The sequence below is a fragment of the Gobius niger genome, assembly GCF_951799975.1.
Source record: "Gobius niger genome assembly, chromosome: 11".
NCBI lineage: Eukaryota > Metazoa > Chordata > Actinopteri > Gobiiformes > Gobiidae > Gobius > Gobius niger.
In genome coordinates, this window is record NC_136862.1 from 33,757,519 (window position 1) to 33,829,607 (window position 72,089).

The 72,089-nt window shown below is 42.0% G+C and overlaps 1 protein-coding gene across 1 annotated transcript; it reads left to right on the top strand.

Annotated features, from left to right (window-relative positions):
- Positions 1–17,236: 17,236 nt before the first annotated feature.
- Positions 17,237–43,734, top strand: LOC306970707 (polyunsaturated fatty acid lipoxygenase ALOX15B; the record flags this gene model as incomplete). Its single annotated transcript, XM_079566735.1, has 15 exons — positions 17,237–17,374; positions 19,417–19,566; positions 22,333–22,543; positions 24,704–24,785; positions 25,918–26,007; positions 26,128–26,243; positions 29,109–29,281; positions 29,356–29,499; positions 33,044–33,247; positions 35,104–35,190; positions 35,268–35,437; positions 37,487–37,602; positions 38,651–38,751; positions 39,903–40,073; positions 43,513–43,734. The coding sequence occupies 15 exons, from the start codon at positions 17,237–17,239 to the stop codon at positions 43,732–43,734; spliced, it is 2,175 nt and encodes a 724-aa protein (XP_079422861.1).
- Positions 43,735–72,089: the final 28,355 nt, after the last annotated feature.

Sequence of the window (72,089 nt, forward strand, 5' to 3'; positions counted from 1 at the left end):
ATGAATACGAAACATGTCAAAAATGCTCTTTAGTAATGTATAGATGCTATAATGTTAAAAAATAAAAAGCATTTTCCTTCGCTGCGAGCAGGGTTCGAACCTGCGCGGGAAGATCCCATTGGATTTCAAGTCCAACGCCTTAACCACTCGGCCATCGCAGCTTACGTCATGTTACGTAGAGCAGTTTGTATAAATAGAGGATCTGACCACAGAGCTGATGTACTACTTACCTGTAGTACAGTATAGTTATTGAAGCGAATAATACTGTAACCAATGTTCAAATGCCCTTACTACTATTAAAGAATAAGACCCAAACATTTTGCACCCACGCACTGAAGCATTAAAACAAAACCAACTCACCGAACAGACTTGAAGAGAGCCGCTGTGGAAAGACCAAAAAGAGACATTTGCAGAATAGTGAGAAAATAACCGGATAAAAGACGCCGGAAAGTACACAAGAAGGCACGTGCTGTTTATGAAGGAGAAGAGCGACATCTTGTGGCCAGAGGGGGAATCGACAAATACTTCCTAAAATGGCGGCTCTTGACTGGAGATTTTTAGAGGAAATAATCAAGAGAAGCTGCAAACGCGAACACTTAGGATTCCCTTCACAAGCTCCAGAGAGATATTTACAATAAATCATGTCATGTCTTTGTTAAGTACGCGGGCATATTCTTATTAAAACGCTTACTTATGTTGTCACGTTCATCGGAGATTCTTTTCGGTGGAGAGATAACTACTAGTTTATCTCAATAACTGGATTAAACTACAAACTTAATAACTTTAAACGTGAAAAAAGACAAAATATGTAAAGTACTTTTACGGTTGTTTGACACCTGATGATGTAATGTCTGAACTGCTGCGAGAGTAGTAAAACACAACAATATAAATGTTATATTTCATATTAAATTAGTTTACATTGTATCTGAATGAAATTGGCGGCTTACAGGTAGTTGTTCCAGCAATAATGATAATTTGTGCCGCAAAATATTTGAGCACAATAAAAAATGAAAAATTACAATTATATTTTGTGAAAAATATAGTTTTGTTAAAATCTCTGTATCGAGCAGCAATGCATTGTGGGGGATGTAGCTCAGTGGTAGAGCGCGTGCTTCGCATGTATGAGGTCCCGGGTTCAATCCCCGGCATCTCCACAGTTTTTTCACATTTCGTGTGGTAAAATAAACCCTGCCCTAGTGGTCTAAACATGAAATCACGATTCAAAATGCGCAAATGTGCTTCAAAAGAAAGGTTTACGTCGCCCAACCTTTGTTTCTGAATTATTTATTTAACTTTGCTCATAATATTTCAAACAACACAATAACAATTTTAAAGCTTTGGTTGTTTTACCCGCCTGTCAGTAAAGGAACTTTCATACAAATGATTTATTGTGTACAATGAATCAATATAACCACAAGAGGGCGCCTGTGTGCCATCAGTGGACCATCAGAGTGTGAAACGCATTTGACGTCATAGAATATAGTTAATTTGCACTGGTTCTTGGGACATTTTGGTACTTGTTTCATTCTGTGCGCACGTGTGACATCGTTTCAAGCAATGAATGAGGGAAAAAAAAGTGTGGTTCCACTGGGGCTCGAACCCAGGACCTTCTGCGTGTAAAGCAGACGTGATAACCGCTACACTATGGAACCAACTGGCATTATGAGCTATATTTTATGTTTATAAACTTACAAAATAAACCAAGACAGAAGCATCTGCCAGATAAAAGGTTTAGAAACTCTTTTGTCAGTCTGCCCCAGGGCAGCGCTCTGGTGTGCGATGGGCTTTTGGCAACTCGTTAGAACGAGATGGTATTACGTTAGAACGAGTTGGTATTACGTTCGAACGAGAAAGCGCAGTCAAAAATGTTTCACTCACACTGGCAGCAATGAGTTAGTTTCCGTACAAATGAACAAGATAGGTGATTACAGGTCTGACAGTGTCTTCCTCCCCGTTGTCAAATCACACAGACTTACTCTGCTCAGCTTTATCCTACTGTATATTACGCAAAATGTGCGTTCCAAATTATTATGCAAATGACATTTTTCTAAGATTTTCTAAATCGTCAACTCAAATGAGAGTCAGCATAATTTTCAAGTCTTTAAAGGAATAGGCCACCGTTTTTACATACTGAGATATGCTCTTACCTCACTTTAGTCGAGTTAATATATCCCGTCTGGTCTTTGTCCGTGCGCTCTGCCAGGGAAACGGAGCACATACACAGCCTCTCCCACATGTCACATATAGCTCCAAAAAAGCTCACGATAGAAGCTACCAAGCTCTTCCACGTGTTCCCTATTTAAATAAAGTTACGTGAAATGTTTTCATGCGAAGCATATTTACACAGAAATGTAACGTGTCGATTTTAAAATTTTCGTAATGATACGAGGAGTAAAACGTCCGCGCAGTAACTCCTAAAGACTTCCCCCGCTCACTTCCGTCAATAACCTTTAGGAGTTACTGCGCGGACGTTTTACTCCTCGTATCATTACGCCTCACAATATAGTCCCCCTTTTTATCTGCTTATAAAATCGACATGTTACATTTCTGTGTAAATATACTTCGCATGAAAACACTTCACGTAACTTTATTTAAATAGGGAACACGTGGAAGAGCTTGGTAGCTTCTATCGTGAGCTTTTTTGGAGCTATGTGACATGTGGGAGAGGCTGCGTATGTGCTCCGTTTGCCTGGCAGAGCGCACGGACAAAGACCAGACGGGGATATATTAACACGACTAAAGTGAGGTAAGAGCATATCTCAGTATGTAAAAACGGTGGCCTATTCCTTTAACTGGTAGAGGATCAATTAAATGTGGTGGAAAAAAATTCCTAGTGATAACAGTATTTTTTTCAAAAATAAATATAGTAAAAACCTCAAAATCCACTGTTCCAAAATTATTATGCAACTCATCGTTTCAATACATTTTAAAGCTTGTCATTAACTGAAAATGGTCATTTGTTGAATTTGTAGCATTAGGAGGTCATATTTACTGAAATCAAAAGCTATTTCAATCAAAAAAGTATTAACAGGTCAAGTTATATTTTACCATAGGAGCCCGTGTGTGAGAGCAGCTTCAAAATTCTTAAATCCATTAAACTTGTAAGTTTTTGGAGCGTTTCTGCTTGGATTTCTTTGCAGGATGTTAGAATAGCCTCCCAGAGCTGCTGTTTGGATGAAAACTGCCTCCCACCCTCATAGAAGTTTTTTTTGTTGAGGCTCCAAAGGTTCTCAATAGGGCTGAAGTCAGGGGAGGAGGGGGTCCACATCATGAGTTTCTCTCCTTTTATGCCCATAGCAGCCAGTGATGCAGAGGTTTTCTTTACAGCAGGACATGGTGCGTTGTCATGTATGAAGAGGATTTTGTTCGGGAAAGCACGGCTCTTCTTTTTGTAGCATAGAAGACAGTGGTCAGTCAGAAACTCCACATATTTTTCAAAGGTCATTTTCACACCTTCAGGGATCCTAAAAGGGCCTAAAGGGGCCGACCAGCTCTTTCCTCATGATTCTGGCCCAAAACATGACTCCGCCCCCTCCTTACTGACGTCACAGCCTTGTTGGGACATTGTGGCCATTCACCAACCATCCACTACTTCATCCATCTGACCATCCAGGGTCACACGGCCTTATCAGGAACAAGACTGTTTGAAAATGAGTCTTCATGTATTTCTGAGCCACTGCAGCCGTTTCTGTTCATCAGCTTCAATTAACCGTTTAGGGGAGGCCGGATAGAAGGTTTTTGCACAACTGCAGCCTCTGGAGGGTCCTACACCTTCATGTTTGGGAGACTCCAGAGGCACCAGCAGCTTCAAATACCTGTATGCTGCTTTGTAGCATCTGTTCTCTTAATCTGATGTGTTTGTCTGGCAGAAACCATCCATATTGTGCCTTTATCTGCACAAACCCGAGTGTGCTCTGAATCATCCACAAATCTCTTATCTGTATGATGATTATACTTAATCTTTCATGAAATATCGAAGGTTTTCATACCTAGACCAAGACATTCAACTATTTTACGCTTTTTATCAGCAGAGACACCCTTTTTCTTTACCATATTGCTTGAAAATGATGATCTGCATAATAAAGTGGAACACCCTTTTTCAGTAGTTTTTCTCTTAACTGGGCTTAACCTGAAAACTAATCATCCCAGGTCTCTGAGATTAATGTCAGTGATTAATAGAGCCCCGAGACACAATACCATCCATGAGTTTCATTATTTTTTTATTATTTTTTTTTACCTTGTGGACACAAAAATACAATTTGCATAATAATTTGGAACGCAATGTATTTAGCCATATCAAACCAAGGGCTAAACCACATCAGGCCAAAAAAGTCAATGACAAAATTACACAAGACAAAGGCTACGAGTTTGTAACTGAGTTATCAAATCTTGTTTATGTTCATGAGTCTCTGATGGCGGATGGGAAAAACTGTTCATGTGGTGGGGGGTATGGGTCTGTATGGACCGTAGCCTCCTGCCTGAGGGGAGAAGGGTGAATAGTCTGTGCCCAGGGTGAGAAGGGTCAGCTGTGATCCGACCCACACGCCCCCGACAGAAATTAATTAGGAGGGACAGGAACAAATATGCCGGTGGTATTGCATTTTATGTTCAAAGTGACATCCCAGTTAAAGAACGAAACGACCTTAAGTGGCAGAATATTGAAGCCTTGTGGGTACAAGTTCATCTACCACATTTAAAGCCTATCTTAGAGAGATGTGTATACAGACCTCCTAGTGCCAATATCCAATATCTAGATGATATCTGTGAAATGTTTGACGCTGTCTGTGATCACAACAAAGAGATATTCATCTTACCATCTCTTAATATAGACTGGCTCTCACCAAACTGCCCAATGCATGAGAAACTTAAATCCACAGCCACTACATGTGGCCTAAAGCAAATTATGACTCAACCAACAAGAGTTGTGACTAGTGCATTGGGGACTTCGGCCACCTGTTTAGACCATATTTTTCTCTGTCTCGGTGCTTACTGGCTGTAGTAACCATAATATCATAGGGGTCACAAGGAAAACCAAATTATCTAAAAATGGCGGTAAAATAATTCATAAAAGAACATATAGATATTTTAATCAAGAACAGTATACAGATGATATTCAAGCAGTAGACTGGTCAGAAGTGTGTGAAGATGTATTGCATATTATTATATTATTATATAATATATATTATTATATATTATATATTGCATATATAATATTGCATATTAATTACAATTATTGACAAGCTTGCTCCTTTGAGGAAAAGAACTGTAAGAAATAGAGGTCCATGGCTGGATAAAAAATTAAAAGAACTAATGCTGTCTAGAAACAATGCTAAAATAAAAGCAAATATTTCTGGAGAATCAGATGATAAAGAAAGCTACAGAGCTCTCAGAAATTTTGTAGTTAAAATTAACAAAAAGAAGAAAAGGGAGTGCTTTCAGGAAAAGATCAATAGAACAATAACAGTAGAAAACTGTGGAATTACATTAAATGAATTAATGGGCAGAAGTCTCTGCCGCTTTACATGTAGACCTTGAAGGAAGTTTTATCACAAATCCAGTGGAAATTGCAAATTATTTAAACAATTATTTCAAGTAAGGTGGAGAAATTAAGATCTAACATGAGTGTCGTATGATACAATATTAAACAAAATAAAGAACAAAACTAACTGTACTTTTGAATTCAAACAAGTGGACAGAGCTTCTGTTGAAAAGATTCTTGTAGCTCTTCCAGACGGAAAGGCGTCAGGAATGGATCATTTAGACTGGAGACTCATCAGTGTGGTAGCTAAAATTCTGTCCTTTCCCATCACTCATTTGGTCAACTTGAGTTTATCACAGTGCACATTTCCAAAGAAATGGAAGGAGTCCAAGATAATACCTCTACCAAAGAACAACACATTTATAAGACAGAATAGCCCACCTATCAGTCTATTGCCTCTACTGTACTAAGCAAGGTAATGGAGAAGATTGTTTTTGAACAGATTCATGAATATTTCTTTTCCAACAGGTTAATCACTAAGTATCATCATGCTTATCGTGAGGGTCACTCCACGTGCACTGCGCTAACTCACATGACAGATAAGTGGTTAGAGGAAAAAGATGGGAGAAAATTGGTTGGTGCAGTGATGTTGGATTTCAGCGCTGCATTTGATCTGATAGACCACAAAATACTGCTTTGAAAATTAGAATGTTATGGCTTTTTACCTTCAGCCTTGTCAGTGTGTGTTCTTTAATGGTCAATACTCCTCTACCAAAGCAGTCCACTGTGGAGTTCCCCAGGGCAGCTGCCTTAGCCCTTTACTGTACTCTGTATTTACTAATGATTTACCTTTTATTTTGGAAAACTCAACTGTGGTCATGTATGCAGATGACTCCACTCTGTACTGTTCAGCAAAAACACCTGATGACGTTTCAAATCTGTTAAATAATTATTTAGAAAATATTAACAATTGGGTGAAGGATAACAAACTGGCTTTAAACAGAACATAATTTTTGGCACAAGATCAAAACTGTCAAATGAAACCTCACTGAAATTGTTAGTTGATAGGCGTGAACTGAAACAGGTGAAGCAAACCAAGTTATTGGGTGTCACCTTGGATTGTCACCTTTCTTGGTCCACTCACATCAATGAGATCATGGCCAAGATGGGAAAAGGTTTTGCAATATCCAGGAAATGTATGGCATACATACCCACGTCTATTGCTAAACAGGTTGTACAGTCTCTTGTTCTGTGTCATTTGGAATACTGTCCAGTCATCTGGTCATCTGCTTCACAAAAAGATCTTCACAAACTTCAAGTGGCACAAAACAGGGCAGCCAGGACTGTCCTACAGAGTTCCTACAGGACCAGTGTGGCACTAATGCATTCACGCCTGACTTGGCTTGCAGTCAACAGCAAAATTAAACCAAGACTAATTTCACTAATGTGGAATTCAATATTAAGCAGCTTGTGTCTGTAGAAAGCAGCCACCCATACGCCACTAGGGGTGGTGGTTTAAAACTTCCTCATCCCAAAACAAATTCTCTGAAGTCCACAGTGCTTTACAGAGCAGTATTTACCTGGAATCCGCTCTCAGTCTGCACACGCAGAGAACAAAATAAATACACATTTAGAAACATGTCTTCACGAGAACTAATGCAGATGACCATGCGACTTTTCCAGCAATGTTATTTATTTACTGAACTGTGTTTCACTGTGTGGAAATATGTGTCTTCTTGTTTGCAGTTTTCTAAATATAATATGTTCTTAGCTTAAAGTGACATAACAGGTGTTTCTTTGCTATCTCCTGTGACCTCCTGTTGACCTAAGTTGGCCTTCTCCTGCTAACCTGAGTGACCATGAAATAAAGTTAGACTACAGTCCACTTGTTGTTTGCATGGCATCTGTTTAAGGACATCTATTTTGGTGTCATGGTTAGAATGATCTGTCTTAGACCAAATAAGGCAGCTTCTGTGGTATATAAGCTAGCTGCTTTGTTAAACCTGCAGACTCTCTGCGACTGTCTTCACACTGTCCTCTTGTGCTAATAAAGGCTCTAAGAACTACTTTGCTTTTAGCATTTTTCTTAGCATTTTTGTTAGCCACAACATCCACAACTGTATTTCAGTAGGCACTTTAAAGCATGTTTTGCAAATTCTATTTTTGGTAAAGTATGTAATTGTAGTCCTTTGAAGGACCCCAGGAAGACTAATAAAACAATAAAACAATAAATAGGACTTGGAGAGATGGAGCTCGCAGCCAATGAATGACCCTCTCAGCAGCACAATGCGCTGCAGTCGATGCTTGTCCCAGTCTGTAGTGCCGGGGCACCACACGGTGATGGAGGAGGTGAGGATGGACTCGATGGTGGCCGTGTAGAACTGCACCAGCATCATGGTCGGCAGCTTAAGTCTCCTCAGCTGCCACAGGAAGAACATCCTCTGCTGGGCCTTCTTGATGAGGGAGCTGATGATTGGCTCCCATTTGAGGTCCTGGGTGATGGTGGTGCCCAGGCAACGAAAGGAGTCCACGATGGAGATGGGGGTGGGAGAGTCTGTCAGGGCGAGGGGGGACGGTGGGGCTGTGTCTTTCCTGAAGTCCACGATCATCTCCACTGTCTTCTGGGCGTCCAGCTCCAGGTTGTTGTGGCTGCACCAGGACGCCAGCTGGTCCACCTCTCTCCTGTAGGCGGACTCATCACCGTCAGTGATGAACCCGATGAGGGTGGTCTCATCCCCAAACTTGATCAGTTTAACGGACTGGTGACTGGTGGTGCAGCAGTTTGTGTACAGGGAGAAGAGCCAGGGGGAAAGTACACAGCCCTGAGGAGTTCCAGTGTTTGTGGTCCAAGTGTCTGAGACGATCTTCCCCTGCCGCACGTGCTGTCTCTGGTCTGTGAGGAAGTCAGTGATCCACGTGCAGAGGGGGGCGAAGGGGCCGGTGCTTGAGGTAGGACTTTATTGATCTGACAATCGAGAAATTGAGCCTCTATCTGTCAGATCAATAAAGACCTACCTCAAGCACCTGCCCCTTTGCCTTGTGCCCTATAACAACAACACCCGTCCCAAGATAGCAATTAAATAAGAAACAAAGTCAATTTAAGTCACAACATAGTCAAATGTCGGTTTTTATGTAACATAACATGCACATGGTTCTTTTGGGACTCTTCCTTTGGCAGCATTATGCATGTCATGAAAATGAGAAAAAAAGATGTGAACGTTATTGAACCTGCCGCTGAGTTCATGTGTTTTATAGCGTATCGAGCACTTTGGTGAGCGCACACAAATAACATACTCATGAGACGATTTACCATGGGCCCTACAATTCTTAACCGATTGTAACCTCGGTCATAGTACCAGCAGTTCATCTTGACATCCCTAGTGTGGTCTGGATTATTTTAACCTCCAAAACCATTTGTCTTCTTGCCTCTTATTTAGGCGGCTGCATATATGAAAAAAAAAACACCTAACCCCAAAAAAATTGCTACAAAAGGTTTTTCAATGGTTTTCTGTAGTATCAGGTGTGCTTATTAACATACTAAAAGTCTACCAAAATCTGACCACTGGAAAGGTCTAATTTTCAAGATGGCGTCCAAGAGGGTGGCGAGATCCTTAAAATGCCCATTACTCCTTTATTATTCATCCTAGACAAGTCATTTTGGTGTCTAACCCCATGTTTTGGGTGTCTAGGAATCCAATGGGCATGTTCAAATTGTAGTGACATGATCACATAATTATGATATACAAATCGTGGACAAAGACTCAGTTGTCATGGCAACGGCACACATTTTCAACACAACCTTTGCTTCCCAGAAGCTTAGAGGGGCATGGATGGGCTCATTTTAAAGCCCTAACCCTCTTCTTCCCAACGCAATAAAAGGTACGTCATTTACTCACGGAGATATTCACTAAAGTCTGCGAGGCGAGCGACCACGTCGGCCCTGACATGGTAGATCTGGAAGGTTAAAACCCTTCCAGGTCTACCATGTCAGGGCCGACGTGGCCTCTCTGTTATCTTAGCATTTTATCAGTTAGCATATTTACATTATAGTGAAAGGATTACAATTACAAAGTGATTACAAATCTTCATTATTTTTGAAGAAATACCTTTAATGTGCACCAGATTTACAAATAGTCATTGTCACACTGTTCCTCCCATAAAGGTGGATTATGTGGACTGGCACAATTTTCCACTTGACGTGGTCCACAAGCAGGTGTGCATGGTAGTCCACATCCTCTGCAACGACACCGTGGTGTTCGGCAGGCAGTTGTGCATAAATATCTCATTCTTCTGGAACTCTATAACTCCGGGAAGTTATGTCACAACCTGTGAAAGCGTGAATAAACAGTAACTGAGAACACAAGTCACCCCCCAAGACATGTTTCATCTCGTTGATATTTTATACTTTAGGAAGCGTGGATTTGTCCAAATGAAAATAGAGGTCCCCGTTTTTCATCTCAGCCTAGTACAGAAGAAGAATATGTAAGTCTGTATCATGGTCTATCAAGATCCTGGGCTGATGTTGGGACACCTGCATCGCAGCCTTCACAGCGTCCATGTCTGCATCTCCTGTGCTGATAATGTTGCAGTTGTTCTTCTGCAGTTCCTCAGTCACAAGACCAATAAGTTCTTGTTTGTTACATGGTCTGCAAAGAAAATCTTCTTTTCCCACAAATTCAATTTTGCACTGAAGGATCTTCACTGTAGCCATCACAAACTACAGTTGCTTTACCATAATGACGCATCAAGCAAAGAATGTCATAAATGTCATTTGCTCAGAGTGTTTTACCAGATTATAGTGTGGATCTGAAAGGGGAGTGACATGAATGTGGTGGATGGGGATGGAAACCTGGTCTCACCATACCCTCATATTCACTTCGTAAAGAGAGTCTTCTTCTTGTGGATTTTCACAATTGCACTCCGTTTTCAGGAGGGAGGGGTGAACTCCTTTTAAAGTTTTAAACAATTGGATCTGATTTTACACAATCGCTAGAAAATTATAATTGACTCGAGTTTACGGATGGCTAAGGCCAGGCTAGTTTGTGCCAGTTCTGACCGTTAAAACTGCTGCCCTGAAAAGTCTCCTGTAGATGGTCCACTGTAATTGCACAACTACCTGCCGACCACCACGGTGTAGTTGCAGAGGATGTGAACTACCATGCACACCTGCGTGTGGACCATGTCAAGTGGAAAATTGTGCCAATCCACATAATCCACCTTTATGTGACAATGACTATTTGTAAATCTGGTGCACATTAAAGGTATTTCTTCAAAAATAATGAAGATTTGTAATCACTTTGTAATTGTAATCATTTCACTATAATGTAAATATGCTAACTGATAAAATGCTAAGATAACAGAGAGGCCACGTCGGCCCTGACATGGTAGACCTGGAAGGGTTTTAACCTTCCAGATCTACCATGTCAGGGCCGACGTGGTCGCTCGCCTCGCAGACTTTAGTGAATATCTCCGTGAGTAAATGACGTACCTTTTATTGCGTTGGGAAGAAGAGGGTTAGGGCTTTAAAATGAGCCCATCCATGCCCCTCTAAGCTTCTGGGAAGCAAAGGTTGTGTTGAAAATGTGTGCCGTTGCCATGACAACTTGCTAATGTTAATATATAGAGTCTTTGTCCACGATTTGTATATCATAATTATGTGATCATGTCACTACAATTTGAACAAGCCCATTGGATTCCTAGACACCCAAAACATGGGGTTAGACACCAAAATGACTTGTCTAGGATGAATAATAAAGGAGTAATGGGCATTTTAAGGATCTCGCCACCCTCTTGGACGCCATCTTGACAATTAGACCTTTCCAGTGGTCAGATTTTGGTAGACCTTTAGTATGTTAATAAGCACACCTGATACTACAGAAAACCATTGAAAAACCTTTTGTGGCAATTTTTTTGGGGTCAAACCATATATGCAGCCGGCTAATTCAGCACGCTACATTAGTGAATGTTTGGAGGTCGAAATCTCCGAGCTGGAGATTTCAACTGGAACGCAGCACCAACTCCATAATTTCCGACTCGGGAAACTCGGGACAGAATCCTTTAACCCGAGAAGGAGCGTTTAAAGATGTGCCCGACGTGACATGTAACAAATGTAAAGATTCAATAAACCACATTGTTTGGCAGATGTTTCCCAAATGAACGTGTTAAATGTCAACGTGAAGTAGATAAGCTTTGCTGCCAACGTCTTCATGAACGGTTAAAAGGAAAATATGAAACAATTATAATAAATACAATACATTACACTATTTGATAATATTACAATGAAGTGTCTCTGTGAACTGATTGTGATGCTTGAACATGAGGAACAAAGTTGTATCTTTTACCTCCGATGTTTCCGACCAGGAAACAACTGGAACACTACAACAAAAGTTTTATCGTGGTCGGATTTTCCTACTTCCTTCTTCTTGTTTCTTAGATCTGCAGGTTTAGCAGGACCTTGGTCCCATCAATAGGGCTCAGCTTAACTATCTGTCGCTGGATCAGTCATAAACAAACCACTGATATTTGAAATGTAAATGTTGCTGTGCTGTACTTCCTTGTTATTGTTGACACAGGTGAGAGAGGGGGCGTGGCCTAACACACACAGGTGAGAGAGGGGGCGTGGCCTAACACACACAGGCGAGAGAGGGAGCGTGGCCTAACACACACAGATGAGAGAAGGGCGTGGCCTAACACACACAGGGGAGAGAGGGGGCGTGGCCTAACACACACAGGTGAGAGAGGGGGCGTGGACTAACACACACAGGTGAGAGAGGGGGCGTGACACACACAGGTGACCCGTCTCCATGTTCATCCCTCTCTTAGACAACGCTACTTTGAAGGTAAGGACTGTAATCAACTAACTGTTTGCGATGTTACAAATGGGGCGGTTACAATTTTGTCAGTACCAGAACTTTAATGATACTTTCCATACCGATACCTGAACGATATTTTCCTAGAATATTATTATTGGCCCTGATGATGCAATTCCAGGGATTAAACTGTACGTGGGTGATTTAGTCTGTGAAGCCAAGTCTTAGACACTTGGGAGTTATCTTTGTCATTGGTGCAGCCCTGTGAGCAGCTGACGAGGAACTGCTTCCTTCCTCTAAGGAAAATCTCTAAACTAAGGAATATGGTCTCACGAAATGATTTGGAGCTGATCATTTATGCGTTTGTGTCTTCGCGTTGAGACTATTGTAATAGTTTGTTTTCATGTCTGAACAAGAAAGGGCTTCTCGACCCGCACAAATAGGACGACCCACATATCCCCTATTCTAAAACAACTTCACTGGCTGCAAGTGGTCAGGCTCCGTCACATCAGTGATGTGATCCTGCCTTACACCCTTGCACGGGCTCTGAGGTCTGTGGATGACCTTCCCGGCTTTGGAACGATCTTCCGACCTCTTTGCGCTCGATTGACTCTGATGACACCTTCAAAAGACTTTAAGACTCATTTATTTGTTTAACTTCTCTTGGCCTTCTATGATTTTTGTGTTGTCTTGTCTTTTATATTGTGTCATTTCTGATTTTTGAAGTGTGTTGTGAAGCATTTTGTGGCTTTTTGTCTGTGAAAGGTGTTGAATAAATAAATGTTACTTACTTAGATACGTCACCTAGAACAGTGGTTCCCAACCTTTTTTGTATCGCGTACCCCTTGACCCTGAGTGAACGGTTCAGGGGAGTACTCAGACCCCCCTATTGTGACCATCTAAACCAGCGGTTGGCAAGTTTGCGTTGTGGAGGGACGATTTCCATCATTGCCAAAACACCCAAGGCCCGATCTTCAACATTGTAACCCAAAGTAAAGAATTATTTTCTGCAAATGCAAAAGGTTTTACATCAGTGGTTCCCAAGTGTCAGGGCTTGGGAACCCGCCATTAACCTCAGATGACAAGCTGAGGACCCAAATAAAACTGTCATTTGTCATATATCATATAAAATATTATATTTTCCACGCAAGTTTTTGTTGAACAAACAGTAGATATCCCTTTAAAGAAGCTATACCTGATTGTACAAAGAAACACGGTCACTTAAATTTCAAATTGCTATTTTCTGGTCCAAACTCATCTCAAACTTTCCTAATGCATTTACAACATCAACATTCGTCACAGGGACTGAGTTTAAACCAGGTTTCACAACTTTCAGGAGGAAAACTGTCACTTCACTGTAAAAAATGCCTACGAGCCTGACATTTTGTGACTGCTTAAAAGGCTTTAAAACCAGCGTTTTTTGGAAAAATGTCTGCTTTGACCATATATTAAAGGACAACATTTTTTTGTTATTCCAATACAGAAAATAAAAAAAAACAAGGATAGCTCCTTTAAGACTGAAATTATGATCAAAAACACCCAATAACATTCATTTTAACAGACACAGTTAGTGTTTCCATGCAGTTTCAGATGGAAAATATAGAAAAAAAGTTCCCTATAGACTCGCGACCCACTGAAAATGGTTCCTGAAAGTGGTCCCAACCCACCAGTAAAGACTCACTGTGTATGTACATATGACAGGACATTTTTTAAATACTGACACTATTTCTAGAGTACTTTAACAGATATTTGATCTCTTATTTGCAAAGTAATATTTCTCAAAATCATCTTGGGGGCCAGAGGTTCTGTGGCCCCCGGACCTGACGTTGCCTACCCCTGATCTAAACTAAGAGTATTCGGTATTCAATAGTGCGCTGTGTTCAAAATGAAGATAACATACTCTCAAAATGAAACCTTTTACAGAAATACGTCATTTATGAATTCCTTTGAAATGACCCCTGGCTGGGAAACTCTGATCTCAAACAGTGGTTTCCAAAGTTGGGGTCGCGAGAGGATTTTGAGACCGTCGAGACATTATATTTGATTTATTTTGGATTATCTCCAGACCAGACTAACACCATTGACCCCTTAACCCTCGCCTTAACCGAGTACATTTTCTCCAGCTTTACCCAAATCTAAAAGCTTCTTGACTGGAGCTTACAGCCTATAGGCCAGAGTAACGCCTCATTTGAAAGCTAAGACCTACAAATCTCACCTAAGCTTCCTTGTTTTTGTTATGTTTTAGTCGTTTTTGATTGCGTTTTTTATCATGTTTCATTGCTTACAGTAGTTTTTAATTAATTAATTAATTATTATTTTTATTTGAATTAATTAATTTATTTTTTACACCACATTTTTATATTTCTTTCTCTTCTTTTTTTTCTTCCTTTTTTTTTTTACCCCGGGATAATTATCTCGTTCCCCAGAGATAATTTGTGGTGTAAAAAATAAATAAATATATATACAGTATATGTATTTCTTCAAAACAATATTTTTTTTTTTTCACCCCCAACATTTTTTTTGTCTGATGTCACTTCCAGGGCTCTGTAGTACGAACCAGATTTTAAATGTTCTTCTTAAATTAAGCAGAAGTGGTTTGTTTCCTGAGTGGTTTGTTGAGTGATCTTGGAGTTTGCGGCCAGAAACGTTTGGAAACCCTTCTCTGGATAACCATAAACCACAATTTATTCCAAAGAAGACTATTTCTTTTAGATTTGTATGCTGAACATTTTGAACAGAGTCTGAAAACACTTAGGTTCATAAAGTAGAGTTCAAAGGACAAACTTAAAGCCATTATTGTTGAAATATCATCATTAGACACAAGCCTCTGTCACTTTAGTTACATAAAAGTAGCTCATCATGTACAAGGTTGGAGACCCCGGGTTACAATATGTAGTTAATACAAGTGCTTTGTCTTTGGGTAAGCTGTGGCAAGTGCAATTCAATATACATTTCCAAAACATAATGAATGATAAGGTGTAAATTACATTGACTTTAGATACAAGCAAGTTCTTCCTGAGATGAACAGATACAGATCATTAATGATACAATAATCAGTTTTAAACTTTAGACTAAGCCAAATTTGTCATTCAAAACGATTATTTATCAGTTATCATTTGACTTGCGTAGGGACAGGCACATTATATTCTGTGTATTATAATTCTCTTATCTCTTCTCTCTCTGTCTCCCTGTATGGTGTGGTGCGTTCCACGAGAGTGTTATGTAGTGTAGAAGTACATTTGCATAAAAAGCTTTAAAGTTTGATGTGGAGAAGTAAAAGATCACGACAGCAGGGCTGGACAGGCCACTTTGGACTGGTCAGATTAGAGGTGAGAACAGGGCCATGATGCGCCACAAACAACCCACAATAAAACCGGTATTGTTGTGGCTGAGGTGATATGAGATGTAATTACACCTTCTCTCCACTAGTGTTCTCTGGAAGGCCCAGTCTCACCGACTCTAAACGATTGAGTCTGTTTAGAGTCGGCATCAGCTCCATTTCTAGAGCGGAACATACGCGAGCAAACAGGAAGAGGAGCAAACCCATCAGCGAAGGGCAGTCAGCGGCTTCATCAGGGATTATGAATCACTGAGGGGTTGTTGGTCATTTACCGCTGATTAGGAAAAAGCTCTCTCTCCGTGCGTCACCTGTAGATTATTATGACGCTGCTCGATGACAACATGTGACCACAAATAAATAAATCTGACTACACGGATCTATTTGAGTTTGGCAGCAGCGGCAAAAGCGAGCGCCCTGCTCAGACTGACATCCCTGTGCATTAAATATACAGAGGGATCATTGTGGATGCCAGGCTACCTTTTTATATCTCTGCTTTTTTCCATTACAGTTCCAGATATTCTCTTGTAATGTAATGTAATGGTAAGTTTCTTGGATAGGCTTACCGTTATGTTTACAACGTTCTCTGTGTGTGCAGTTTGGGTTTTCAGTGAAAGGATGTACAATGGTTCTGCTCTCACTCTCCATGTCTGTGACTCAGAGTTGAGTGAGTTCTGTCATAAAGTATTGATAAAAAAGTCCAGCCCTGTGACAAAGAAGAAAATCAGTGAAGTCGCAGGCTGTCGAGTCCAAAACATATTGTCCCAGATGTGCAGGAGTGCTCAGTGCTAGTGTTACAAATAAACAAATAATAAATGCCTGATCTTCATTAGCAAACCCACTCTTGGATAGTTGTGTTCATCTAGCTTCATTAGGGTGAAGATAGATAGATGTGTTCTTTCTTATGGTTTTAATGTGAACATTTATTCATGTCTCCACACAGCACACTTATTCATGTGGCTAAACAGAAAAAGCTTCCACTGACAGTCAAATTACACATGCATAACAACGGTAACCACCGGTAACCAACGGCCAACAGTGATGCAAACGCATGCAAATGAGCTTTTGTTACGCACATGTGGTATGCAAATCTGAGGCGGATGTGTTGTTTAACAGAGTTAGCCACAGTCAAATAAGGAAGTGAATTAAAGCGTGCATCCTCACCAAAACAGAAAATCCACTGCAACAATGACCCGTGGTTCACTAAGATATTTAAACCTTATGGCCTTTACTGAGGGCGACAGGGCGGCTACATATGAACATTAGTCAAGAGAAACTAGCTATGCCCACAGACTATAGAGCTGCAGATAGCCACCAATAATACCAGGAGAAAACTGAAAATAATAACTCCAAAAGCAGTGCTGCTCCCTCACCTGACACTGACCAAGGCCTCCCAGAGAGATTTTATTATGTATTTATTTAGAAGGGAAATGTACAGTTGCATTATACTTGTGAGCAAAGATGCTTGTACCAGACTATCTTTTTCAAGCTAATTTCCATCTGTAGTCCTAGGGGACAAAAGGTAACAGGTACGAGCAGCTGCCACTCCTTCCTCTTCCCCTCCGCCCTCCCCCCATCACCTCCATTTTACATCCCGGAGGAGGTAAGACCATGAAGAGGAGAGCAGCTGGTCCTGATGCTGTAGGCCCAGCAGTTCTGACACTGCTCATACCAGCTGACCTCCACATACACCAACATCTTCAACAGCTCCCTCCACCAGTGCACGGTGCTCACGAGGGCTCTGTTAAGGTGCGTACACACCAAAAGCGTCCACGCCTCCAACTTCCATGTTAACCCTATGTAGAGGCGCTTCAACGCGCTCCGAAATGCAAGCAAAGCTGTCCGCGCGTATCAAGCGTAGCAAACGCGAGCGGATGAGGAAGGACGCGCGTGAAAGCCAGGGAGAAAAAAAGCGCGGTGAGCGAACAGGGAGGCCACGCCCACTGCTTCATGCACTCAAGTAATCCAAGCCACACGTGCGTTCATTTATGCCTTGTTAACCAATCAGGGATGCTGACTGGGCTCAGGCGTCACCTGTTACCTGCAACAAGCCATGCCCGAGTCGGACTCGGTTCCGGACTTTGGCCGCTTGGAGGAGGTGGGCCAGAGCACGGCTCGGTTGCTCGTGTTTGCGCACACGCACAGATACAAGCGGCTGTTATATGGGCGGGTGCATTTGTCACGTAAAACAGTGAGAAAAGGCTGTATTTATCAAACAGAGCAGCGGCTCATGCTCTCGTCTCCCCGGTCCCGACCGCTTCGCTCCCGGGCGGCTCCCCGGACCCCCGGCCACAAACCGCTCGTCTCCCCGACCGCTCACTCCCGACCGCTCACTCCCGACCGCTCACTCCCGACCGCTCACTCCCGACCGCTCACTCCCGACCGCTCACTCCCGACCGCTCACTCCCGACGCCCTGGCCGCTTCACGCACGTCTCGGGCTGACTTTACGGGGAGCGGCTGCGCTTCTCCCGCCCTCTCTGCTACTGTACCCGGTTTAGCCGCAGGCTTTAGTCGGTTTGATCGCTTGTGATTTTGGTGCGTTCGTGTTAAGTGCTTTGTCGTAACGTAAAGCGTAGACTTCCAGGAGTTCGCCAACATAAAGCTGTTTAACCAGTGGCCGAAGCTTTTTTTGAAGGCTGTATATGACTCCAAAGAAAGGCTCAGGGCGGCAGGTGCTGCTCCACCCCCGCCTCAGCTGAGCGGGACAGAGGGACGCGCACTTCTCTATTTCTCTGCTTTATTAAAATGGACTATTATATTCACCATAGTCCTTTTTGTTAAACTGTAGTAAAATGCAAATGAAAGTGGAGTGAAGAGATTTGACAGGGCTCATAGACATTATTTCACGCAGCTGTTTAGGGTTTTTTTTTCTTCAGCATTATGTTGCGCTGCTGCTGCTCACGTACACTTGTAAACAACTCCTCGTCTTCGGCCACGGCTCGGTTCGTTTGTATAAGTGTGAGCGCGGGCCGTTCGGAGCATCCAGGCCTTTCCTCAAACGAGGTAGAGAGTGGCAGGTTCGGATGTCAAGTGTGAGTGCGCCCTGAGTCAACAACCTGTGGCCAGACACGCCTCCTATGTTTGACGCTTGCAAAACTTCACGCGCAGCAAACAGGCGTTTGTCGCGAGTGTGAAGTATGTGAAGCGGCGTTGTTTGGCGTCCAACGAGAGGCAGATGGGGCGTGGACGCACGTTTGGTGTGTACCACCTTTACAGATCATTCTTGTCACTCACTGGTCGCTCTCACATCTGTCCTCATCATTCTTTCTCACCTGAAAAATCCACCATCTAGTGCTGCAGATAAAGTCTTTTTGTCCACGATAATACTTTAGCTAGTGAAACATCCATGACATCCATCCATTTAGCATATTTCAGTGCCACGCCCGGGGACCCATCTCCATGATGTGGAGCCAGGTTGATGGTCAGAACCTGACTGGAGGATTCACCTATTATGCATGTTTTTAGCAGTAGGGGAATCCGGAATGCCCAGAGGAAACCCACGAAGACACAGGGAGAACATGCAAACTCCACACAGAAAGGCCCCGCCCAGGTGGGAATCGAACCCTGGGACCTTCTAGCTGTGAAGCGGAAGCGCTAGCCGCTGTGCTATCGAGCCGCCCGGGCCTTGAAACGGACAAAACATACAGTATACCTCGCCATATTTTAGCATGCGCCTTGCGGGCACAAAATGTACGCTTTTGTAGGAACAGCCTCAGATAGATACAGGTGATTTGTACTCCCGACTTTGACGCTGCTTGACATGATTTGACCTTTAACATTTGTGTTTCAGAACATGGCCCTGTACAAAGTCTCCGTGTGGACCTCCCCTGGACCCACCTGTGGCTCATTCAGTCGGCTCTGGCTGTCTCTGATTGGCTCGGAGGGAGAGACCCCGCCCACCTGCATCACCGCGGACGGCCAACGCCTGCTCCCGGGATCTGTGAGTGCCCCTGAGTGTCAGATGCCCTTCCATAGTGTTACTTCACATGTCTGTTTGCAGTAAACAGTCCACAAGTGGTGTAACATCGGCCCTCAGAGTAATCCTTTACCTCTGTGAAGTTCTTTATCGGTCAGTGTACAGTTCAGGTGTTGGGTTAGTCCTGAGTAGGGCTTGGTACCGTTAAATGGTACCTACTTAGTACTAGGGCTGAAACGACTAATCGATTAGTCGATGACTAATCAGTCGATGACTAATCGATTATTGAAATAGTCGACAACTCTTTTAGTAATCGATTAATCGTTTTCTGGTTCACACAGACTAAAATGGAGCAAAAATGAGATAAAAAATGTAGTATTTTTGATGAAAACCTACTTTGATTTTATATTTAGGGTCTGTAGTGTTTTGTACATTGTAAATTTCATTAATAGAGCCTTCAAAAAACATTTCCCTTTAGTTTACTCCATCAACACATCCTCAAACAGCGCCACTTAAGCTATAATGTGATAAAAAAAAATGGAAAAATAAAATGTTCCTACACCATTCACAGCCAAGCGATTAATCGATTAATCGTAAAAATAATCGATAGATTAATCAGTTACAAAATAATCGTTAGTTGCAGCCCTACTTGGTACCGACCGAAAAGCTGGCGGTATCGAAAAACCTTTTTTTTTCAGTGATAATTTTCGGTACTTTTTCTCTCCAAATGTCAATAAATGATCCGCAGTGAGTCTAAAAAAGCCTGAACTCATGAGCAGCTTCAGCACAAATGCAGAAGCGAAGCTGTAACTTACTAACACTTAAGTCATTATCAGAGATGGCAGAGCCGCGGACTGAGCCAGGACTAAACCAGGACTAAACCAGGACTTACAGTAAACTGGTTAAAAATCAGGACTAAACCAGGACTGAATAAGAAACTAGACTCTTAGACATAAAGAAAAGCAGTGACAACAACAAACACATGGGCTTCACCTTTAGCTTTAGCCCTAGAGCCTGAAGTTACTGCTGTTGTTTAAACTCCAGCTGCACCGGAGCATTTGGGATCAAAGATTGTCTCTGGAAAAGGTGAGCGCTCACTCTGCATTAGCCATGTTTGGAACAGTTATGGTGCATTGTCAGTGACAGAGTGAGCGCTCGCACTGTGTAACAGATCTGTGACGTGTGAGGAGCTTTCACTGTCGAACAGCTCAGTGAGTTTAGAAAAGTTTATCTGAAAGAAAACGGTGCCAGATGTGGATCTGTTCTGTTCCTGCAGCTCAGGAGGGAATAATGTCCTTTCTCTCTTTTTATCACTGCTTTAGTGGGAATTCTGCTCAAAAAAGAAAGCTGCTGCTCCTGTTTTCTGATGTGCCGTGTTCTCCTGAACAATACTTTTTAAACACATTATTTTAACTCAATTAAAATAACACAGGTATCGAAAAAAGTACCAAAGGCACCGGTACCGAAAAGCAGGTATCGTTAAAGTAGTGGTATTGGAAAAAACCCAACGGTACCCAGCCCTAGTCCTGAGCCGCTGTGGGCCGCTGTGTCGCAGAGCTAACAGCTGTAAACCCTACACTCTCTGGAGCGCGTTTGACAAAGCAGTGCGGCTTCACATGGAATGTGAATGGTTAAAATCGGTCCAAGGACGGCTGAGAAACATCCTGTTAAAGTCTTTAATCCGAGAACCAGGCTGTTTAAATGCACACGCCATAAAAAGAGATGGATAACACGCGTGTTTCAAAACGTGTCAACAATGTTTTTTATTGAAAATGAGATATTTAGTCATTTGCCTCTTCACATAATGTTAGTGTCTGTCCAGAGAGGAGGAGAGGAGTTAATCAGAAAGGAGAGAGTCCAAAAGCCTCTGTTTAGCTTATACTTCTCAGGAACCCAGACACTTAGAATTAAACTGTTTTCACCTACAGAGAGCTTCGAGTCTCATCTTTCAAACAAACCATAGCATGTGTCCATAACTATAACATAGAATACGCTGTGGTGCTACAAATATCATTAAAAATGGTCTTGATTGTTGCCGCTCAACAGCTAAATCCCCAAAACAGCGCAGCCTGGATGTGTTAACCGTCTATGGTTTGTCCCTGTTTCAGAGCGTGTTGTTCTGCACTGGTCAGCTCTTCCTCCTGCGCAGCTCCCTCCGCTCCGCAACAATCTTTCACCATCTTCTCCTCGTTTGTCCCTTCCTTGTTTACTGTAGCTCCTCTTGTGACGCCTCCTCTGGCCTGCAGGGGGGGCTCTTTGTACCTCTTCAGTGTCTCAGAAGAAGAAATGTTCAGGTCTCAAATGTCTTTAGCTCATCATGTTTGTTTACTTTAAAAAAGCTGCTTTCTTCAGGACCATTATGGACTCTCTGCAGTAAAAAATCCACTGAACCTCAACAAAAACACGGCAAAAAATGGGGAATAATTTGGGAAAAAATTGGGAGAAATTGTGGCAATAAATTTGGGGGAAAAATTGGGAAAATTTGGGATTAAAAATTGATTAAAAGTCAAAAATGAGGGGTAGAATTTGAAAAAAATGGGGCAAGAATAAGAAAAAGTATGTTAAAAAAAATTGGGGAAAATGAGGCAAACATTGGGTAAAAAAAAAAAAAAAAAAAAAAAAAAAAAGGGCAGCAATTGGGGAAAAAAAAAAAAAATTAAACTGAAAAAACTTCCTTTAATGTTGTCCCAGGACCAACAGCATTAAAAGTTGGATCTAAAGTGTTTTTTTTTTCGGTTTCCCAGTAGCACTGTCAGCCCTATAGTGTCAGATGCCCTGCCTGTGTTTCAGTGCTGTTGGGCGCAGGTCCCGGCGGTGACCGCTTTGGGGCCGGTCCTCCTGATCCGCCTCAGGCTGGAGCCGGTGGACGGGTTCCCCGACCTGAACTGGCATTGTGAGCGGGCGGAGCTTACGCCGCCGGAGGGGGCGGAGTCTACGGTGTTCCACTGTGGCCGGTGGATCTGCAGCAGTGACGGAGATGTGGACATCCGCTCAGAGAACAGTGAGGAACTCTTTTTACACACAAACATACATAATGCACCTTGAACCTCTTAACCCCCACCTTAAAGGAACAGGCCACAGTTCTTTTATACTGAGATCTGTTCTTACCTGCGCTTAGACGAGTTGATACGTATGGTTTGATCTGTCTGGTCTTTGTGCCCGTGGAAGAGCATGCTGGGAGAGGCCAAATGCTAGCAACATCTTTGGTTGTTTTGTTTGACTGAGTGGCAGGGGCGGCGGCACGGGGGGGCTAGGGGGGGCTTGAGCACCCCCTGAGATTGCCAAAGCACCCCCAAAGATTTTAGCCACTAAATCAAAGAACTCTAGAAACATTCCTCAGACGTTTAAGATGAAAAGGTGAAGGAGCTGAAGTTAGACTGATGTTAAATAGTCAGACTCTGCTCCTCTGGCTCAGAACACAAATCAGAAGTTCTTACTGTGCACTTTTGATACAGCGACCGAAAACACAAGAACAGAGCGAGTCCTCCAGCAGAGAGACAAAGTCTGGACGAGGAAACTACGCACAGCAGTGGAAAAAAAAGTTGAAAGTCGTGAGTGTCCGTCTGATAATCAGCTCAACTTTAACATTAACTGTGTAATAGCGTTGGAGATAGAAGCGGCTCCAGGCTGCAGAGTGTGAGGGGAGATTACAATGTGAGAGCAGAGACACACATTCACGAGGAGGACCTGCTCCTCTGGCCACACGTCCTCCTGGGGTCCACATAAAAATGGAGGCTCCTCAGGGCCGCTGGAGTTAAAGGCAGGTCCAGAGCGTCCTCCTCTACACTTACCACACTTTTATAAAAGTAAATGTACCTGTAGGCCGCCTTTCCAGTAAAAGTCCAGTATTTGCGATGCTGATGGCACGTTCAACTGCACTTATAACGTTACCTTATATTACAGCGTATAGGAAAAAATCTTTCTACATTGTTTTGGTGCGGCTTACATTTAGGTGCTCTCAATACTACAGTAGTAGTACAATCCGTGTGATGATAGTCAGTAAGAGAAAACTTAGTCATTAGTCATTGTTAGTTTCACAGTTAATTTAGCATTAGCCACTGCTAGTTCAGCATTAGCTACCGTCAATTTAGCAGTAGCCACCGCTAGTTTAACATTAGCCACCGTTAGTTTAGCATTACACACAGTATATTTAGCATTAGCCACCGTTAGCTACCGTTAATTTAGCATTAGCCACCGCTAGTTTAACATTAGCCACCGTTAGTTTAGCATTACTCACAGTATATTTAGCATTAGCCACCGTCAGTTTAGCATTACTCACAGCTAATTTAGCATTAGCCACTGATAACAGTTCAGCATTAGCTACCGTTAATTTAGCATTAGCCACCGCTAGTTTAACATTAGCCACCATTAGTTTAGCATTACTCAGTATATTTAGCATAAGCCACCGTTAGTTTAGCATTACTCACAGTTAATTTAGCATTAGCCACCACTAGTTTAACATTAGCCACCGTTAGTTTAGCATTACTCACAGTTAATTTAGCATTAGCCACCGTTAGTTTAGCATTAGTCACAGTTAATCTAGGTACTACGGTAGTTCCCTTTGTAAAGTCTTACAATCAACATTTTTTTTAAGTTACAATGCGGTAATAACACTCATAAGTTGTTTATCGAAAAACTGAATTTTTACCTTTACAAATGTATCATTATTATTTTTTTGTTAAGTAAACTTGAAAATCCATGTGATGATAGTCATTAAGAGAAAACTACAATCAGAAAAAAAGCAGTACGAGTATTCAGCCATCATTCGTGTGAAGAACAGTCTGGGAAACTGAGCATCTGTTTGGTGAAAATAACTTTAGGTCATGTACAACGCTGGATTGTGTATAAATTGAATTGATAATAGAGTGCCGTATTTTCAGACAAAATTGAAGTGATAAAAGCCAGTCATCTCAAATGACTCCGCGGATATCTCTGTACAATACAGCCATTTCTGATAAAAGTGAATATTTGGATAGTTTTATATTTAATAAATATTTAAAACAACATAAGCCACTCCCACCAAAGGCCCATTGTTGGGTGACAATGGTTACCAGAAGCGGAACAACTTTAGGCTTAGGGTTCAGCAGGAAGTGGAGCTTCTCACTGGCCTGCTCAGATGTTTGCTGTACTTTTGTCCTGACAAAGTGAATGATGTTTCCAGTGTGTCTGCTGACAGAGGAGACGCAGCAGAAACTGAAAGAGCACAGACTCCGAGAGCTCCAGAAGAACCACCAGAAGTTCAGGTACACCTCTCTATAGGGGAGACCGGGGCTATTTGTCACACAGGGTAATTTGACAAATTGCTTTTTATAGCCACAATAGAGGGCGCTGTACGCAGGTACTGATATATGTGTATTGGTATTCCTCTGCCCTTCCAATAATAATTTTCTCATTTGGACTGAAGACATGAGGACAGAACACATTGTTTTTATGCCTTTTCCCAAAGGTTATTGTTTGGGTTATTTCTAATGAGAGCTTTCCTTTAGGTAGTGAAATAAAGAAAAGACACTGATCTGAAAGACAGAGATGCTAGCTTCGATTTGAGCCGTTTTAGAGCTAACATGCTAAAGCCGTTTGTTGGCTAGCTTACATTTTGTGTAAAGTGGACACTGGGGCTTATTTGTCACATAACATGGTGGGACATTTTTTTCTTTTGTGTCCAATATGTTTTTATCATCACTTTATTTTAACATTAGCTTTAATCATTTTAGTGAATTTTAGTTTTACACCACAGAGCATTTTGCAAAAAAACAAACACATCAACAGTTAATTTAAATGAGTTTCATGAACACATCTGGCATTGCATTGTGCATGTGACATATGTCCTTTTATCTAAAAAACAAAACAACTTGCCCCGCATATGGGGAAAATTGTCACCGTCGATTTTGTTAATAACTACAGTATTAATTGCAATATGATAGAAAAAAGAGAGTGAGGTCTCCTTCAAGTCAAGGGTTGAAGCTTTCATTTAATGCAGGTCTGACTCTTGTGGGATTTTCTGATGATGAGCAGGAAAACCCTAGAAAAAAAGTCAGTGCTCCATACACACCAACACAGATAGAAAGATAGATAATTTAGCATTAGCCACCGTTAGTTTAGCATTTGTCATTGTTAGTTTAGCATTAGCCACCGTTAGTTTAGCATTAGCCACCGTTAGTTTAGCATTAGTCACAGTTAATTTAGCATTAGCCACAGTTCATTTAGCAGTAGCCACCGTTAGTTTAACATAGCCACCGTTAGTTTAGCATTACTCACAGTTAATTTAGCATAAGCCACCGTTAGTTTTGCATTAGCCACTGTTAGCTTATTCATTAGGATGTGTATTAGTCTGTAGTAAAGAAACATGTGGCGTGTAGTAGCCCCTGTCATCTGCAGATGGCGTGTGTGGCTGAAGGGTGCTCCTCAGTGTCTGGACATCAACTCCATGTCAGAGCTGGGCCCCGAGCTCAGCTACTCCCACAAGAGGTATTACTTTCAGTAGTAGCACATTTTTTTATTTTTTTAAATGCCATGGTATCATTGGATTGTTTGGAAACATAGATTGTCTAAAATGTGTATTGAAAAGTGTATGTGCCCTGTGCTCAGTGCTGGGGTGAACCTCCACTACCTGAAGGGCTTCTCAGACCGAGCCCAGCCCTGGACCAGCTTCACAGATCTGGACTCTCTGTTCCAGCTCAACGCTCACAGCAACCCTACAGCCAGTGAGTCTAGAGGACTTATAGTAACAGGAGTGGTAGTAATAGTAGTCCTGATATCACTGCAGAGAAGAGCAAAACAAAGAAGATGTTGGGGACTCAGTGGCCTGAATGTGTAGCAGGAACATCTGCAAAATATGACAAAGAAACATTGGATCACGCATCTTAGAGCACTGTAGGCATGTGTGCGTATATGTGCCCAAGGTGAGGTCACTGTAACATATAGGCAAAGTCGTGCATTGTAGATTCCCCCAATTGGGCGATATGCCTGGAAGCTCACACCTGTGGCCCACCATCTGAACTGGCCCAAGTCAGTGAGGCGGGATCCTCTGGCAAGCAACATCCTGCTGAAGCCATCCGCGACTCCAGACAATACAGTGGCAAGAAAAAGTTAGTACGCCATCTGGAATTTCTCACATTTCTGCTTAAATTGGTCATGAAATGTGGTCTGATCTTCATCAAAATCACAGGAATGATTAACTAATACCACCAAACAATTACATTTGATCATAATTTTATTGGCCACAACATGTAAACATTCACAAGATGGTGTGGAATAAGTACAGTAAATACACCGTACCCTCCTTTGGCAGCAATACCTTCATCCACACGTTTCCTGTAGTTGCAGATTAGACGTGCACAGCGATGAGGATGAATCTTGAACCATTCCTCTTTACAAAACTGTTGTAGGTCAGCAGACTCCTGGGATGTCTGGTGTGGATGATTTTCTTGAGGTCATGCCACATCATCTCAATGGGTTTAGGTCAAGACTTTGACTGGTCCATTCCAGAACACGTATGCTATTCTTCTGAAACCATTCTGAAGTGGATTTGCTTTTGTGCTTTGGGTCTTTGTCTTGTTGCAGCTCCATCCTCTGTTGAGCTTCAGCTGTTGGACAGATGGCCTCAAGCTTTTCTGCAAAAATATCTTGATAATCATGTGAATTAATTTTTCTATTGATGATATCAGCCCCACACCATGATTCTCCTGCTCCAGACTTCACAGTGAGGATCTCAGGTTTTGATTTTGGTGCTGTTCTATTTTTCCTCCACACATGACATTATGTGTTCCTCCCAAGTTATTCAACTTTGGGTTCATTGGTCCACAGTATATTTTGCCCGTAGTGCTGCCCTTTTGCCAACTTCAAACATGAAGAAATGCTTTTTTAGACAGCAGTGGCTTCCTCCGTGGCGCTCCTCCATGAACCTCATTCTTGTTCAGTGTTTTATGTATTGTAGATTTGTCAACAGAGATGTTGGCATATGCCAGTGGTTTCTTAAAGTCTTTAGCTGACACTCTAGGGTTCTTTCTTACCTCGTTGAGTATTCTGCGCTGAGCTCTTGGAGTCATCTTTCCAGGACGGCCACTCTTTGGAAGTGAAACAACAGTGTAGCAAAACTGGATTTATGAACATTAAAACAAGATGGTTCTGTAACCTTTCCCAGCTTTACAAATCAACAATTCTTGATCGTAGGTCTTCAGACGCTCTTTGAAGTGAGGCATGGTGCACATCAGACAATGCTGCTCAACAAGAGACCGTTCTTAACCAGTGTGTGTTTCTCCGTGCCCAGGGCAGCTTAAAGCCACGCCTCAGTGACTGGACTTCAGGTTGGCTCACACCTGACTCTAAATGTCTGCATAAACTGTCTAATTAGTTCTTGGAGGATATTTAGTCAGGAGGTGTACTTACTTACTCCACATTTTCCTGTGAATGTTTACATGTTATGGCCAATAAAAATATGATCAAATGTAAATGTTTGGGTGGTACTAGTTCAAGCAGACACTGTTCCTGTGATTTTGATGAAGATCAGACCACATTTAGAGATCAATTTAGGCAGAAATGTGAGAAATTCCAGACGGTGTACTTACTTTTTCTCATGTATTGTCTATAACAGAGCGTCTGCGGCGGCCAGGGTCCAAAGCATAGACTGTAAAAAAAAATGGACGTCTTATGCTCACTCCTCCCCGTTTACCAGATTGACCACGGCCGTGGGGCAATTCATGGCGGATTTACAGGCTCCCCCTCCCCAGCTCTAACGAAGCATGTTCCTAAAAAGGACATACGGGCGGGATTTTCACCGTAGACTCGGCCCTTGCGTGACGTGTAGCTCGCGCTGCTCCAATGCTAACAGTCCGAGCCTCATTAAGTACGAGATTTCAAAAATTCATATTACGAAAACCAGCCTGGTTTCATATATTGTGATTAACCCAGCGTTATCTCAGGAGGAATATCTATAACTAGACTAGGCTTAGTCTAGTGTTGAAACAATTGAAACCAGGCTTTAAAGTAGTTTTTAACGTGTCTAAAGTCCAATGCTTTTCAAAGGGGGCCTAGCGGTGATATGGAGGTACTACAGCAACGGCGGAGCAATGGCGGCCCCCACGTTTGTGGTCAAAAAGCAGGGCAGCCGGCGGCCATTGGTCCAAAGATACAAAATAAGACCAGTAGACCAGCCCAAATGCATGTTGGGAAGACATTTATATTTACAATATCGGCTTTATATCAAGAAATGTGGGAAATAAAAAATAATTAAAAAGTCAAATATTTAATTAAAAAGTGGAAAAAATGTGAGATGAGTACACAAAAAACAGGGAAAAATTGGGGGAAAATTAAAAAAATCTCAAAAATCATGATTTTTTTTGTCGATAAAGTGGGAAGCATTGCTTCAATATGTGGGGAATGGGGAAAAATTAGGGAAAAAGGGAGGCAAAATTGGGAAAATACAGTAAGAGGAAAGCGTTTTTACCCCCTGCCCTATTGTAGTCTGTTCAGGGCAATAATCTTTTTGAGTGATGTAAAATGAAGATGATTGCCGGCACAATTTGACATATTTCTGATGGTTTGCAAAAACCTTTTTGTCAATACTCCAGACTGGGTTCGGACTCACTGGAGGGAGGACTGGTTCTTCGGACTGCAGACTCTGCGTGGCCCCAATCCTCTGATGCTGAAACAGATCCGGTCTTTACCTGAGAACCTGTCCGTCACCTGTGACATGCTCCGCCCCTTTCTGCCCACAGGCTCCTCCCTCCAGCAGGAGCTCCAGGTGAGACCTCCATCTCCCTTGACGCCTCCCGTGGACACTAACCCCAGTCTGACCCAGGTGTGTGTGTGTGTCAGGGCGGTCGTCTGTACCTGCTGGACTACTCTGTGCTGGATGGAGTTCCGTCCAATCAGATCAACGGGAGGGAGTCCTACCTGTGTGCCCCCCTGTGCCTTCTTCACCTGAACACTGAGGGTCAGATGCTGCCCATCGCCATCCAGGTACTGCCCCCTACAGTAGACACACACACTGAACCTGAGCTCAGTTACATTCTACAGCAGGGATGTCAAACTCATTTTCACATCATTGGGTCGCGGCCGAAATTCAGCTCCCACGGCGGGTCGCATATACTAGAGTACATTTTTCCCAATAAATGAATAATAACACTTGACTGTAGCTTCATTAATAACAACGTCTTACATTTGTATTGCACTTTACAAGCCTGTGTGACAAGTTCCTCAAAGTACTACATAGTCATTATTCATTTACTCCGCACTCGGTGGTGGTAAGTTGTTATTTTTAAGTTATAAATTCAATATTATAAATATAAAATTATTGTCCATTTACCATGTGCCTATATAATGTGTTGTTCATATCCTGAGCTCTTATTATGTCAGTGCCCTCTGCTGGACACGTGTGGAACTCTTTCCTTTTGTTTTTATTGAAGGGTAGAATGAGCATTCTGGTTATTCTTTAAAGCAGTGGTTCTCAACCTGGGGGTCGCGAGACAAATTTGGGGGGTCGCCAGATCATGTAGATAAAATATACATACTTTTTTTTTAGCATATATTATGATATTTTATGTGTGTGCTATTTTACCAGAGTGCCATTACATATTCATAATTTGATGAATTTTATTATAGCCATTTGTTTTTTTTTGTTTTTTTTAAGAATTATGTAGGCTAATGTTCCGATTTCTCACAGTGTGACCCGGGCGGGAGGTCACGAACCCCTTTAACTGTTAAAATGGGGGTCGCGGCTCCAAAAGGTTGAGAACCACTGCTTTAAAGGATCTGTATCCTGCTATTTTAGCCATCCCAAAGTAAAGTATAGGCATTTATATGATATATTGTACCTATACCACTATGGAGTACTATTTTTTGTGAGAAATATAAGTATTTTCTGGGGGTATTTTGCAAACCCGGAAGACAAGATGCTTCAATTCAGTTAACTCCGCCCCCCTCTCTCGGATCTGCCCATGCATTATTAGCAGTAAAATAAATCTAAATATCACAGCAAAAAGGGAAGTTACTTCACAATGCAGTTATAAGGAGTTGACATCTGCAACACAGCTTCGTAAATGGCTAACACACAAGAGCTAACACGCGTTTTGACCAATGGCCGCTGGCTGCCCTGCTTTTTGACCACAAACGTGGGGGCTGCCATTGCTCCGCCGTTGCTGCAGTACCTCCATATCGCCGCTAGGCCCCCATTGAAAAGCATTGGACTTTAGACACGTTAAAAACTACTTTAAAGCCTGGTTTCAATTGTTTCAACGCTAGACTAGGCTAGATCTTCCTCCTGAGATAACGCTGGGTTAATAACAATATATGAAACCAGGCTGGTTTTCGTAATTTTTTGAAATCCCGTATTTAACGAGGCTCGGACTGTTAGCATTGGAGCAGCGCGAGCTACACGTCACGCAAGGGCCGAGTCTACGGTGAAAATCCCGCCCGTATGTCCTTTTTAGGAACATGCTTCGTCAGAGCTGGGGAGGGGGAGCCTGTAAATCCGCCATGAATTGCCCCACGGCCGTGGTCATTCTGGTAAACGGGGAGGAGTGAGCATAAGACGTCCATTATTTTCTACAGTCTATGGTTTTGACTCACCACCGCTCTGTCCTGGCCTCTACATAACATTGGGGACTAGCGTTGGTTATAAAAGTTAATCCACTTTGATTCTGGCGAAGGTTCACCAAACATCCATCAGAGACAGTCACAGAAAAACCCTAATCTGGTGATAGTCGCTGAATCCCGGAAAGAAATTCCAACTTCTGGCGAGTGGCCTCTTCTTTATGAAGTCTGTCCTCCTCGTAGCCAAATGCGCATTTTTTTCTCCGCGACATTATCAGGTGTGTCCAGAATAGTTTAGAAAGAGAGAAAGAGCTCCTTCTTCACAACCTTCAGTGCAAACATGACATCTGTTCAGACGCTCAGGGGGTGATCTGGAAGTGCTTCTGTTTTTTTGTTTTTTTAAAGCTGCTTTATAAAGTACAATCAGGCTGTAAGGCATTACATTACAGAAGTTGTGCTCTTCCTGTTTGACACTATGACGTAAAAAACGTCATGAGAATTGCTGAGAACTGCGTGAATGAAGCCACAAACCACTCTGGGGGTGTTTTTGATAAGGAAATAGCTTAACAACATGGCTAAAAGCTCCAAAAAGTCAATTTTGCATGATATAAGCCCTTTAAAAAATCATAACGCTGTACAGGAATGGGCTAGAGACATACTCTGGAATCTATGCTCTACAGGGAAGGGGCCGGATGAAATCATCTCGGCCCACGGGCTGTATGTTTGACACCCCTGTTCTACGGCTTTTAGCAGGATTCATTTTAACCTGTGAAATGTTGGTCATGTGAATACAACTCTATACCACAGTTAACAAAAAAGAGGCAAAAACTGTCTTACCAAGCCAGTTTATAGTACAAAGCTGGTCGATGACTTTCTCTTACCTGAATATACACCATTGTCTCTGGATAATCGAGCACTGTACTATACGTCTGAGGGACTAAACTACAAAGATGCATTAGTAGAGGGTTAGCGGGATCAGTTTAGAGTTAACCCTGGTTTAGCGGCTCTGCAAAGCTGGATATCTTTCTATCAGGGTAGATCTCCTTTGAAACATGCACTATCTTAGGTAAGAAGACGGCTCTTTGATCAATCAAAGGGGAAAATCCTCCGCTTTGTCATCCAAACTCTACAAGTTACATGAGTGATCAGAGTTGTTGTTGAGCTCATGTGTCATATCGAATAATTTAGGTGCAAAAACAAATTGTTTTTCGATTAATTGCGATTAATTAATTACAGACCTGTAATTAACTTGATTAAAAAAAAATAATAATTGAGTCCCACCACTAGTTTTATTGATTCATTGCAAAATAACGGCATTATTAATTTTGTTGTGATGTCCCCTGGCGGGCTCCATAAAGAAGTATAACAATTTGCAAACAAAACCATTTTTTTTCTAATGGGGAAAATTACAATTTTTTATGTGTTGAAAATAAGTGGGAAAATTGTAAAACAAAAATGGGGGAAAATAAAGGAAAAAATTAGAAAAGCGTTTTTGTTTACTTCCCTTTTTGAGCTTTGTCAGCCACGCTCTGCGGTGTACGGAGGGAGAGCGAGCAGAGGAGCAGCAGCAACAGTCCTTTATTTGAAAGCGCGCATGGATTTGATAAAGTATCATGTGGTTGAGCATGACACATGGAGAAGGCTTATTTTTCGTTGCATTTCAGTTGTAATAAAGATTGTGAACAAATATGAACATCTGTGCGGTCAGACTTGTGCCGTTCATGGCGCTGTAGAATATTCGTCCTGAGTTTACTGACAGATTTTGATATTCAGATGAAAAGTGTCTGTGCCCTGGCTGTGATTGGCCGCTTGGCGCTGACTCCTCCTGTTTCACATGAACGCCTCACAAATCCTCAAAGAAACCCGGGGTTGATTTCACCGACTGATGTGGTAGCACTGATCCAAAAGCTCAATGTCTGGGTTTGTCGACCAGGGTTAGAGGAGCTAACCCAGCCCTCTGGTCTCTCCTCAGTTACAGCAGACCCCTGGGCCGCTGAACCCGGTCTTCGTGCCCTCTGACCCCTCCTGTGACTGGCTGTTGGCGAAGCTGTGGGTGCGATTGGCCGACTGGCAGGTGCATCAGCTGGACTCTCACTACCTGCGCACGCACATGATATCCGAGCTGTGTGCCGTTGCCACCCTCAGGCAGCTCCCGGCAGTGCACCCTCTGCACCAGGTAAACACTCCGTTCTTACACTAGAGTCCGACCTGTTCCCAATGCGTTGGTCTCCGCCAGGGCTGCCCTTTGTCTCCGGTTCTGTTCATTACCTTTATGGACAGACGGGGCCGGAGGGTGTCCCGTTTGGGAGCCTCAGGATCTCATCTCTGCTGTTTGCAGACGATGTTGTTCTGTTGACCAGGACCGTCAGCTGCTCTGGGGCGGTTTGCAGCCGAGTGTGTAGCGGCCGGGAGGGGGATCAGCACCTCCAAATCTGAGGCCATGGTTCTCCACCGGAAAAAGGTGGCTTCCCCTCTTCAGGTCGGTGGGGAGTCCTTGCCTCAAGTGGAGGAGTTCAAGTATCTCGGGGTCTTGTTCTCAGTGAGGGACGGATGGAGCGTGAGATGGACAGACGGATCGGTGCGGCGTCAGCAGTGATGCGGTCGCTGTATCGGTCTGTTGTGGTGAAGAGGGAGCTGAGTCGGGGCAAAGCTCTCGATTTACCGATCGATCTACATTCCCACCCTCACCTATGGTCATGAGATTTGGGTAATGACCGAAAAGACACGACTGTGGATACAAGAGGCCGAAATGAGTTTCCTTCGAGGTAGGGTGAAGAGCACAGTTACCTGGGAGGAGCTCAGAGTAGAGTCACTGCTCCTTCACATTGAAAGGAGCAGCTGAGGTGGCATCTGTGCCTGATGCCTCCTGACCGCCTCCCTGTTGGTGTTCCAGGCATGTCCTATCCACCTTATTACCTTACCGCCACGCCCACTTTTGCCACTTTTTGCGTTGTCCTATATTATATTCTCCGCTCAAATCTCATGTTTAGTCGATTGTTTTTTGTAAAATGGCCAATGTTCATTTGCACCAACAAGTCACCACTGCACTGTTTCTCTGCGCGGCCGAAAAACGGCTTTGTTTTCGTGTAGTGACTGATTTTATTTGGATTTCCAATGTTAACAGATAGGAGAAAAGGGGCGGGCACAATTCATGGCGGCCCAGGCGAACATCCGGAATAAGCCGAATGCCCATCTCGGGTCGCCCGTTGCATTATGGGTAATGGAATTTCTTTTGGTTACCAAACAATATTGACAGTTAGCGTAAAGCAACGAAGAAAGCTCTGATTGGGCCGTTTAATCCGCTGGAACGTTGATGATTTAAACCGTTTTTTGTCACCGTGGAGCTTGTTACAATATTAGCATAAAGTCTATTTTTACAACCTGGGCTTTGTTGTACCTGGCTCACACATTTCAATGGCTGAGTGGTTTGTTTGGGCCGAAATAAGGAGCCTGATTGACCCACGCATGCACAGTCGAGATGGGCATTCGGCTTATTGGGAGGAGGCCCTGTGGCCTGGTGTCGTCTCGGAGTTCCCCCCAGAACAGCTGGAGGAGGTGTGCGTGTATCGGGAGGTTTGGGCATCTCTGCTCAGACTGCTGCCTCCGCGACCCGGCCCTGGATAAAGCGGAAGAAAATGGATGATTGGATGGGTTTTAAGTTTGAGTTAAGCAAACTTTAACTCCCAGAGATGCAAATATCTAATTGTATGTAAACGTCTGTCTGTCTGTCTGTCTGTCTGCCTGCCTGCCTGCCAGCCTACCTGCCTGTCTGTCTGTCTGTCTACCTGCCTGCCTGCCTGCCTGCCTGCCTGTCTGTCTGTCTGTGTGCCTGCCTGCCTGTCTGTGTGTCTGTCTGTCTGTCTGTCTCTCTGTCTGTCTGTCTGTCTGCCTGCCTGTCTGTCTGTCTGTCTGCCTGCCTGCCTGCCTGCCTGCCTGCCTGCCTGCCTGCCTGCCTGCCTGCCTGCCTGCCTGCCTGTCTGTCTGTCTGTCTGTCTGTCTTTGAGTACTCATCCTTGTTCCTCTGGATTGCAGCTGCTGATGCCTCACGTTCGGACTTCGCTGCAGATTAATTTCCAGGCTCGAGCCATTCTCCTCAGCTCTGGAGGAGTCTTTGACAAGGTAAACTTCAGCGCTGCAGAGGATAAGGGGATGCCGAGGGTCAGATGAAGCCTGGTCCTCCTCTGTGTTGTGTCCAGGCAGTGGCCTGTGGACTGGATGCCCTCCCGGTGGTGCTGTCGCGGAGCTCCTCCCGGCTCCGTTACCGCTCCCTTTGCGCCCCACACGACCTGGATGATCGAGAGCTGGGCCGGCTGCCGCAGTGCCTCTACGCCCAGGACGCACTGCGGGTGTGGGGCGCCCTCCACAGGTCAGTCTGCTGTCCTTCCTCACCTCTATCTTTTACATTCATGATCAGCAGGGTCCCACACAAATGAAGAGATAGCTCAAGACTTGGTAAAGGGCAGTCAGTAAAAATTAGGATGTGACTGGAGCAGGTTAAAAACAATACTTGAGATGTAACGACTTAAAGGGACTATACAGAGTTTAATAATGTAAAAATTAAGTGTTTTCCTCCCCCTACATGTTCCAGCCATGTCTTAATGTGTAGAATGAGCTCAGACCTGTTCACCACAACTGCCTCTAAAATCCTGCACTGTGACTCAGAAAGGTGTTACAGTTTTTCTCCATTGGCTTGAAACAGAAATGACATTCTCAAAACAACATGGACACATCTCCAAACCACTTTGCAATTGTTCACAGAATTGAATTTCTCATTGATTTCATCCGATTGCAAATGTCTAAGTCCATATCTCAATACCTCAGTACATCTTTGCCATTGATTAAGTACATGTCGCCGACAAATAGCACAATTTCCAAGTGAACAGATCTTGTTGATCTAAACTGATTGTTGATTCTCAGTCTAATGGTTGCTCACTCCAAAACCTGTCAGCGTCATTTCATTGTGTAAGTCATCACATGCACAATAGTCTGTTCAACTGTCAAAATAAGCCAAGAACACAACACCATGAATACCATATATCTTGTGAAACTCCAGCTTTAATTACAGCACGGTAGGCTGCATATAATGTTCATTGTTTTTTGTTTGTGTGTTAGGGTACAGTATGTTATGCTGAATACATTTTCTTTATAGTTAAAGCAGACTTGCCTTGGGTTGTAGGTGAGTGTGTGTGGCAAAAGGAATCTGAGGCTCTGATGCAGTTAGAATAGAATAGAATAGAATAGAATTTTATTGTCTACCGAGGTAGAAATTCATCTTTGGCTCACCGACACACAGAAATACAAGACTGTGGACCATACAAACATGCCCAATAAAAAAATAAAACAAAAACACATATATAAGAACAGTTCATTTCAGTGGCAATTGTATTCAGGTCACTGCTTCATTCAGGATTCCCACAGCACAGGGGACAAAAGATTTCTTAAACACAGCCTTTTTAGCCCGTGGGACTCTGTGTCGCCTCCTAGTGTTCAGAGCGTCTGAAGAAGACCAACTGCATCACTTTACTGAGCTGCATCAGAGCCTCGGATTCCTTTTGCCACACGCACTCACCTGCAATACAAGGCAAGTCTGCTATAACTCCATGTTCCACTTCATCCTGGAAGAGCACCCGATTTGTAAAGATTTTGAGACATTTTAGAACATTTGCTGAGACCCAGTGGAGCACTCCCGACCCACCCTCCTCTTAAAAGTACATTTTTCTTTTTACTCTGATGTATGGAAGTTACTTTATTTCTGTGAATAATAATGGTTACAGTTTCCTTGGCAATGTGAGTGTAATGTGTAATGTAGGAAATGTGTGGAAATGTAGTTTTGACACATGAGTGAACTGTTTTGGGAGAGATATGAGCTTTTGCAGGTGGACCATGTTGTGCTGAACTGTAAGACTGTTTTGCCAAATGATCTTAGAGTTTTAAGAATCTAAGTTCTGTTTCAAGAAATGAGCCAAACCAATGGCGAAAAACTGTAATTCGGGTCCGAAGTGCCGTCATGCACGAGCTTAATATAGAAGCTGCAGTTACGCATAAGACCTGAGGTGACAGTAGTGAGCATAAAATGACCAACTCTTTAAGGCGAGATGCTGCTGAGGTGGAGATAATGTTTTTTTTTTTTTCAGAGTGATTTTTCAATAGCTATTTAATTATCTGATTTAATGAGATGTGAAATTTTACAGATTTTGTCGACACTTATCTTGTTGAAAAACTGAACAAGATGCACATCTCTAAATTTGTATTTTGGATATTTCCACCTGCATGGTCTGGCCATAAGTGAGTACAGTAGGAAAAAAGTTGTTAAAAGTCATTGTACATTGAATTAAAACGACCACAAAAGGAAGAAAACGATCATGGCTTTATGTTACATCTTACTTACTCGCTCCTCCTGATCTCTGTGATCCAGGTTTGTGTCCGGCTGGCTGGACCTGTGTTACCATGGAGACGAGGAGGTGGTGCATGACGCCGAGCTGCAGAGTTGGATTGGAGACATTTACGAACACGGCTTCCCTCCCGAGTCCGGTCAGTCCTGGTTCAGTCCTGGTTCAGTCCTGGGTCAGTCCTGGTTCAGTCCTGGTTCAGTCCTGGTTCAGTCCTGGTTCAGTCCTGGTTCAGTCCTGGGTCAGTCCTGGGTCAGTCCTGGTTCAGTCCTGGTTCAGTCCTGGTTCAGTCCTGGTTCAGCCCTGGTTCAGCCCTGGTTCAGTCCTGATTCAGTCCTGGTTCAGTCCTGGTTCAGTCCTGGTTCAGTCCTGGTTCAGCCCTGGTTCAGCCCTGGTTCAGTCCTGGTTCAGTCCTGGTTCAGTCCTGGTTCAGTCCTGGTTCAGTCCTGGTTCAGTCCTGGTTCAGTCCTGGGTCAGTCCTGGGTCAGTCCTGGTTCAGTCCTGGTTCAGTCCTGGTTCAGTCCTGGTTCAGTCCTGGTTCAGTCCTGAAGCTTATCATTTTACCATGTATCTGAGCTGTTGTTACGAGGCCGATTGCCTCAGAATAAAATGTGTGGGCAGTGGACATTACAGTGACGTCCCACAAGGAACGCATTTAAAGAGCCTATTTCGCTCTGCTTTGTCAAACGTGCTCCACGGAGCGAGAGAGAAGTGTCGGCTCCACAGCTGATGCTTTATTACAAAGTATATCTTTGAATTTACTTTTGATTTCATGGCGAAACCAACTTAAACAAGTGTCTCACTGGGTTACAGATGAATTTTAATTAGATGGAATGATTTTTCATCATTTATCCCTATTTGTATTTGTCTTATGAATCAAACATTTCCCCAAGGCACCCCTGGACTTCCGCGGCCCCCCCGGTTGAGAACCGCTGCTGTAGCCTACTGCATGTGTCTATGTTGTATTGTTTGTAACAATGTTTGTTTAAATCAACAAGCAGCTGTAAGTCCCCCCACAAGGGACAATGAAGTTTAAACTATCAATTTCACTTTCAAAGCTTATCCCGTGCACACAGGGCTTTAGATCATTCAAACAGACTCTGCTTGTTGCTACAAAGCGTTGCTGGGTTACATGTAGGGTGTGTGCTACTGTATGTTTGTTGTCATAAACCGCTCCTGTCCAATCACAGGCTTCCCTCAGCGCTTCGGCTCCAAAGGCGAGCTCTCCGAGTTCGTGACGATGGTTCTGTACAGCTGTACCGCCCTCCACGCCGCCGTCAACTTCTCCCAGGTACAGCGTGCTGCGGGAGGGCACCTGACATAGCCACAATGTACATGCGTTTCCAATGACGTCACGCATAGCTAAGCTACAACGTGTAACAATATCTCTACTCAGGGTTAGGGCTGGTACTATTAAACAATACCAGTCTGGAATAGAAAGAAAGGTTTAGTTACTACTGGTATGGAAAAGGTAAAAGTATCAAAAGCAGACACCGGGAAAAAGAAAAAGTGAAACACAAGTTTAAAAAAAAAAATTGGGAACATTTGCAAAAGTATTAACTTGTGAGAGAGCAAAAGTATAGATACTTTTGCAAAAGTATAGATACTTTTGCAAAAGTATAGATACTTTTGCTCACCCCACTTTTCAGTTTTTATTTATTAAAAAAAGTCCACCCTGGTCCCTAACCCCTCATTCACTACATAGACCCGCACTATAGTCACTGATTCTGTCGGACATTTAAATTAAATGACAAAGAAAAAAAAGAAAAGAAATCACTCACCAAGACGTGCAGAAAGTAGGTTAGCAGCTAGCGTTAGCATTTTTTCACCGTAAGTCATTTATTCATGAGAAAGACAACACACGACTGAAACAGCTGATTTCATTCAGTCGTGTTGTTTTAGTTCAAAGACCTGTCTCTGTCAGGCTCTTCTCCAACTCTCGCAATGCATTGTGGTCTATATTAAACCATTTAGTGACCCCCCTGCTCACTACTTTTCAGAATGCATTGTGGGAAATTTTGAGTGCACTTCTTTTTTCTCTCTGGACATTTGGACACCCCTACAAAATGTCGTGACCACTATATAGTCACTATATAGGGAGTAATGTGAACATTCGGACACAGCCTTAGTGTGTGTCTTTCACATAAAATTTCAATTAAATATATTAATGCTTGTGGACAATAGCGTGGCAAAATGTCAAAAAGTTAAAGGGGGGGCAGATACTTATACAACCCACTTAACTCTCAGTATCTGTCATTTTATGGTTTTAAATAAAAAATAAGTCATTTTATGCTTAAAAATTGGATGTAGCATCAAGACTTCAGTCAGTGGAGATGCATAGATGGATATTGGCGAGTTCTCCAATGATATGGCATGGGGACTAACTCACAGGAGGAGAGAGGGATTACTTGCAGGGCTGTCTGACTTGTCTCTGTCCGTCAGCTGGACTTCGCTCTGTGGATCCCCAACGCTCCGTCGTGTCTGATGCGGCGCCCTCCGCAGGTCAAAGGCGGCGTGACGGAGGAGGACTTCCTGTCATTCCTGCCGGAGGTGAACACCAGTATGCGAGTGCTGACCAGCCTGGCCCTGCTCTCGGCGCCCTCTGCTGACTTTGTAAGGAATTCGCCGGGAGGACGCACAAATGTCCAGATAGTTTTGAGTGTGTGTCGCTGACAGTTGGAGGCAGAAGGGACGCTCTGTGGTGAATCCAGTCACTGCTGTTCGCACCAACCTCGTTCAGAGTGAGGTGAACAGACGTCATAATGTTACAGGACATGTCCACATCTGGTGTGAGTGCCAGGTTTGTTTTTTCATTTTGGAATTTTAAATTTACCAGTCAGCAACATCGAAAATGCAGCAGAATAATCCATGTACTGCTTCTGATGATGCAAATAGTAAATGAATCTTCACGTGTTGAGAAATCTCCATGGGCTTCGTATGCTCCATTTAGTACATTGCTTCCAAAACTTGACATGTGAAGGTGATGATTACGGAGGGATTACAGGCTTGGCTCAAAAATAGTATTTCAGATCAGGCCGTCCACATTGCTTATTTTGACAGCTATTATGGGTCTGTATCGCACTCCTGATGAATGATTGTGATTTATTCGCCTATTATGTATTCTCAGGGCTCCTTGTCTTAGGTGATTTCAATCTAGACTGACTCTGCTCTAAAGCTCACATGCCTTAACTTAAACCTGACACAACTCGTGACCACACAACTCGGCCAAATGTTAGGTCTGCTCAGGTTCCAGACTTCTGGCTCTGGATGTCAGCAGTGGTGTGCCGTCAGGAACAGCAGGGTAACAAAGGGCAACATGTCGTAATAGTGTATTTAATTTGTATTTTATTGTATCATACACAGCATAACTTACATTGGTAATGCTGAGGTGTAACTGTAATTTCTTACTACAAAAGAACAGATGTTGTCAGGCCGCACACGTGATTGACAGAATTGTCAGCCAATCAAAATTCGACGTACAGTGTGTGTTCCCAGGCCCTGCTGTGTCTCCCTCTGTTTTCCTCCTCTGGGAAAACCGCTAATGTAACAGCACAGGAGCAAGATGTTCCAGCCAATCAGAAGAGCAAGCTCAACTGAACTGGATAGACACATTTCCCTTTTGTGAAATGTCTGAACGAGGCAAAATTAAGTGAATTCTTCTGGAGCAAAGCAGCGGGAAAAACAGTGGGATGCAGACATGGTTCCCCCGGAGAACGGTTTGTCCTCGGACAGGAGAAGGGTTTACCTCGAACAGGAGAAGGGTTTACCTCGAACAAGAGAAGGGTTTGTCCCCAGATAGGAGAAGGGTTTGTCCTGGACAGTAGAAGGGTTTACCTCGAACAGGAGAAGGGTTTGTCCCCAGACAAGAGAAGGGTTTACCTCGAACAGGAGAAGGGTTTATCCCCAGACAAGAGAAGGGTTTACCTCGAACAGGAGAAGGGTTTATCCCCGGACAGGAGAAGGGTTGATCTTGGACAGGAGAAGGGTTTATCCCCGGACAAGAGAAGGGTTTACCTCGGACAGGAAAAGGGTTTGGCCCTAGACAGGAGAAAGGTTTCCCCGCGTAAGCTGCGCTGGGACTTGGGAAGGGAACCGGTAAGGGACTGCGAGCGCTAAAATATCATCCAACTTACAGTAGCACGAAGGTCTAGCACCTTTTTATTCCTTTGGATTTTGCGTTTGGGTTGATATCTGGATGTCTCGCTCTGTCAACAAAACATCTCCTGAAAACAGATGCCTGTTTCCACTTTATAATGCGCTCGTCTCCGCCAAGACGAAACACATGGAAACACACCCCATGTGTTTCCGTATAGGGTGTTCCTGAAGTTTTGGTTGGGGCCGACATGAAGAAAATTCTAACATAGAATGTACACTTTGTACCCAAGAGCCAGACTTGGCAATACATTGTTTCCTCACATATTTTTTGTGAAATTGCTGATGTGCTGCTCCTCTTAAAATGGTCAGGGTAAAAAACAAGAGAAATCGCTCTCATCCAAACTTGTCACAGACATGCGCACTAGAGAGAGAAGAAGAAAGTGTCTGACAATAGCACGGACTGGGGGAATTTCAGACAGCAAAGGAATCATCACAAAACGTTCTTCGGCCTCAAACTACACAGTGACAGTATTATTCAAAGAAAGGGTACACAGGACTTTTTGGAAATATTTGTCAAACTTTATCTGTGTCCCCAGATCTGAAGTAAACATGTTCAAATCAAGTATTGTTTTTACTGATAACAATTGTAGTACTGATTTTTTTTTTAAAGATGCATAATGTAACTTTTTATGAGAATTGTATGTATTTTACTGACCCAGCAGCTGTATGAGTGATGAGCTTGGCACCTTTCTGGTCTTGCTTTGTTGTTGACCACATTCATTTATCTTGTCGTAAATAGTTGTAGTTGTAGTTGTTTTCTACATTTGCTCATGAACATTGGGCATCATCTGAATCCCTGGGCAGGTTTTTAGTGGCTAACTTGGTCTATTAGTTACAATGCGCTGCTGTTTGCATGAACTTGGTGCATCAATGCTCGAGCTATCCTGTACATCTGGGATATATTTGTGGGACTACACAAACTGCGACTGACGGATTAAGTTTGTTATCAGTTCAGTCAGTGCCACTAACAGCCATGTTCTTTTTATTCACTACGTGAAGCTTTAAGCCAGAGATTGGTTTCCATCTTCCAAAATGGGCATTAATGCTTAAAAAATTAAAACAACCTCAAGCGAGCGGATGAATGTTTTATGCGAATTAAGGGTTATAACTGCAACAGTTGGTGAGCCCAATTATGTGAAACTTCAAAATGTGCATCAAAGTCCAGTGATGGAAATGCAGTTACAGAGGCCACTGGGATGGACAGTAAAGGTGCCATGCTAATCACCCATAAATGTGCAACTTTTATGTGTAAAAAGTTACATTATGCATCTTTCACAATCATGTAAGCATGTATGGGGAAAAAGTTTATTTTATTGAAACAAAGATGATTAGCCAATGAGTAAAAGAGTCTTGAGAGCACATGCTACACATAGAAATACAAAGCAGAATCTTAATGTTTGCATGTCGTCTAGTCCAGGAGACTTTTCAGAGGCCATTAGCATTAGCCTGCTCAATGTATTTTTCCTGTAGCCATTAGCATTAGCCATCAAACATCGCAAATTATGAATGAACCTGGTGTTTTCAGCTGTTATCAGTACATCGACCACATATAGGTGAGGTCAAAGCTGACTTTGGACACTGTAACAATTAGTGCAAAAGTTCTCTGAGCTAAATGCTGAATCAAATTCTGCTTTTTGTGGGTCGGATACACATCCAGGGACCACAGAAATAATATAAATGCCATGAAACTGACAAACCATACCTCTGCATACTTTAATATAGCTTAATATGGCTTCTCCATTCATTTGTATGGGAATAGAACGCTCAACACAAACAGGATTCGTTGGCTAACAAAATGTGCACATTTGTAGGAACTGGCTCAGATAGCAGAAGCTTTTTCCGTGGTTTCTATGATGCTACACACACCTTCTCATTTTCCGCCTGTGTTCTTGTTCAGGTCCCTCTGTGCAGATACAAGGAGTCGCTCTTCCACTCCGGCGCCCTCAGCAGGCTGTTAGTGGCAGTGCAGGCCGAGCTCCGGTCAATTTCTGATGACATCACACGCAGGAACACCGAGCTGAGGGCCCTTTCCAATGATGTATCTGGAGGGAAGGCGGGTGCCGCTTTCCCCTACGCTTACCTGGACCCTGAACGCATCGAAAACAGTGTGGCCATCTGAACGCTATACTAGCTTTGACGCTATACTGCTGTAGTGTTTAAACAGACATATCAAACAAAATCAACTTTATTGTAGCACTTTTTTCCCCTCAGTTTGACATCCTGTTTACCAAAGCCATTTCTCCCTCTGAAGCTGCACTTTAAGTCATTACTGCATCATCAAGTTGCTATGCTTTTAGCTATTAAAGGGGGGTTATTATGCAGAAATCGACTTTTTCAAGCTTTACATCATGTTATTATGTCATTCCCTCATTAAAAACATGAGGGAATGACATAATAACATAATGTCTGAAGTGTTGCCATGGCACATTCACGTATTTTTGAGTCATCTGTCAAAACTCTGATGGCGGCCATTTTAGGGATAGGTTTGCCTGAGTCCTCCTAGGAACGCCCCCACCTCCTGGAGACGCCTCCGAGCTTTCGTCACCAGCCGAGTAACCAACCACTGCTCCTCAGCAGAACCCCCTCCCCACTGATGCCACAGACAGCGTGTGGAGGGGGCGTGTCGGAAAGGGTCAGAGGTTCTTAAAGAGACAGAGGCCTATTTCAAGACATTACAGCCATTTTGAGAGAGCAATTTTATACAAGGCAGTTATTCTAATTTACTGCATTTACAGACCAACAGAAGGTTTCGTCATCATTGTAGTGTGATATAGACTGGTGCTATGTGATTGAAAAAAGCATAATACCCCCTCTTTAACATAACCAGATCTTTTCTGGTTTCCTATTTTTCATTCCTGACAGCGCTCCAGGAAAATAGAAAATCCTGACCAGTCTTCACTTCTAAACTGCCATGTAGAGATTGTATTTGTTATGTTAGGGCGAGACACAGTACGTGAAACATTGTTTTATTTTATTCAGATGAACGGTGTAGGAATTACAACCGTTTGTATGTGTGCCTCCCACTTTTCAAGAGACCATAAGTAATGGAACGGCTGCCACTGTTCCATGGCCAGGTGTCTGCTCTTCCCTCATTATCCCATTCATAAGGAACAGGTGAGACGTCCACAGTTCATCAAGTGTGATATTTGCATTTTGCATATTGTTGCTATTAATTCTCAATATGAGATTCAAAGAGCTATCACTATCAGTAAAGCAAGCCATAATTAGGCTGAAAAATCCAAACAAACCCATTAGAGCGATAGCAAAAATATTAGGCGTGGCTAAATCAACAGTTTTGGAATATATAAATACAGTGAGGGTGATATATACGCGAAGCGTGGAGAAATTAATCAGCACACGGAGAGGAAAGTTCACTGCAGCAGGAGGGAAAGATGGAAAAGAGAGGCGTACTTTGATGATTTAAAGTTAATCCATTTTGCCTTGTCAGAGCAGCAATCCAAACGTCCTCAGGCAGCGCGTAGTCATTCTTTCTTCTTGCAAAAAAGACGCATAAAAGTGAGAATTGTTCACCCGAGGTCGGCCACATTCACACCACACCCGCCCCGACATAAAAGGGCGCCTCAGGCCGCTCCGAGACCACCTGTTCCAGCCGCAGTCGGAGCGGCTTTTAAGACGTCTTAAAGTGCTGCGCTCAGACAAGCGCCGCTGTCGGGCCGAAAGTCCCTTAAAGTCGACCTAACTACAGCCTGTGTGAAAATGCAATAAGGTAAGGCTAGGGCCTAGCCACTAGGTTAACACCTTTGCATTAGGGAGTTCAGCTTCCCGATGGCCCTGTGGACGAAACTGTTCCTCAGTTGACTGGAACTGGATCTCCTCCCTGACGGCATAACTTTGAAGAGACTGTGATGGGTGCGATTGGTCCCTGGCGATTTTGATGGCTTTGCGGGTGAGACGGGTGGAGTATATGTCCTTAATACAGGGGAGAGGGGCAACGCAGATCTTCTCCACTGCTCTCACAATGCGCTGGAGGCTCCTTCGGCAGGAGGCAGTGCTGGCGCCGTGCCACAAAGTGATGGAGCTGGTCAGGATGCTCTCTATAGTCCCTCTGTAGAAGAACCACACAGTGATGGAGCTGGTCAGGATGCTCTCTTTAGTCCCTCTGTAGAAGAACCAAACAGTGATGGAGCTGGTCAGGATGTTCTCTATAGTCCCTCTGTAGAAGTTGCATATAACGGGGGCTGGGACTCTGGCTCTTCTCAACTTGCGGAGAAGGTAGAGACGCTGATTACTTTTCTTGACCAGTGACGTAGTGTGCATGGTCCAGGAGAGCTTCTCTGTGATGTGCACACCCAGGAACTTGTGCGGGTCACCCTCTCCACTGCAGCACCGTTTATTGTTAGAGGAACATGCTGGACCTCTTCGAAAGTCCACAACCATCTCTTGTGTCTTCTCCACATTTTGAGAGAGATTGTTCTGTGTGCACCACATGGCCAGACTGCTCACTCACTCCTGTAGTTTGACTCGTCTCTGTTGCTGATGAAGCCCACCACCGTTGTGTCGTCTGCAAACTTGATGAAGAGTTTTGAGTCGTACTTTGGAGTGCAGTCATGGGACAGCAGAGTGAACAGGAGGGGGCACAGCACACAGCCTTGAGGAGCCCCCATGTTCAGTGTGATGGTTCTGGAGGACTTACCGCCGACACGTACAGCCTGTGGTCTCCCCGTCAGAAAGTCCAGCAGCCAGTTGCACAGTGATGTGTTGATCCCCAGGTGGAGCAGTTTGTGTATTAGCTGCTGTGGGATTATAGTGTTGAATGCTGAGCTAAAGTCTAAAAACAGTCTTGTTGCATAGGAGTCCTTTGTTTTGATGTGAGTGAGGGCTGTATAAAGCGCAGTGGAGATGGCATCTTCAGAATCTTGGGACTGTGTGCCATCCAAATGTACTGATTTTGTACTCAGACAAAATTACCATGACCTGTGGAGTCCCCCAGGGGTCAATCTTGGGACCCCTCCTATTCAACTTGTACATGCTTCCATTGGGTCAGCTAATAAACAGCAACAATGTGTCGTACCACAACTATACAGGTGACACGCACATCTATGTGTCACTGATACAGGTGAACATGGGCCTGTAGATACTCTCTGTCGCTGATACAGGTGAACATGGGCCTGTAGATACTCTCTGTCACTGATACTGGTGAACATGGGCCTGTAGATACTCTCTGTCACTGATACAGGAGAACATGGGCCTGTAGATACTCTCTGTCACTTGCATCCAACAGATCAGTTTGTGGCTGCAAAACAACTTTCTCCAACTAAACTCAGACAAAACTGAGATCATTGTTTTTGGCCCACAGGCACAAAGACAAAGTGTTATCAGTCACCTTGAGTCTCTCTCTCTAAAACCAAAAAATCAGGTTAGAAATCTAGGAGTAATCATGGACTCAGACCTGAACTTAAATAGCCACATCAAAGCAATAACATCAGCAGCTTTTTACCATCTGAAAAACATTGCTAAGATCAGAGGAATAGTGTCAAAACCAGACTTGGAGAGACTTATCCATGCATTTGTCTCCAGCAGGTTAGACTACTGTAACGGCCTACTCACTGGCCTCTCTAAACAAGCTATCAGACAGCTACAGTACATCCAGAACGCTGCTGCTCGAGTCCTGATAAGAACCAGGAAATACGACCATATTAGTCCAGTGCTCCGGTCTCTGCACTGGCTTCCTGTCACTCAGAGAATATAATTTAAAACAGCTCTGCTTGTGTACAAGTCTTTTCATGGTTTAGCACCAAAGTACATCTCTGACATGTTAGAGCCGTATGAACCATCTCGGGCCCTGAGAACTTCATGGAGGGGCCTCCTGGTGGTTCCCAGAGTCAATAATAAACACGGTGAGGCTGCGTTTCAGTTTCATGCAGCTAAAATCTGGAACAGTCTTCATGAGGAGGTGAGACAGGCCTGAACTCTGACAATGTTCAAATCCAGGCTGAAAACAGTTCTTTTTACCAATGCATATGACTGAAAGTATTTTATCTGCACTCTCGCCTTTTACTGTAATTGATTAATTTTATGTTGATGTTTTTATTGATTCTATTTGTTTTCTTGTATTTATGCAACTGTGAAGCACTTTGAATTGCCTTGTGTATGAATTGTGCTCTACAAATAAACTTGCCTTGCCTTGCCTTTTTCTGCACAGTCCCAAGGCCTGGAATTCCCATCTTTGCAAGCGCAACAAACACATTCAAAGAGGAAAACCAGTTGTCAAAGTACAGCAGGTGATTGACATTAGGACAAATAACCTGTGCAAGCTTCAGCACAATGTTCCCACTTGCACCAATGTCTGGTTGTCCTGGTACAGGATCAATTTTGCCTGCAAAGATTTCAAACGAATGCACCAGGCCCTTTGTGTCACAGAGCACAAAGATTTTGGAGCCCCATTTGTATGGTTTCTTCGGGATGTATTGTTTCAAGCCTGACCTGCCTTTGAATGGCACCATTTGTTCATCGATGCACAACATTTGATCTTGAGGGAGAGCCTGAAACTTGGGAAGCAGCGAATCAATCAGTGGCCTAGTTTTGAAAAGCCTGTCCTCATTGTTTGGTGCCATGTTGTCATTGAAATGAATGAAACGTTTAATTTCTTCCCATCTGTCCCGGGCCAGTACATCCTTGAACAGAGCAAATGCGACACACTCATATACACCACAGTGCCAATGAACTGCTCCAACTCATTCTGATCTAATTTCAGAGCATTATTTGGATTTTGCTGTGTGCAATACAGATTGCTTTGTTCCACAATACTATTTGCAAGCTCTAAATCAAAAAAGTGTCTGAAATATTGAATGGGCAGTCTGATTTCGTCCACATCTGGAAGAGCACTTTGCCATGTTGGAATGGCTTTTTCGGAGTTCCACGGCTCTACTGTCTTCCATGCTACCCTTTGTCTTTTTGTTGTAGAAGCAGGAGCACTGGTCCCAGGAAGTGCATCTTCATCGCTGCCGTCATCAGCATCCTCACAGCTGCTGCTGCTGCTTTCATCACCTTAAGTAGAACATAAAAAAAACACTTTAGAAAAGTACAGACAATTTATCTACATAACACACACATGTCATATTTTACCCCTTTTTTAAGTTTTATTATTCATTGTACATAAGATAACTCTATTTGCCATTACTTATTTGCAGATTACACTGTTCTCCTTGCACATTTTCCTAACTTTTTGCAAACCTTTAGCGTTTAGAAAGCAGATGTAACAAGTGCATTACTCCAAAAACTCTACTAAAATGATAGCATTGTTACTGCTGATTTCATCACCAGGTTTAGGAGTGTAGTCCTCATCATCATCGTCATCACTGTCCCTGAGGCAGCTGTCCTCACTGTCAGGTGGTGGAACTCTAGTTTGCAGTGCAATAGGTCCACCTTGTGGTCGCTTAGCATAAAACATGGACGGTTTCATGTTTGCGCGGTGTAAAAGAAGGGATAAAATGTATTTTACACACTAATATGTTATTGTTACAATGATTATAGAACTTACATACTAAAGAATCAGACATCTAGCATTCATGGTTTTGGAGAAACAGCAATCTCTGTTTTTATGGCCGCAAACGCGTTTTCTCGCTGAGAACACTCTCTTTGAGGAACTCGCAGCTTTTTGCATTGTCACAGCGGAAAACCATCTCATATGCAGAATCAGTGTCAGGGATGATCATCCCAGTCAAAAAAAGGATGGTTTTGGACTGTTTTCATAAGTGAGTCCTGAGAAAACTGATGGTTATTCAGAAACTTGAAACTGACTTTGTGGAAAAACTGTTTGATCAAACTTGACCAAACCTTGGTTTCTTGTACGGTTTGGGACCCTGTATAACATACTAAAGAATCAAACATCTAGCATTCATGGTTTTGGAGAAACAGTAATCTCTGTTTTTATGGCCGCAAACGCGTTTTCTCGCTGAGAACACTCATTTTGAGGAACTCGCAGCTTTTTGCATAGTCACAATGGAAAACCATCTCATATGCAGAATCAGTGTCAGGGATGATCATCCCAGTCAAAAAAGTATGGTTTTTGGATGTTTTCATAAGTCAGACCTGAGAAAACTGATAGTTATTCAGAAACTTGAAACTGACTTTGTGGAAAAACTGTGTGATCAAACTTGACCAAACCTTGGTTTCTTGTACGGTTTGGGACCCTGTATAACATACTAAAGAATCAGACATCTAGCATTCATGGTTTTGGAGAAACAGCAATCTCTGTTTTTATGGCCGCAAACGCGTCTTCTCGCTGAGAACACTCATTTTGAGGAACTCGCAGCTTTTTGCATTGTCACAGCGGAAAACCATCTCATATGCAGAATCAGTGTCAGGGATGAACATCCCAATCAAAAAAAGGATGGTTTTGGACTGTTTTCATAAGTGAGTCCTGAGAAAACTGATGGTTATTCAGAAACTTGAAACTGACTTTGTGGTTAAACTGTTTGATCAAATTTGACCAAACCTTGGTTTCTTGTACGGTTTGGGACCCTGTATAACATACTAAAGAATCAGACATCTAGCATTCATGGTTTTGGAGAAACAGCAATCTCTGTTTTTATGGCCGCAAACGCGTTTTCTCCCTGAGAACACTCATTTTGAGGAACTCGCAGTTTTTTGCATAGTCACAATGGAAAACCATCTCATATGCAGAATCAGTGTCAGGGATGATCATCCCAGTCAAAAATGTATGGTTTTGGTTGTTTTCATAAATGAGACCTGAGAAAACTGACGGTTATTCAGAAACTTGAAACTGACTTTGTGGAAAAACTGTGTGATCAAACTTGACCAAACCTTGGTTTCTTGTACAGTTTGGGACCCTCAGTTTTACGGTTTGGGACACTCAGTTTTTATAACATACTAAAGAATCAAACATCTAGCATTCATGGTTTTGGAGAAACAGCAATCTCTGTTTTTATGGCCGCAAACGCGTTTTCTCCCTGAGAACACTCATTTTGAGGAACTCGCAGCTTTTTGCATAGTCACAATGGAAAACCATCTCATATGCAGAATCAGTGTCAGGGATGATCATCCCAGTCAAAAAAGTATGGTTTTGGTTTGTTTTCATAAATGAGACCTGAGAAAACTGACGGTTATTCAGAAACTTGAAAATGACTTTGTGGAAAAACTGTGTGATCAAACTTGACCAAACCTTGGTTTCTTGTACGGTTTGGGACCCTCAGTTTTACGGTTTGGGACACTCAGTTTTTATAACATACTAAAGAATCAAACATCTAGCATTCATGGTTTTGGAGAAACAGCAATCTCTGTTTTTATGGCCGCAAACGCGTTTTCTCGCTGAGAACACTCATTTTGAGGAACTCGCAGCTTTTTGCATTGTCACAGCGGAAAACCATCTCATATGCAGAATCAGTGTCAGGGATGAACATCCCAATCAAAAAAAGGATGGTTTTGGGCTGTTTTCATATGTGAGTCCTGAGAAAACTGACGGTTATTCAGAAACTTGAAACTGACTTTGTGGAAAAACTGTGTGATCAAACTTGACCAAACCTTGGTTTCTTGTACAGTTTGGGACCCTCAGTTTTACGGTTTGGGACACTCAGTTTTTATAACATACTAAAGAATCAAACATCTAGCATTCATGGTTTTGGAGAAACAGCAATCTCTGTTTTTATGGCCGCAAACGCGTTTTCTCCCTGAGAACACTCATTTTGAGGAACTCGCAGCTTTTTGCATAGTCACAATGGAAAACCATCTCATATGCAGAATCAGTGTCAGGGATGATCATCCCAGTCAAAAAAGTATGGTTTTGGTTTGTTTTCATAAATGAGACCTGAGAAAACTGACGGTTATTCAGAAACTTGAAACTGACTTTGTGGAAAAACTGTGTGATCAAACTTGACCAAACTTTGGTTTCTTGTACGGTTTGGGACCCTCAGTTTTACGGTTTGGGACACTCAGTTTTTATAACATACTAAAGAATCAAACATCTAGCATTCATGGTTTTTGAGAAACAGCAATCTCTGTTTTTATGGCCGCCAACGCGTTTTCTCGCTGAGAACACTCATTTTGAGGAACTCGCAGCTTTTTGCATTGTCACAGCGGAAAACCATCTCATATGCAGAATCAGTGTCAGGGATGAACATCCCAGTCAAAAAAAGGATGGTTTTGGGCTGTTTTCATATGTGAGTCCTGAGAAAACTGATGGTTATTCAGAAACTTGAAACTGACTTTGTGGTAAAACTGTTTGATCAAACTTGACCAAACCTTGGTTTCTTGTACGGTTTGGGACCCTGTATAACATACTAAAGAATCAGACATCTAAAATTCATGGTTTTGGAGAAACAGCAATCTCTGTTTTTATGGCCGCCAACGCGTTTTCTCGCTGACAACACTCACTTTGAGGAACTCGCAGCTTTTTGCATTGTCACAGCGGAAAACCATCTCATATGCAGAATCAGTGTCAGGGATGATCATCCCAGTCAAAATAGGATGGTTTTGGACTGTTTTCATAAGTGAGTCCTGAGAAAACTGATGGTTATTCAGAAACTTGAAACTGACTTTGTGGTAAAACTGTTTGATCAAACTTGACCAAACCTTGGTTTCTTGTACGATTTGGGACCCTCAGTTTTACGGTTTGGGACACTCAGTTTTTATAACATACTAAAGAATCAAACATCTAGCATTCATGGTTTTGGAGAAACAGCAATCTCTGTTTTTATGGCCGCAAACGCATTTTCTCCCTGAGAACACTCATTTTGAGGAACTCGCAGCATAGTCACAATGGAAAACCATCTCATATGCAGAATCAGTGTCAGGGATGATTATCCCAGTCAAAAAAGTATGGTTTTGGTTTGTTTTCATAAATGAGACCTGAGAAAACTGACGGTTATTCAGAAACTTGAAACTGACTTTGTGGAAAAACTGTGTGATCAAACTTGACCAAACCTTGGTTTCTTGTACGGTTTGGGACCCTCAGTTTTACGCTTTGGGACACTCAGTTTTTATAACATACTAAAGAATCAAACATCTAGCATTCATGGTTTTGGAGAAACAGCAATCTCTGTTTTTATGGCGTTTTCTTGCTGAGAACACTCATTTTGAGGAACTCGCAGCTTTTTGCATTGTCACAGCGGAAAACCATCTCATATGCAGAATCAGTGTCAGGGATGAACATCCCAGTCAAAAAAAGGATGGTTTTGGGCTGTTTTCATATGTGAGTCCTGAGAAAACTGGTTATTCAGAAACTTGAAACTGACTTTGTGGTAAAACTGTTTGATCAAACTTGACCATACCTTGGTTTTTTGTACGGTTTGGGACCCTGTATAACATACAGACATCTAGCATTCATGGTTTTGGAGAAACAGCAATCTCTGTTTTTATGGCCGCAAACGCGTTTTCTCCCTGAGAACACTCATTTTGAGGAACTCGCAGCTTTTTGCATAGTCACAATGGAAAACCATCTCATATGCAGAATCAGTGTCAGGGATGATCATCCCAGTCAAAAAAGTATGGTTTTGGTTTGTTTTCATAAATGAGACCTGAGAAAACTGACGGTTATTCAGAAACTTGAAACTGACTTTGTGGAAAAACTGTGTGATCAAACTTGACCAAACTTTGGTTTCTTGTACGGTTTGGGACCCTCAGTTTTACGGTTTGGGACACTCAGTTTTTATAACATACTAAAGAATCAAACATCAAGCATTCATGGTTTTTGAGAAACAGCAATCTCTGTTTTTATGGCCGCCAACGCGTTTTCTCGCTGAGAACACTCATTTTGAGGAACTCGCAGCTTTTTGCATTGTCACAGCGGAAAACCATCTCATATGCAGAATCAGTGTCAGGGATGAACATCCCAGTCAAAAAAAGGATGGTTTTGGGCTGTTTTCATATGTGAGTCCTGAGAAAACTGATGGTTATTCAGAAACTTGAAACTGACTTTGTGGTAAAACTGTTTGATCAAACTTGACCAAACCTTGGTTTCTTGTACGGTTTGGGACCCTGTATAACATACTAAAGAATCAGACATCTAAAATTCATGGTTTTGGAGAAACAGCAATCTCTGTTTTAATGGCCGCCAACGCGTTTTCTCGCTGACAACACTCACTTTGAGGAACTCGCAGCTTTTTGCATTGTCACAGCGGAAAACCATCTCATATGCAGAATCAGTGTCAGGGATGATCATCCCAGTCAAAATAGGATGGTTTTGGACTGTTTTCATAAGTGAGTCCTGAGAAAACTGATGGTTATTCAGAAACTTGAAACTGACTTTGTGGTAAAACTGTTTGATCAAACTTGACCAAACCTTGGTTTCTTGTACGATTTGGGACCCTCAGTTTTACGGTTTGGGACACTCAGTTTTTATAACATACTAAAGAATCAAACATCTAGCATTCATGGTTTTGGAGAAACAGCAATCTCTGTTTTTATGGCCGCAAACGCATTTTCTCCCTGAGAACACTCATTTTGAGGAACTCGCAGCATAGTCACAATGGAAAACCATCTCATATGCAGAATCAGTGTCAGGGATGATCATCCCAGTCAAAAAAGTATGGTTTTTGGTTGTTTTCATAAGTGAGACCTGAGAGAACTGACGGTTATTCAGAAACTTGAAACTGACTTTGTGGAAAAACTGTGTGATCAAACTTGACCAAACCTTGGTTTCTTGTACGGTTTGGGACCCTGTATAACATACTAAAGAATCAGACATCTAGCATTCATGGTTTTGGAGAAACAGCAATCTCTGTTTTTATGGCCGCAAACGCGTGTTCTCGCTGAGAACACTCATTTTGAGGAACTCGCAGCTTTTTGCATAGTCACAATGGAAAACCATCTCATATGCAGAATCAGTGTCAGGGATGATCATCCCAGTCAAAAAAGTATGGTTTTGGTTTGTTTTCATAAATGAGACCTGAGAAAACTGACGGTTATTCAGAAACTTGAAACTGACTTTGTGGAAAAACTGTGTGATCAAACTTGACCAAACCTTGGTTTCTTGTACGGTTTGGGACCCTCAGTTTTACGGTTTGGGACACTCAGTTTTTATAACATACTAAAGAATCAAACATCTAGCATTCATGGTTTTGGAGAAACAGCAATCTCTGTTTTTATGGCCGCAAACGCGTTTTCTTGCTGAGAACACTCATTTTGAGGAACTCGCAGCTTTTTGCATTGTCACAGCGGAAAACCATCTCATATGCAGAATCAGTGTCAGGGATGAACATCCCAGTCAAAAAAAGGATGGTTTTGGGCTGTTTTCATATGTGAGTCCTGAGAAAACTGACAGTTATTCAGAAACTTGAAACTGACTTTTTGGTAAAACTGTTAGATCAAATTTGACCAAACCTTGGTTTCTTGTACGGTTTGGGACCCTGTATAACATACTAAAGAATCAGACATCTAGCATTCATGGTTTTGGAGAAACAGCAATCTCTGTTTTTATGGCCGCAAACGCGTTTTCTCGCTGAGAACACTCACTTTGAGGAACTCGCAGCTTTTTGCATTGTCACAGCGGAAAACCATCTCATATGCAGAATCAGTGTCAGGGATGAACATCCCAGTCAAAAAAAGGATGGTTTTGGGCTGTTTTCATATGTGAGTCCTGAGAAAACTGATGGTTATTCAAAAACTTGAAACTGACTTTGTGGAAAAACTGTGTGATCAAACTTGACCAAACCTTGGTTTCTTGTACGGTTTGGGACCCTCAGTTTTACGGTTTGGGACACTCAGTTTTTATAACATACTAAAGAATCAAACATCTAGCATTCATGGTTTTGGAGAAACAGCAATCTCTGTTTTTATGGCCGCAAACGCGTTTTCTCGCTGAGAACACTCATTTTGAGGAACTCGCAGCTTTTTGCATTGTCACAGCGGAAAACCATCTCATATGCAGAATCAGTGTCAGGGATGAACATCCCAGTCAAAAAAAGGATGGTTTTGGGCTGTTTTCATATGTGAGTCCTGAGAAAACTGATGGTTATTCAGAAACTTGAAACTGACTTTGTGGTAAAACTGTTTGATCAAACTTGACCAAACCTTGGTTTCTTGTACGGATGGGACCCTGTATAACATAATAAAGAATCAGACATCTAGCATTCATGGTTTTGGAGAAACAGCAATCTCTGTTTTTATGGCCGCAAACGCGTTTTCTCGCTGAGAACACTCATTTTGAGGAACTCGCAGCTTTTTGCATTGTCACAGCGGAAAACCATCTCATATGCAGAATCAGTGTCAGGGATGAACATCCCAGTCAAAAAAAGGATGGTTTTGGGCTGTTTTCATATGTGAGTCCTGAGAAAACTGACAGTTATTCAGAAACTTGAAATTTACTTTATGGAAAAACTGTTTGATCAAACTTGACCAAACCTTGGTTTCTTGTACGGTTTGGGACCCTGTATAACATACTAAAGAATCAGACATCTAAAATTCATGGTTTTGGAGAAACAGCAATCTCTGTTTTTATGGCCGCCAACGCGTTTTCTCGCTGACAACACTCACTTTGAGGAACTCGCAGCTTTTTGCATTGTCACAGCGGAAAACCATCTCATATGCAGAATCAGTGTCAGGGATGATCATCCCAGTCAAAATAGGATGGTTTTGGACTGTTTTCATAAGTGAGTCCTGAGAAAACTGATGGTTATTCAGAAACTTGAAACTGACTTTGTGGTAAAACTGTTTGATCAAACTTGACCAAACCTTGGTTTCTTGTACGATTTGGGACCCTCAGTTTTACGGTTTGGGACACTCAGTTTTTATAACATACTAAAGAATCAAACATCTAGCATTCATGGTTTTGGAGAAACAGCAATCTCTGTTTTTATGGCCGCAAACGCATTTTCTCCCTGAGAACACTCATTTTGAGGAACTCGCAGCATAGTCACAATGGAAAACCATCTCATATGCAGAATCAGTGTCAGGGATGATTATCCCAGTCAAAAAAGTATGGTTTTGGTTTGTTTTCATAAATGAGACCTGAGAAAACTGACGGTTATTCAGAAACTTGAAACTGACTTTGTGGAAAAACTGTGTGATCAAACTTGACCAAACCTTGGTTTCTTGTACGGTTTGGGACCCTCAGTTTTACGGTTTGGGACACTCAGTTTTTATAACATACCAAAGAATCAAACATCTAGCATTCATGGTTTTGGAGAAACAGCAATCTCTGCTTTTATGGCCGCAAACGCGTTTTCTTGCTGAGAACACTCATTTTGAGGAACTCGCAGCTTTTTGCATTGTCACAGCGGAAAACCATCTCATATGCAGAATCAGTGTCAGGGATGAACATCCCAGTCAAAAAAAGGATGGTTTTGGGCTGTTTTCATATGTGAGTCCTGAGAAAACTGGTTATTCAGAAACTTGAAACTGACTTTGTGGTAAAACTGTTTGATCAAACTTGACCAAACCTTGGTTTCTTCTACGGTTCGGGACCCTGTATAACATACTAAAGAATCAGACATCTAGCATTCATGGTTTTGGAGAAACAGCAATCTCTGTTTTTATGGCCGCAAACGCGTTTTCTCGCTGAGAACACTCATTTTGAGGAACTCGCAGATTTTTGCATAGTCACAATGGAAAACCATCTCATATGCAGAATCAGTGTCAGGGATGATCATCCCAGTCAAAAAAGTATGGTTTTTGGTTGTTTTCATAAGTGAGACCTGAGAGAACTGACGGTTATTCAGAAACTTGAAACTGACTTTGTGGAAAAACGGTGTGATCAAACTTGACCAAACCTTGGTTTCTTGTACGGTTTGGGACCCTCAGTTTTACGGTTTGGGACACTCAGTTTTTATAACATACTAAAGAATCAAACATCTAGCATTAATGGTTTTGGAGAAACAGCAATCTCTGTTTTTATGGCCGCAAACGCGTCTTCTCGCTGAGAACACTCATTTTGAGGAACTTGCAGTTTTTTGCAAAATCACAAGGGAAAACCATCTCATATGCAGAATCAGTGTCAGGGATGAACATCCCAGTCAAAAAAAGGATGGTTTTGGGCTGTTTTCATATGTGAGTCCTGAGAAAACTGATGGTTATTCAAAAACTTGAAACTGACTTTGTGGAAAAACTGTGTGATCAAACTTGACCAAACCTTGGTTTCTTGTACGGTTTGGGACCCTCAGTTTTACGGTTTGGGACACTCAGTTTTTATAACATACTAAAGAATCAAACATCTAGCATTCATGGTTTTGGAGAAACAGCAATCTCTGTTTTTATGGCCGCAAACGCGTTTTCTCGCTGAGAACACTCATTTTGAGGAACTCGCAGCTTTTTGCATTGTCACAGCGGAAAACCATCTCATATGCAGAATCAGTGTCAGGGATGAACATCCCAGTCAAAAAAAGGATGGTTTTGGGCTGTTTTCATATGTGAGTCCTGAGAAAACTGATGGTTATTCAGAAACTTGAAACTGACTTTGTGGTAAAACTGTTTGATCAAACTTGACCAAACCTTGGTTTCTTGTACGGATGGGACCCTGTATAACATAATAAAGAATCAGACATCTAGCATTCATGGTTTTGGAGAAACAGCAATCTCTGTTTTTATGGCCGCAAACGCGTGTTCTCGCTGAGAACACTCATTTTGAGGAACTCGCAGCTTTTTGCATAGTCACAATGGAAAACCATCTCATATGCAGAATCAGTGTCAGGGATGAACATCCCAGTCAAAAAAGTATGGTTTTGGTTTGTTTTCATAAATGAGACCTGAGAAAACTGACGGTTATTCAGAAACTTGAAAATGACTTTGTGGAAAAACTGTGTGATCAAACTTGACCAAACCTTGGTTTCTTGTACGGTTTGGGACCCTCAGTTTTACGGTTTGGGACACTCAGTTTTTATAACATACTAAAGAATCAAACATCTAGCATTCATGGTTTTGGAGAAACAGCAATCTCTGTTTTTATGGCCGCAAACGCGTTTTCTCGCTGAGAACACTCATTTTGAGGAACTCGCAGCTTTTTGCATTGTCACAGCCGAAAACCATCTCATATGCAGAATCAGTGTCAGGGATGAACATCCCAGTCAAAAAAAGGATGGTTTTGGGCTGTTTTCATATGTGAGTCCTGAGAAAACTGATGGTTATTCAGAAACTTGAAACTGACTTTGTGGTAAAACTGTTAAATCAAATTTGAACAAACCTTGGTTTCTTGTACGGTTTGGGACCCTGTGTAACATACTAAAGAATCAGACATCTAGCATTCATGGTTTTGGAGAAACAGCAATCTCTGTTTTTATGGCCGCAAACGCGTTTTCTCCCTGAGAACACTCATTTTGAGGAACTCGCAGCCTTTTGCATAGTCACAATGGAAAACCATCTCATATGCAGAATCAGTGTCAGGGATGAACATCCCAGTCAAAATAGGATGGTTTTGGACTGTTTTCATAAGTGAGTCCTGAGAAAACTGATGGTTATTCAGAAACTTGAAACTGACTTTTTGGTAAAACTGTTTGATCAAACTTGACCAAACCTTGGTATCTTGTACTGTTTGGGACCCTGTATAACATACTAAAGAATCAGACATCTAGCATTCATGGTTTTGGAGAAACAGCAATCTCTGTTTTTATGGCCGCAAACGCGTTTTCTCGCTGAGAACACTCACTTTGAGGAACTCGCAGCTTTTTGCATTGTCACAGCGGAAAACCATCTCATATGCAGAATCAGTGTCAGGGATGAACATCCCAGTCAAAAAAGTATGGTTTTGGTTTGTTTTCATAAATGAGACCTGAGAAAACTGACGGTTATTCAGAAACTTGAAACTGACTTTGTGGAAAAACTGTGTGATCAAACTTGACCAAACCTTGGTTTCTTGTACGGTTTGGGACCCTCAGTTTTACGGTTTGGGACACTCAGTTTTTATAACATACTAAAGAATCAAACATCTAGCATTAATGGTTTTGGAGAAACAGCAATCTCTGTTTTTATGGCCGCAAACGCGTCTTCTCGCTGAGAACACTCATTTTGAGGAACTTGCAGTTTTTTGCAAAATCACAAGGGAAAACCATCTCATATGCAGAATCAGTGTCAGGGATGAACATCCCAGTCAAAAAAAGGATGGTTTTGGGCTGTTTTCATATGTGAGTCCTGAGAAAACTGATGGTTATTCAAAAACTTGAAACTGACTTTGTGGAAAAACTGTGTGATCAAACTTGACCAAACCTTGGTTTCTTGTACGGTTTGGGACCCTCAGTTTTACGGTTTGGGACACTCAGTTTTTATAACATACTAAAGAATCAAACATCTAGCATTCATGGTTTTGGAGAAACAGCAATCTCTGTTTTTATGGCCGCAAACGCGTTTTCTCGCTGAGAACACTCATTTTGAGGAACTCGCAGCTTTTTGCATTGTCACAGCGGAAAACCATCTCATATGCAGAATCAGTGTCAGGGATGAACATCCCAGTCAAAAAAAGGATGGTTTTGGGCTGTTTTCATATGTGAGTCCTGAGAAAACTGATGGTTATTCAGAAACTTGAAACTGACTTTGTGGTAAAACTGTTAGATCAAACTTGACCAAACCTTGGTTTCTTGTACGGATGGGACCCTGTATAACATAATAAAGAATCAGACATCTAGCATTCATGGTTTTGGAGAAACAGCAATCTCTGTTTTTATGGCCGCAAACGCGTTTTCTCGCTGAGAACACTCATTTTGAGGAACTCGCAGCTTTTTGCATAGTCACAATGGAAAACCATCTCATATGCAGAATCAGTGTCAGGGATGATCATCCCAGTCAAAAAAGTATGGTTTTGGTTTGTTTTCATAAATGAGACCTGAGAAAACTGACGGTTATTCAGAAACTTGAAACTGACTTTGTGGAAAAACTGTGTGATCAAACTTGACCAAACCTTGGTTTCTTGTACGGTTTGGGACCCTCAGTTTTACGGTTTGGGACACTCAGTTTTTATAACATACTAAAGAATCAAAAATCTAGCATTCATGGTTTTGGAGAAACAGCAATCTCTGTTTTTATGGCCGCAAACGGGTTTTCTCGCTGAGAACACTCATTTTGAGGAACTCGCAGCTTTTTGCATTGTCACAGCGGAAAACCATCTCATATGCAGAATCAGTGTCAGGGATGAACATCCCAGTCAAAAAAAGGATGGTTTTGGGCTGTTTTCATATGTGAGTCCTGAGAAAACTGACAGTTATTCAGAAACTTGAAATTTACTTTATGGAAAAACTGTGTGATCAAACTTGACCAAACCTTGGTTTCTTGTACGGTTTGGGACCCTGTATAACATACTAAAGAATCAGACATCTAGCATTCATTGTTTTGGAGAAACAGCAATCTCTGTTTTTATGGCCGCAAACGCGTTTTCTCCCTGAGAACACTCATTTTGAGGAACTCGCAGCTTTTTGCATAGTCACAATGGAAAACCATCTCATATGCAGAATCAGTGTCAGGGATGATCATCCCAGTCAAAAAAGTATGGTTTTGGGTTGTTTTCATATGTGAGTCCTGAGAAAACTGACGGTTATTCAGAAACTTGTTATTTACTTTATGGAAAAACTGTGTGATCAAACTTGACCAAACCTTGGTTTCTTGTACGGTTTGGGACCCTGTATAACATACTAAAGAATCAGACATCTAGCATTCATGGTTTTGGAGAAACAGCAATCTCTGTTTTTATGGCCGCAAACGCATTTTCTCCCTGAGAACACTCATTTTGAGGAACTCGCAGCATAGTCACAATGGAAAACCATCTCATATGCAGAATCAGTGTCAGGGATGATTATCCCAGTCAAAAAAGTATGGTTTTGGTTTGTTTTCATAAATGAGACCTGAGAAAACTGACGGTTATTCAGAAACTTGAAACTGACTTTGTGGAAAAACTGTGTGATCAAACTTGACCAAACCTTGGTTTCTTGTACGGTTTGGGACCCTCAGTTTTACGCTTTGGGACACTCAGTTTTTATAACATACTAAAGAATCAAACATCTAGCATTCATGGTTTTGGAGAAACAGCAATCTCTGTTTTTATGGCGTTTTCTTGCTGAGAACACTCATTTTGAGGAACTCGCAGCTTTTTGCATTGTCACAGCGGAAAACCATCTCATATGCAGAATCAGTGTCAGGGATGAACATCCCAGTCAAAAAAAGGATGGTTTTGGGCTGTTTTCATATGTGAGTCCTGAGAAAACTGGTTATTCAGAAACTTGAAACTGACTTTGTGGTAAAACTGTTTGATCAAACTTGACCATACCTTGGTTTTTTGTACGGTTTGGGACCCTGTATAACATACAGACATCTAGCATTCATGGTTTTGGAGAAACAGCAATCTCTGTTTTTATGGCCGCAAACGCGTTTTCTCCCTGAGAACACTCATTTTGAGGAACTCGCAGCTTTTTGCATAGTCACAATGGAAAACCATCTCATATGCAGAATCAGTGTCAGGGATGATCATCCCAGTCAAAAAAGTATGGTTTTGGTTTGTTTTCATAAATGAGACCTGAGAAAACTGACGGTTATTCAGAAACTTGAAACTGACTTTGTGGAAAAACTGTGTGATCAAACTTGACCAAACTTTGGTTTCTTGTACGGTTTGGGACCCTCAGTTTTACGGTTTGGGACACTCAGTTTTTATAACATACTAAAGAATCAAACATCAAGCATTCATGGTTTTTGAGAAACAGCAATCTCTGTTTTTATGGCCGCCAACGCGTTTTCTCGCTGAGAACACTCATTTTGAGGAACTCGCAGCTTTTTGCATTGTCACAGCGGAAAACCATCTCATATGCAGAATCAGTGTCAGGGATGAACATCCCAGTCAAAAAAAGGATGGTTTTGGGCTGTTTTCATATGTGAGTCCTGAGAAAACTGATGGTTATTCAGAAACTTGAAACTGACTTTGTGGTAAAACTGTTTGATCAAACTTGACCAAACCTTGGTTTCTTGTACGGTTTGGGACCCTGTATAACATACTAAAGAATCAGACATCTAAAATTCATGGTTTTGGAGAAACAGCAATCTCTGTTTTAATGGCCGCCAACGCGTTTTCTCGCTGACAACACTCACTTTGAGGAACTCGCAGCTTTTTGCATTGTCACAGCGGAAAACCATCTCATATGCAGAATCAGTGTCAGGGATGATCATCCCAGTCAAAATAGGATGGTTTTGGACTGTTTTCATAAGTGAGTCCTGAGAAAACTGATGGTTATTCAGAAACTTGAAACTGACTTTGTGGTAAAACTGTTTGATCAAACTTGACCAAACCTTGGTTTCTTGTACGATTTGGGACCCTCAGTTTTACGGTTTGGGACACTCAGTTTTTATAACATACTAAAGAATCAAACATCTAGCATTCATGGTTTTGGAGAAACAGCAATCTCTGTTTTTATGGCCGCAAACGCATTTTCTCCCTGAGAACACTCATTTTGAGGAACTCGCAGCATAGTCACAATGGAAAACCATCTCATATGCAGAATCAGTGTCAGGGATGATCATCCCAGTCAAAAAAGTATGGTTTTTGGTTGTTTTCATAAGTGAGACCTGAGAGAACTGACGGTTATTCAGAAACTTGAAACTGACTTTGTGGAAAAACTGTGTGATCAAACTTGACCAAACCTTGGTTTCTTGTACGGTTTGGGACCCTGTATAACATACTAAAGAATCAGACATCTAGCATTCATGGTTTTGGAGAAACAGCAATCTCTGTTTTTATGGCCGCAAACGCGTGTTCTCGCTGAGAACACTCATTTTGAGGAACTCGCAGCTTTTTGCATAGTCACAATGGAAAACCATCTCATATGCAGAATCAGTGTCAGGGATGATCATCCCAGTCAAAAAAGTATGGTTTTGGTTTGTTTTCATAAATGAGACCTGAGAAAACTGACGGTTATTCAGAAACTTGAAACTGACTTTGTGGAAAAACTGTGTGATCAAACTTGACCAAACCTTGGTTTCTTGTACGGTTTGGGACCCTCAGTTTTACGGTTTGGGACACTCAGTTTTTATAACATACTAAAGAATCAAACATCTAGCATTCATGGTTTTGGAGAAACAGCAATCTCTGTTTTTATGGCCGCAAACGCGTTTTCTTGCTGAGAACACTCATTTTGAGGAACTCGCAGCTTTTTGCATTGTCACAGCGGAAAACCATCTCATATGCAGAATCAGTGTCAGGGATGAACATCCCAGTCAAAAAAAGGATGGTTTTGGGCTGTTTTCATATGTGAGTCCTGAGAAAACTGACAGTTATTCAGAAACTTGAAACTGACTTTTTGGTAAAACTGTTAGATCAAATTTGACCAAACCTTGGTTTCTTGTACGGTTTGGGACCCTGTATAACATACTAAAGAATCAGACATCTAGCATTCATGGTTTTGGAGAAACAGCAATCTCTGTTTTTATGGCCGCAAACGCGTTTTCTCGCTGAGAACACTCACTTTGAGGAACTCGCAGCTTTTTGCATTGTCACAGCGGAAAACCATCTCATATGCAGAATCAGTGTCAGGGATGAACATCCCAGTCAAAAAAAGGATGGTTTTGGGCTGTTTTCATATGTGAGTCCTGAGAAAACTGATGGTTATTCAAAAACTTGAAACTGACTTTGTGGAAAAACTGTGTGATCAAACTTGACCAAACCTTGGTTTCTTGTACGGTTTGGGACCCTCAGTTTTACGGTTTGGGACACTCAGTTTTTATAACATACTAAAGAATCAAACATCTAGCATTCATGGTTTTGGAGAAACAGCAATCTCTGTTTTTATGGCCGCAAACGCGTTTTCTCGCTGAGAACACTCATTTTGAGGAACTCGCAGCTTTTTGCATTGTCACAGCGGAAAACCATCTCATATGCAGAATCAGTGTCAGGGATGAACATCCCAGTCAAAAAAAGGATGGTTTTGGGCTGTTTTCATATGTGAGTCCTGAGAAAACTGATGGTTATTCAGAAACTTGAAACTGACTTTGTGGTAAAACTGTTTGATCAAACTTGACCAAACCTTGGTTTCTTGTACGGATGGGACCCTGTATAACATAATAAAGAATCAGACATCTAGCATTCATGGTTTTGGAGAAACAGCAATCTCTGTTTTTATGGCCGCAAACGCGTTTTCTCGCTGAGAACACTCATTTTGAGGAACTCGCAGCTTTTTGCATTGTCACAGCGGAAAACCATCTCATATGCAGAATCAGTGTCAGGGATGAACATCCCAGTCAAAAAAAGGATGGTTTTGGGCTGTTTTCATATGTGAGTCCTGAGAAAACTGACAGTTATTCAGAAACTTGAAATTTACTTTATGGAAAAACTGTTTGATCAAACTTGACCAAACCTTGGTTTCTTGTACGGTTTGGGACCCTGTATAACATACTAAAGAATCAGACATCTAAAATTCATGGTTTTGGAGAAACAGCAATCTCTGTTTTTATGGCCGCCAACGCGTTTTCTCGCTGACAACACTCACTTTGAGGAACTCGCAGCTTTTTGCATTGTCACAGCGGAAAACCATCTCATATGCAGAATCAGTGTCAGGGATGATCATCCCAGTCAAAATAGGATGGTTTTGGACTGTTTTCATAAGTGAGTCCTGAGAAAACTGATGGTTATTCAGAAACTTGAAACTGACTTTGTGGTAAAACTGTTTGATCAAACTTGACCAAACCTTGGTTTCTTGTACGATTTGGGACCCTCAGTTTTACGGTTTGGGACACTCAGTTTTTATAACATACTAAAGAATCAAACATCTAGCATTCATGGTTTTGGAGAAACAGCAATCTCTGTTTTTATGGCCGCAAACGCATTTTCTCCCTGAGAACACTCATTTTGAGGAACTCGCAGCATAGTCACAATGGAAAACCATCTCATATGCAGAATCAGTGTCAGGGATGATTATCCCAGTCAAAAAAGTATGGTTTTGGTTTGTTTTCATAAATGAGACCTGAGAAAACTGACGGTTATTCAGAAACTTGAAACTGACTTTGTGGAAAAACTGTGTGATCAAACTTGACCAAACCTTGGTTTCTTGTACGGTTTGGGACCCTCAGTTTTACGGTTTGGGACACTCAGTTTTTATAACATACCAAAGAATCAAACATCTAGCATTCATGGTTTTGGAGAAACAGCAATCTCTGCTTTTATGGCCGCAAACGCGTTTTCTTGCTGAGAACACTCATTTTGAGGAACTCGCAGCTTTTTGCATTGTCACAGCGGAAAACCATCTCATATGCAGAATCAGTGTCAGGGATGAACATCCCAGTCAAAAAAAGGATGGTTTTGGGCTGTTTTCATATGTGAGTCCTGAGAAAACTGGTTATTCAGAAACTTGAAACTGACTTTGTGGTAAAACTGTTTGATCAAACTTGACCAAACCTTGGTTTCTTCTACGGTTCGGGACCCTGTATAACATACTAAAGAATCAGACATCTAGCATTCATGGTTTTGGAGAAACAGCAATCTCTGTTTTTATGGCCGCAAACGCGTTTTCTCGCTGAGAACACTCATTTTGAGGAACTCGCAGATTTTTGCATAGTCACAATGGAAAACCATCTCATATGCAGAATCAGTGTCAGGGATGATCATCCCAGTCAAAAAAGTATGGTTTTTGGTTGTTTTCATAAGTGAGACCTGAGAGAACTGACGGTTATTCAGAAACTTGAAACTGACTTTGTGGAAAAACGGTGTGATCAAACTTGACCAAACCTTGGTTTCTTGTACGGTTTGGGACCCTCAGTTTTACGGTTTGGGACACTCAGTTTTTATAACATACTAAAGAATCAAACATCTAGCATTAATGGTTTTGGAGAAACAGCAATCTCTGTTTTTATGGCCGCAAACGCGTCTTCTCGCTGAGAACACTCATTTTGAGGAACTTGCAGTTTTTTGCAAAATCACAAGGGAAAACCATCTCATATGCAGAATCAGTGTCAGGGATGAACATCCCAGTCAAAAAAAGGATGGTTTTGGGCTGTTTTCATATGTGAGTCCTGAGAAAACTGATGGTTATTCAAAAACTTGAAACTGACTTTGTGGAAAAACTGTGTGATCAAACTTGACCAAACCTTGGTTTCTTGTACGGTTTGGGACCCTCAGTTTTACGGTTTGGGACACTCAGTTTTTATAACATACTAAAGAATCAAACATCTAGCATTCATGGTTTTGGAGAAACAGCAATCTCTGTTTTTATGGCCGCAAACGCGTTTTCTCGCTGAGAACACTCATTTTGAGGAACTCGCAGCTTTTTGCATTGTCACAGCGGAAAACCATCTCATATGCAGAATCAGTGTCAGGGATGAACATCCCAGTCAAAAAAAGGATGGTTTTGGGCTGTTTTCATATGTGAGTCCTGAGAAAACTGATGGTTATTCAGAAACTTGAAACTGACTTTGTGGTAAAACTGTTTGATCAAACTTGACCAAACCTTGGTTTCTTGTACGGATGGGACCCTGTATAACATAATAAAGAATCAGACATCTAGCATTCATGGTTTTGGAGAAACAGCAATCTCTGTTTTTATGGCCGCAAACGCGTGTTCTCGCTGAGAACACTCATTTTGAGGAACTCGCAGCTTTTTGCATAGTCACAATGGAAAACCATCTCATATGCAGAATCAGTGTCAGGGATGAACATCCCAGTCAAAAAAGTATGGTTTTGGTTTGTTTTCATAAATGAGACCTGAGAAAACTGACGGTTATTCAGAAACTTGAAAATGACTTTGTGGAAAAACTGTGTGATCAAACTTGACCAAACCTTGGTTTCTTGTACGGTTTGGGACCCTCAGTTTTACGGTTTGGGACACTCAGTTTTTATAACATACTAAAGAATCAAACATCTAGCATTCATGGTTTTGGAGAAACAGCAATCTCTGTTTTTATGGCCGCAAACGCGTTTTCTCGCTGAGAACACTCATTTTGAGGAACTCGCAGCTTTTTGCATTGTCACAGCCGAAAACCATCTCATATGCAGAATCAGTGTCAGGGATGAACATCCCAGTCAAAAAAAGGATGGTTTTGGGCTGTTTTCATATGTGAGTCCTGAGAAAACTGATGGTTATTCAGAAACTTGAAACTGACTTTGTGGTAAAACTGTTAAATCAAATTTGAACAAACCTTGGTTTCTTGTACGGTTTGGGACCCTGTATAACATACTAAAGAATCAGACATCTAGCATTCATGGTTTTGGAGAAACAGCAATCTCTGTTTTTATGGCCGCAAACGCGTTTTCTCCCTGAGAACACTCATTTTGAGGAACTCGCAGCCTTTTGCATAGTCACAATGGAAAACCATCTCATATGCAGAATCAGTGTCAGGGATGAACATCCCAGTCAAAATAGGATGGTTTTGGACTGTTTTCATAAGTGAGTCCTGAGAAAACTGATGGTTATTCAGAAACTTGAAACTGACTTTTTGGTAAAACTGTTTGATCAAACTTGACCAAACCTTGGTATCTTGTACTGTTTGGGACCCTGTATAACATACTAAAGAATCAGACATCTAGCATTCATGGTTTTGGAGAAACAGCAATCTCTGTTTTTATGGCCGCAAACGCGTTTTCTCGCTGAGAACACTCACTTTGAGGAACTCGCAGCTTTTTGCATTGTCACAGCGGAAAACCATCTCATATGCAGAATCAGTGTCAGGGATGAACATCCCAGTCAAAAAAGTATGGTTTTGGTTTGTTTTCATAAATGAGACCTGAGAAAACTGACGGTTATTCAGAAACTTGAAACTGACTTTGTGGAAAAACTGTGTGATCAAACTTGACCAAACCTTGGTTTCTTGTACGGTTTGGGACCCTCAGTTTTACGGTTTGGGACACTCAGTTTTTATAACATACTAAAGAATCAAACATCTAGCATTAATGGTTTTGGAGAAACAGCAATCTCTGTTTTTATGGCCGCAAACGCGTCTTCTCGCTGAGAACACTCATTTTGAGGAACTTGCAGTTTTTTGCAAAATCACAAGGGAAAACCATCTCATATGCAGAATCAGTGTCAGGGATGAACATCCCAGTCAAAAAAAGGATGGTTTTGGGCTGTTTTCATATGTGAGTCCTGAGAAAACTGATGGTTATTCAAAAACTTGAAACTGACTTTGTGGAAAAACTGTGTGATCAAACTTGACCAAACCTTGGTTTCTTGTACGGTTTGGGACCCTCAGTTTTACGGTTTGGGACACTCAGTTTTTATAACATACTAAAGAATCAAACATCTAGCATTCATGGTTTTGGAGAAACAGCAATCTCTGTTTTTATGGCCGCAAACGCGTTTTCTCGCTGAGAACACTCATTTTGAGGACCTCGCAGCTTTTTGCATTGTCACAGCGGAAAACCATCTCATATGCAGAATCAGTGTCAGGGATGAACATCCCAGTCAAAAAAAGGATGGTTTTGGGCTGTTTTCATATGTGAGTCCTGAGAAAACTGATGGTTATTCAGAAACTTGAAACTGACTTTGTGGTAAAACTGTTAGATCAAACTTGACCAAACCTTGGTTTCTTGTACGGATGGGACCCTGTATAACATAATAAAGAATCAGACATCTAGCATTCATGGTTTTGGAGAAACAGCAATCTCTGTTTTTATGGCCGCAAACGCGTTTTCTCGCTGAGAACACTCATTTTGAGGAACTCGCAGCTTTTTGCATAGTCACAATGGAAAACCATCTCATATGCAGAATCAGTGTCAGGGATGATCATCCCAGTCAAAAAAGTATGGTTTTGGTTTGTTTTCATAAATGAGACCTGAGAAAACTGACGGTTATTCAGAAACTTGAAACTGACTTTGTGGAAAAACTGTGTGATCAAACTTGACCAAACCTTGGTTTCTTGTACGGTTTGGGACCCTCAGTTTTACGGTTTGGGACACTCAGTTTTTATAACATACTAAAGAATCAAAAATCTAGCATTCATGGTTTTGGAGAAACAGCAATCTCTGTTTTTATGGCCGCAAACGGGTTTTCTCGCTGAGAACACTCATTTTGAGGAACTCGCAGCTTTTTGCATTGTCACAGCGGAAAACCATCTCATATGCAGAATCAGTGTCAGGGATGAACATCCCAGTCAAAAAAAGGATGGTTTTGGGCTGTTTTCATATGTGAGTCCTGAGAAAACTGACAGTTATTCAGAAACTTGAAATTTACTTTATGGAAAAACTGTGTGATCAAACTTGACCAAACCTTGGTTTCTTGTACGGTTTGGGACCCTGTATAACATACTAAAGAATCAGACATCTAGCATTCATTGTTTTGGAGAAACAGCAATCTCTGTTTTTATGGCCGCAAACGCGTTTTCTCCCTGAGAACACTCATTTTGAGGAACTCGCAGCTTTTTGCATAGTCACAATGGAAAACCATCTCATATGCAGAATCAGTGTCAGGGATGATCATCCCAGTCAAAAAAGTATGGTTTTGGGTTGTTTTCATATGTGAGTCCTGAGAAAACTGACGGTTATTCAGAAACTTGTTATTTACTTTATGGAAAAACTGTGTGATCAAACTTGACCAAACCTTGGTTTCTTGTACGGTTTGGGACCCTGTATAACATACTAAAGAATCAGACATCTAGCATTCATGGTTTTGGAGAAACAGCAATCTCTGTTTTTATGGCCGCCAACGCGTTTTCTCGATGAGAACACTCACTTTGAGGAACTCGCAGCTTTTTGCATTGTCACAGCGGAAAACCATCTCAAATGCAGAATCAGTGTCAGGGATGATCATCCCAGTCAAAAAAGTATGGTTTTGGTTTGTTTTCATAAATGAGACCTGAGAAAACTGACGGTTATTCAGAAACTTGAAACTGACTTTGTGGAAAAACTGTGTGATCAAACATGACCAAACCTTGTTTTCTTGTACGGTTTGGGACCCTTAGTTTTACGGTTTGGGACACTCAGTTTTCATAACATACTAAAGAATCAAACATCTAGCATTCATGGTTTTGGAGAAACAGCTATCTCTGTTTTTATGACCGCAAACGCGTTTTCTCGCTGAGAACACTCATTTTGAGGAACTCGCAGCTTTTTGCATTGTCACAGCGGAAAACCATCTCATATGCAGAATCAGTGTCAGGGATGAACATCCCAGTCAAAAAAAGGATGGTTTTGGGCTGTTTTCAAATGTGAGTCCTGAGAAAACTGATGGTTATTCAGAAACTTGAAACTGACTTTGTGGTAAAACTGTTTGATCAAACTGGACCAAACCTTGGTTTCTTGTACGGTTTAGGACCCTGTATAACATACTAAAGAATCAGACATCTAGCATTCATGGTTTTGGAGAAACAGCAATCACTGTTTTTATGGCCGCAAACGCGTTTTCTCGCTGAGAACACTCATTTTGAGGAACTCGCAGCTTTTTGCATTGTCACAGCGGAAAACCATCTCATATGCAGAATCAGTGTCAGGGATGATCATCCCAGTCAAAAAAGTATGGTTTTGGGTTGTTTTCATATGTGAGTCCTGAGAAAACTGACGGTTATTCAGAAACTTGAAATTTACTTTGTGGAAAAACTGTGTGATCAAACTTGACCAAACCTTGGTTTCTTGTACGGTTTGGGACCCTGTATAACAAACTAAAGAATCAGACATCCAGCATTCATGGTTTTGGAGAAACAGCAATCTCTGTTTTTATGGCCGCAAACGCGTTATCTCGCTGAGACACTCAGTTTTTATAACATACTAAAGAATCAAACATCTAGCATTCATGGTTTTGGAGAAACAGCAATCTCTGTTTTTATGGCCGCAAACGCGTTTTCTCGCTGAGAACACTCATTTTGAGATACTCGCAGTTTTTTGCATAGTCACAAGGGAAAACCATCTCATATGCAGAATCAGTGTCAGGGATGAACATCCCAGTCAAAAAAAGGATGGTTTTGGGCTGTTTTCATATGTGAGTCCTGAGAAAACTGATGGTTATTCAGAAACTTGAAACTGACTTTGTGGTAAAACTGTTTGATCAAACTTGACAAAACCTTGGTTTCTTGTACGGTTTGGGACCCTGTATAACATACTAAAGAATCAGACATCTAGCATTCATGGTTTTGGAGAAACAGCAATCTCTGTTTTTGGTCGCAAACGCGTTTTCTCGCTGAGAACACTCATTTTGAGGAACTCGCAGTTTTTTGCATAGTCACAATGGAAAACCATCTCATATGCAGAATCAGTGTCAGGGATGATCATCCCAGTCAAAAAAGTATGGTTTTTGGTTGTTTTCATAAGTAAGACCTGAGAGAACTGACGGTTATTCAGAAACCTGAAACTGACTTTTTGGAAAAACTGTGGGATCAAACTGGACCAAACCTTGGTTTCTTGTACGGTTTGGGACCCTGTATAACATACTAAAGAATCAGACATCTAGCATTCATGGTTTTGGAGAAACAGCAATCTCTGTTTTTATGGCCGCAAACGCGTTTTCTCTCTGAGAACACTCATTTTGAGGAACTCGCAGCTTTTTGCATAGTCACAATGGAAAACCATCTCATATGCAGAATCAGTGTCAGGGATGATCATCCCAGTCAAAAAAGTATGGTTTTGGTTTGTTTTCATAAATGAGACCTGAGAAAACTGACGGTTATTCAGAAACTTGAAACTGA